The 72,089-nt window shown below is 44.4% G+C and overlaps 1 protein-coding gene across 1 annotated transcript; it reads left to right on the plus strand.

The window, feature by feature from the left end:
* Positions 1-20,255: 20,255 nt before the first annotated feature.
* On the plus strand, positions 20,256-33,703 carry LOC132207517 (probable G-protein coupled receptor 139). Its single transcript, XM_059643372.1, has 3 exons — positions 20,256-20,453; positions 30,615-30,726; positions 32,814-33,703. Exons 1-3 carry the CDS (start codon positions 20,256-20,258, stop codon positions 33,701-33,703), a joined length of 1,200 nt encoding a protein of 399 aa, XP_059499355.1.
* Positions 33,704-72,089: the final 38,386 nt, after the last annotated feature.

Raw genomic sequence — 72,089 nt, forward strand, 5'->3', positions numbered from 1 at the left:
CACTCATTGCTGAGACTATTACAGAAATGGAAAAAAAAACCAGATTGATTTGCAAAGTATCAACAAGGTTTGTCTGGTTAGTGTGGTTGGGGATTTTTGGCTTGAGTTTGAAGTCATGGTGAGTCAGGCTACTCGACAGGCGGGAACACCACGAAAGGTGACGTGTGAAGGGCGGATGGACAAATCAAAAGGTGAGTCTAATGAGTTTGTAGGTATTTCTTTGCAGGTGATGCACATTGCAGCGCAAAAGGAAATGGTACACATTGCAGCTGGAGGAGCAGATGGTCGACTCCAAGCTTGCACTGCTCCAGCTTCAGACACACAATTCCTCATTGAACTATTGAAGTACTCAGCTGCTTGTGACCAGCAGCCTGCTGCACCCCTCTGACTGATACCTCTTAAAAAAGATCTTTACCCTGATCTGTACACCTTGATGGCCCGTTGAAGTCAGAGACCCATAGAGTCATACAGGACTAAAACAGGCCCTTTCGTCCAAGCAGTCCAGACTGAAAATAATCCCAAACTAAAATAGTCCCACCTGCCTGCTCCTGGCCCTTATTCTTCCAAATATTTCCTATTCAGATATCCATCCAAATGTCTTTTCAACATTGTAACTGTACTCACATCCACCACTTCCTCAGGAAAATCATTCCACACAAGAATGACCCTTTGCGTTGAAACAAAGCCTCTTAATGTCTCTTTTTAAGAAATTTCTCTCCTCTCAACTAAAAAAAAATGAGTTTACTGGGTGCCAGACCAAATGCACGTTTTGTGCACCGTAATCTGAAAATTCCCCATCTTGGAGAAAAGACAACAACCATCAACTCTATCTGGAACTCTCATTATTTTATAAAATTTCAGCAGGTCATCTCTCCGCCTCCCAGCCTCCAATGAAATCAATCCCAGCCTACACAGCCTTTGTTCACAACTCAAACCTTCTATCCCAGGCAACATCCTTGTAAATCACTTCTGGACCCTCTCCAGCTGATTTGTTTGTGTTCACTGGTCTGTCGTGAGAAAATGTGAATGACTTTTTAAATGTAATTTCGCATTTCCTTTCCCTTCACTCTCTCACAGTGAATTCACTGGCACTTGTGATTTTATTCAGAGGAAAATGTGGAATCTCCTCATGCACCGCTTGTTACCTCGTTGCCATGGCAACAGCAGATCTACTGTATGTTCTCCTTGAGGTCATACTCTACCGGATCAATGATTATTATTTCTCTGTCAATTTCTTGCATGTGACCGCTCCCTGTAAAATTACCTCTGTGCTGCGCCGTGCTGCCGCTGATTGTTCTGTCTGGTTCACCGTCACGTTTACCTTTGATCGATTTGTTGCCAGAAGTTGAAAATGAAATATTGCACCAAGAAAATTGCAACAGCAGTTCCAGTAACAACAGGCTTTCTGGCCTGTTTCAAAAACATTCCCACCTACTTCAGGTTTGAATCTTTCAGAATGATGAACAACGTCGATTTGTTCTGCACTAACAGTGAAGCATATTATTACGCTTCCATATGGAAAGAATTCAAATGCTTTGAAAAGATGTCAACTCCAATGCTCCCATTTGCTTTAATTCTTCTGTTCAACGCTCTGACAGTCAAGTCCATTTTACTGGCCAGTCGGGCCCGTAAGAGACTGAGGGATAAGAGCAAAGTGCAAAATTCTTGTGGCCGAGAGATGGAGAGCAGGAGAAAGGTTATTATTTTCCTCTTCACGATATCCTGTAGTTTCATCGTTCTATGACTGTGGTACCTTTAGATGTTTTTTGACACTTTTGATTCATTGTCCCACAAAAATGCTGAACTTATGTTCCAATATGTTGCAGATATGCTCCGCGATATAAGCTGTGCACAAACACACTTATTTATGTCGCAACACTCTCCAAGTTCAGAGAGAAGTTCGCAAAAGCACTCATGTTACCTTTTAAGCAAATAATTTACTGTAAGCATCAATAAACAAATGGTGTGAAGGGTAATGGCTGACAGTGTTTGTTAGATGAATGGAGGAAAAGGAAGGTTCTGGAGAGCAAGTCTGTCCAGTATTACTGATGATGAAGTGAGTATTAAGCCCAATGACAAAAGGATGTTGTAAAACAGCCCATTTTGAGTACCACAAGGGACTTCTGCATCAAGTACAATGTATTCAACTTGATTAATTAGGGAAGGAACAGTGTCATAATGCATCCTGCGGAGCAAGAAACGAGACAGATTTTACAGGAACCAAAACAAAGTTGCTGGAAAAGCTCAGCAGGCCTGGCAGCGTTTGTGAAGGAGAAAACAGAGTTGATGTTTCGTCTCCAATGACCCTTCCTCGGAATTGACAGAAATTGTTGCCTACAAGTTTTTTTTAATTCTGAGCTCCTCACCTGAGGAAGAGTGCATTATTCTTTAAAATGCAAAGGCTGTGCATGTCCACGTGCCAAACTGTGAGAACAATTTACATATGATCATCATGGAATATTTTCCTCTAATTATTACAATTTGCAAATCCTGCCGAATGGGTAAGAGTGACTGACATGACTTCACAGAGACATTTGGCAAATTGCAAAATTGCAGAACCCATCGCAAACCTGGATTCAATGTGAGACAACAAGGTGTAGAGCTCGATGAACACAGCAGGCCAACCAGCATCATAGAAGCAGGATCCCTCCACTCCAATCCCAACCTCACCATAAAATCCGTGGACAAGGGAGGCGCAGTTCTAGTCTGGCACCCCGACCTCGACATTGTTGAGGCCAGGCGCAAACTCTCTGACACATGCTCCTACTGCCCACTGGATCATTACCCCACCCCCAAGCATCAAGCCATCATCTCCCAAACCATCCACAAACTCATCACCTCAGTTGACCTCCCATCCACATCCTCCAACCTCATTGTTCACAACCCCACACCGCCTGCTTCTTTCTCCTTTGCAAAATCCACAAACCTGACCGCCTGGTCGATCCATTCTCTCTGCCTGCTCCTGCCCCATCGGACTTATCGCCACCTATCTCGACTCCATTTTCTCCCCCTTGCTCCAGGAACACCCTGCCTACATCTCTGATAACACCCATGCTCTCCGCCTCCACCCAAATGTTCAATACTCCTGTCTGCAGCATTTTTCTGTGGGCGTATTGTCCCTACACACATGCATTCCCATTGCAGATGGCCTAAAGGCCCTCCACTTCTTCCTGCCCCTCAGGCCTGACGAGGCCCACTCCACTGACATACTCATCCGCTTAGGCAAACTCGCCCTCACCCTCAACAACTTCTCTTTCAATTCCTCCCATTTCCTACAGACGAAGAGGGCGGTCATGTGTAGCTGTATGGGCCCAAGCTATGTCTGCCTCATTGCAGGTTGTGTGAAACAATCCCTCTTCCGTAGCTATACTGGCCCTGAACCCCACCTCTTCCTCCATTACATTAATGACTGCATTGACACCACCTCATGCTCCCACGAGGAGCTCGAACAGTTCATCCACTTCACCAACACCTCCCACCCCAAACTTAAGTTGACCTGGACCATCTCTAACACCTCCCTCACCTTTCTAGACCTCTGTGTCTCCATCTCAGGCAACCACCTCGAAACTAATATCCATTTCAAATCCACCGACACACGCAGCTATTCAAAATACAACTCTTCCCACCCACCTTCCTACAAAAATGTCATCCCGTATTCCCAATTCCTTCACCTCTGTCGCATCTGCTCCCTGGATGAGACATTCCACTCCGGTATGTCTCAGCTATCCTCGTTTATCAAGGACCGCAACATTTGCTCCGCCGCAGAGGCCAAGAATGCCCTTGACCACATTTCCTGCAATTCATCCTTCACACCCCGTCCCCACAACAACAACCAAAAAAGAATCCCCCTCATCCTCACATACCAGCCCACCAGCGTCAACAGCCAAAGCGTCATCCTCCAACAGTTCTGGCATCTGCAATCCGGCCCCACCACCAAAGACATTTTTCACTCCCCACCCTTGTCTGCTTTCTGGAGGGACCATTCGCTCCATGACTCCCTGTCTGCTCCACACTCTCCTCCAGACCCAACACACCTGTCACTTTTCCCTGCAAACACAGGAAGTGCTACACGCGCCCCCATACCTCCTCCCTCACCCCCAACCCAGGCCCCAAGAAGACTTTCCACATCAAGCAGATAGTCAAAGGAACAATGTGGTGCACTGCATCCGCTGTACCCGTTGTGGCCTCCCCTCCATCAGGGAAACCAAGCGGAGGCTTGGGGACCACTTTGCAGAACACCTCCGCTCAGTTTGCACTAAACAACTGCACCGCTCAGTTGCAAAACCATTTCAACTCCCACTCCTATTCCTCAGACTACACGTCCATCCTGGGCCTCCTGCAGTGCCACAACGATGCCAACTGAAGGTTGCAGGAACAGCAACTCATATTCCGCTTGGGAACCCTGCAGCCCACTGGTATCAATGTAGATTTCACAAACTTCAAAATCTCCCATCCCCCTACTGCATCCCAAAACCAGCATCCTGTCCCCACCTCCCAAACTTGTTCTTCTTTTCACCTCGCCCCTCCTCCCACCTCAAGCCACACCCGAATATCCTACCGACTGACCTCATCCCGCCCCATTGACCTGTCCGTCCACGCTGGACTGACCTGTCTCCTCCCTACCTGCCCACCTACACTTATCCTGACTGGCTCCATCCCCACCTCTTTGACTTGTCTGTTTTATCTCCACCTGTCTACTCTATTCACCTTCCATCCAACACCTTGGTATCTTGGACTCCCCAGCATCTGCAGTTCCTCTTCTCTCTGGATTCAATGCGAATGGGGCCCAATCTCTCCACTGTTGTGAGACTTATGGAAGCAAATGTAAGATGCTTGAATTTGTCTGAGGGGATGGGTAACTCTGGTTCAGGATATCACTGCAGGATTTCCTCACTGTCGTGTCCCAGGCCCAACCATTTTACGTTGCATCCAGTATAATGTCAGAGGGAAGGATTTTCATTGATGATTGCAGAAGTTTCAGCGGAACACATGAAGAAAGACAAATATGGGTCAATTTCGTGACGATGCAGAGACATTCAGAAGAAGTAAGATGGAATTGGTAGAGAAGAGGAACAAGGTCTTTGTGTCTCTCTGAACAGTAAAAGACGCATTCTTCCCCAAAATAATCAAGATTCAATGATCCAGTGAAAGTGTGGAAATGAAACAAATTCGGTATTGCAGAAAGGTTGCATTGGACAAATTAATGAAGCTGATTTGAGAGGACAAGATTTCCTTTTTCTGACAATGTTGAATGAGACGTGGACAGAGATAATGGATGCATTGAGTATCACATTTCAAAATGACATTGACAGCTTAATGTGGACTGATGCTTGGTATTTTGACAAAACTACACCATTATTTAAACAAGGAAGGAGTACAACAGTGTGAAAAACAGATTTTCAAACCTGACCTCAGATGCTGAGAAGGTGATGTGTTTTGTAGAAAGCGCACAATTCTTTGACAAGTAGAAAACGTCTCTCTGATTCAGCAGTTTCAACACAAAATTCGAAAAGTGAGAACTGAATGGATTTCCTGAAGATCTTCCAAGTAGAGTTCATGTGGCAAAGCAGTGGATGTGGTGTATTTTGGATTATCAGAAGGCTTTTGAGAAAGTGCCTCATGGGAATCAATATAAATGTGCATGGGCTTGCTCCCCAAGAAGTTGCAGAGAGGAATCGTGAATCGGAATGCAGAAGGCAGAACTTGTTTCCAAAAATATGATAAGGGAGAAGAGTGTGTTGTTCCTTTAAGAAGTAATGTGTTTTTTTTCACTTAGAGATTTATACAGGAAAAATAATATCTGTGGAGAGCCAAATAATTTGAATCAAGCACTTTACGACTGCAAGTCAATTGAATTTAAATCTCACCATTTTGACAACCTGAGGCCAAAACTATTATTTGGAAACTGATGTGCATTCCGAGGTATATAAGGAGAGGGCTTTTGAAAATCAGTGTGAGAGCGAACCAGCATCTGAGTAATAAGCATTGTGCTCTCACAAGAAATTGCTCAGCTATCTGATGAAGCATGATTCATCGACAAAGGTTCGATGTCACTTCTCGCCAAGAGTCTTCACAGAAGACTTCGCAAAGAAAACATCCTTGATGGCCAGATCAGTGGAAAAGTTGAGAACAACAGAAGAAAGACGAGTCGACTCTGAGAGAGTAAATTTAAATTTATTTTCATATTACTTGGAACTTTTTTAGAAGTGGGGCTTGTGTTTGATACATTAGGGAATAGTTTTGAGTTCGGAGCGAACTCATCACTTTGTGACGACTTCTCTCAACTTGCGCACTGTGAGGGTTAAATAAATAAATTGTTACTTGTTTCTAAAGTGAGTATCAGTGATATTCGTTCAGTTAACGTTTGTTTCTGAGCTACAATGCCACCTCAAATTAGGCATAATGTCACAAATATGAGAGGGACGTAGAACTCGGAATCAAGATACACTCGGCCACATGTCTTCTCAAATATGAAATACTTACGGATGGACAAAATCTGACTATGATCTGCATCGAAGATAAAGAAACAATTTCCAAGAATAGCAGTTTGCATAAAACAGCAAGACAACAGAAATTACATTTTCTGCAATATAATACAGTATTTTGATGCCCCCCCTTTCTCAGCAACATCATTCAGTCATTGCCGCCCTCCCTATCTCTGTGCACTTAATTACCTTCCATGCCCTCTTGATTTTGGTAACATCCTGCACCCATTGCAAACCCTCTTATCCTGGAGACACCTCTAACCTACTGATTGTTTTTTTTTCCGCTTGACCCTGATAATTGTTTGCCAGATTTTGGTTGCTTTAAGGTTTTCGTTGCATTCTTCTGCGATTGTGACACTCCCTCCCTTGCTCTTGAAAGCCTTTGCCACAACTCTCCCAAACTCGGAAAACTTCTTCAACACCTTCCAGCCTGAGAGAAATTGGCCATTACAATGCACAGGAATTCCAACATTGTCTTCCTTTGTCAAAACTGGAAGTGTTCAAAACCGGATACTTGGAACTAACGAGTGATGACTTTAAACAGATCATCCAAGTGGCTTGCTCGATCAATTTCATGTAAAAATAACTGAAATGGATATGGTCTCAAAGTACCAGCTCAAGATATGGGAGTCGGGCATTAGAGAGACAATGGGTGAACAAAGATATTGATATCACTTTCCTCACATTCCTTGGTGTTGTACATAATTGTGACACCAGCAGAAATCTCTGCGCTACTCCATCAGCTACAGATGTCCATCCTGAAAATGCCCCACTAAGTTCATCTTCCTGTCCTCGCTGACTTCTCAATTTTACCGACTCTAATGTATAGTGTCCCAAACCATGGGCTTGTGTTTTTTTTTAAGGAGTCAAAGGTTATCAAACTACTTGTGAAAATCCAGATACATCACATTCAACTTTCCCCTGTTTGTTAACTCTTCAAAGAGTCATACAGTCATAGATTGGTATCGTATGGCCACAGACCCTGCGATCCAACTCATCCAGGATGGTCACATTCCCGAAATGAAACTATTCCCATTTACCGGTCTTTGCTTACATTGCTATACAAATCTTTTCTAAAACACGGAAACAGTGTTTTTAACCTTCTAACTGCACTTGCATCTTCCACTTCTTCTGACAACTTGTTCTACACACCTATCACCTTGTGTTTGAAAAAGTTCCTGCTCAGGTCCCTTTCAAATCTTTCTCCTGTCAGTTTAAGCCTAAGCCGTCCAGTTCTGGGTTTCCCCAACTTGAGGAGAAGACCTCAGTTATTTAAAGAACGTAGAATATTGAACAGTGCAGCACAGGAATGTTCACTTCAGACCATGAAGTTGTGCTAAACGTGACACCAAATTGAACGTTTCCCCTCTGCCTGGTCCATATCCCTCCATTTCTTGCATATTCATAATCTTACCTAAAAATCCCTGAAACACCGCTGCTGCACTTGTGTCCACCAGCATCCCTGGCACCACTTTCCACATTCCTGTCACTCTTTATGTGAAAAAAATCTGGTCCGACAAGCCTCCATTGATATTTCCCGCTCTCACCTTAAATGCATGCCCCCGAGAATTCGACATTTCACCATTGGGAAGAAAGATTCTGACAGTCAATTTTATCTGTACATCTCATCATTTTACAGACTTTTGTGAAGTCTCACTTCAGGCTCTGCTGCGTCACAGAAAAGAACCCGACTTTTTCGCGATTCTATTCAAAGCTCATACCTTCCAATCCAGACGGCAGTCTAGGAAATATCTTCTGCTATCTCTGGAAAGCTTCCATATATTTTATGGAGTGTAGCGACAGAATTGAATGCAATATTCAAAGTGTGGCCGAACTAAAGTCTCAGAAAGCTGCAACATGGCAACATAACACTTGCACTTAATTCCCCAACCAACAAAGGCAGCAGGCCATACACCTTCTTTATCACCCTGTCTACTTGAGGGACCACTTTCAGGGAGCTACGGACTTCAACCCCAAAATCTTTCTGTCCATCAATGCTGTTCAGGGACCCGTCATTCGCTGTATGCGTTTCCTTAAAATTTGATCTCCCAAAGTGCAGTACCTCACACTTACCTGTATTAAACTCCATCTGCCATTTGTCCTCCCACATTGGCAATTGATCTATACCCGGCTGTACCCGTTGGCAACTTGCTACACTCAGCAAAACTCCACGGATCTTGACACCGTCTGCATACTGACCAACACACCCCATCTGCATTTTCAAAACCAGCAGCAGAGGTTCCAGTCTGGATCACAGCAGAACACAGCCAGTCATGGCCCTCCAGCCTGAAAAAAAGCCCCCTTCCACCACTACCCTCTGCCTTCTATTGGCAAGCTCATTCTGAAACCGTGCAGCCCACTCACCATGGGCCCATGCATGTTAACGTTCTGGATGACCCTACAGTAAGTGACCTTGTCAAAGGCCTTACTAAAATCCATGTGTATAACGTCCACTGCTCTAATGTCATTGATCACCTTTATGACCTCGTCAAAAAATTAAATCAACTTAGTTCGACATGACCTGCCCCGCGAACAGCCATGCTGACGATCACTAATTGCATCATTCTTTTCCAAATGTACATAAATCCTCTCCCTAAGACTTACCTCCCATTGCTTTCCAACTTCTCAAATAGCTTCCCTTATCAACACCCCGAATGATTGGATCAATTTCTACATATTCGCATGAACTTGCAAAAATCCATTGCCCATTGTGTTTCTAAAACAGTGCTTCTGCAATCAAGTTTTCTATCATAAAAGGAGATGACACATACCTGATGGGCCAAAAGGGCTCTTTTGTACTGTATGAGTCTATGGTTCTCTGAGACAAAACTTGATCCTCAACAAAAGCTGGATGAATGAATGATTCATTGACTGGACCAGCATTTATTGTCTCTCCATTATTGCTCTTGAGGAGGTGATGGTGAGCTGCCTTCCTGAACTGCTGCATCCAGGAGTTGAATGTTGACACACTGCTTTTTTTTAATGAGTGAGTTCCAGGCTTTTGATTCAAAGACATATAAGAACGGCGATATATTGACAAGTCAGGATGGCGAGTGACATGGAGGGGAACTTGTGGGTGCTAGTGCTCCCTAGTATCTGCTGCCCTGGTCCTTGCAGATAGAAGGGTCATGGGTTTGGACTGACTGAGGAGCCTTGGTGAACCTCTCCAGTACAGCTCATAGATAGTACACGCTGAGGTCCATTGCTGGATGAAGTGGATACCTGCTGAATTGGTGTCAAACAATGTGCGGGTTCGGAAATTTGGCATTTCTAAAATGCTCATCATGTTCAGGGATGTGTAGATTAGGTGGGATACAAGGGGATAGGTCTGGGTGTGATGCTCTGGTGTTCAGTGTGGACTTACTGGGCCAAAGGTCCTGTTTCCACAATGCGGGGCTTCTATGATTCGATGTGCTGTCAGTCAAACAGGCATAATTGGCTCAGAATGTGTCAGCCATCCAGGTGAGTAAACTTCGGAACTTCAGTCTCACTTAGCTGTTGTGAAGATTCAGTGACAGAATGCTGGCGATAAGACGTCTATTAGGATTTTTTTGGTTTTTTTGAGCAGCATTTGATACAGACGTGCCTCGATACAAATGAAATAAACAGCCGATGAGGCTCTGGTGATTTTTTTTCAAGCTGGAACAGCAGAAGCAATGTGACGGGATGGGTTCAAGCTCGTGAAGAACCAGGATTTTAATTTAATGTTCAGTTGCCGATGCAGTTTCGAGACTGCCACACATCTCTCCCCGCTGCAGCAATTGTAGCCGCTGATGTGCAGGGCATCCTGTTGTCCTCACTGAGGATAAACAACAAAATGCAGCTGAAGAGTATATACTGGATTTAGATTTGAATATATATCTGGATTAAAATGTTGAATTATCGCGAGAAAACAAGGGTCCATCTTTGGTACCAATCGCCATCCGGCTCACTAAAGTCCTTCAGGGAATGAAACTGCTCACCTTACCTCGTCTGGCCTACATTTGACTCCAGATCCACAGCAATGTGGTTGGCTCTCAGGTGCAAGCAATGACGCCCATCTCCTGTGAAAGAATAAAGAATTCAAAGCTTGAGTTCTCGCTTTTTTCGAGTTTTCTCTTAATGTTCTTCCCTCCTGGACTGCAGAAAGGCACATGAGGCAATCTATTTAATTGAATGTGATTCTGCAAATTGTGTGTTTATGGGATGTTACAATATTGGAACATATGTTGCTCAGGACTTAAATACTGCATTATTGTGTGAGGTTTTCTGATAGATTTAAGTTATCCCAATTCTTCTTTCTTTTGTTTGTGTTTTAGCTACATTGGATGAATAAAGGGTGCTTTGCTTCAAACGCTGGCAGTCTGACCAATTGAAGTGCACCGGTTGACAACGTCTTACACTTGCTTTTAAAAATAAGAGAAAAGTCAGATAAAGAGAGTGATGTTTATTTCCGTGTCATTTTCAGAGAATGATATGGTGCTGACTGCAATGATTTCAGGTCTCCAAGTTGTATTTGTCACGGAACGGCTTAATAGAGTCAGCAGGAGGCACTGATGGCTCAGAGAAAAGGACAACCCACGAGGAAAGCAGATGGCAGTGAGTGCGGGTCATTGCTCAGCGTGTCCGGCAGCTTGGGGCCTCCAAGGAGCCTCAGTCATGAACATTAAACTCTAGTTTGCATCGTTGGAAACAACAGAGATACGGGTGAAAAAATGTCTGAAGAGATAATTTAGTGCACAGTATCACTGTCTTCCGCCTGCAAAAGGTTTTCCCATGGGCTGCCGAGCATCAAGAAGTGCTTTTGGGCACAACATCTGATGGTCTGTTCATGAAATATCACAGTCAAAAGACACAGTCACTGTCAGCCGAGAGGAGTGCTTCACTTGAGGGGATCCCGTGCCTCAGGCAAGGGGTGAGAGTAAAACTGTCGAGCCTCCACTTTAAGCCGAAAGAAACAAATGGGGCACACGCACACAGAATTTACCCTCGGCTGGAATCGAAACAGAGTTCATGGTGATTTGCAACAGCAGTGCCAGCCACTGAGTCACCAGTTAGCATTCAGAACAGCGCGAGATATTGAATTGCCTCCCATTGCTGATTTAATGCCCATCAGGTCAGCTTCATGTGAGGAGAACCATGCCTCAGTCGAGAAGTGATGGTGGAAATGTGGGAGCTTCGTTTTAAAAATAAAGAAAGAATGAAAACGCAACGTCTCCCAGAACGGGAACAGAACTCATATTGTTAGCATCACTTTAGCTTGACAAACCAGTCACTCAGCCAACTGAGCAAACAAAGGCCCTGCAGCAGCCGCACCTCAGTCCCTTCTCAGCCTGGAAAAAAGCGAGTGAACCGTCTCTGGGCTGCTCTCAATGCCACTTTCTCTTCCCTGAGGAAAGAAACAGGATGGCTGGCATCTATTCTATTGAGCTGAGGAAGGCACAGTGCAAGGCCATCTCCTTCCGGTCTGCAGACAACAGTTTTTGCACTACAACAGGTAACATTCCCTAAAGGAAAGTATGAGGGTGTCGCTGGCCAGGCAGCGTATATTGACCATCCCTAATTTCCCAGAAAGCAGTGAAGAGTCAACCACATTGCTGTGGGTCTGGAGTCATACGTTCGTCAGACCAGGTAAGGGTGGCAGCTTCCTTCCCTGAATGCCATCAGTGAACCAGATGGTTTTATTTTCCCTCAACTATCGGCAAAGGATTCATGGTCATCATGAGATTATTACTTCCAGCTGTTTTACAAGTTAACTTCAAATCCCACCACCTGCCACTTTGGGATTTGAACCGAAGTCCCCAGCACTTTATCTGGGTTTCAGGATTAAAAGAGTAGCGGCAAGAACAGTAAGATTTCGGCACCCCTGAAGTTATCAAGTAGTCACTGACATTTCGATCACAATGGAACACTGTTCCAACTTTCAAATTTACTTCTTTACGAACTGCAATGTTCTTTGTCTTGGAAAGGCACGAAGTCTCGGGTCGCCGGCCACTTCAACGCACCACTGTGTTCGCTGGTCAACATCGGTATCCTGGGCATGCTGCAGTGCTCCAGTCAGGCTCAGCACAAGCTGGAGGAACAGAATCACATTTTCTGCTTGGGAACCCCAAAGCCTTCAATATTGAGATGAATAATATAAGAACCTGACTGCATTCTCCCATGTCATTTGCCCATGGCCACATACTAGTCCCTGTCATGGCATGAGCTGCTTTCAGCACAGCCTACTCATTATCTCCAAGATCAGCTTTCCTCCTGGCTGGCCTTATTACCACATAGGGCCTGGCAATCACTGAGTGGTCCGGTATTTATCACCCATCCGTAGTTCTCCTTCAGAAGGTGTCGGGGAGCTGCCTTCTTGAGCCACTGCAGTCCATGTGCTGAATGTAGATGCACCATGCCCTCAGAAAGGGCATTCTGGGATTTTGATCCAATGGCATTGAAGGAACAGCAATATGTTTCCACATCTGGATGGTGAGTGGTTTGGAGGGGAGTTTGTAGGGAGTCTTTTACCATGAATCTGATTCCCTTGTCATTCGGAACGGGAGCAATTAATGTGGCTTCCCCTCATTCAGTCTTTGCGAGTCTAACTTTCTCTCTCTCTGTCTCTCTCTCGCTCTCTCTCTCTCTGCGGACTCTGCCTGTCCGTATCTGTTGATTCCTTTGACCCCCACGTCCCCTTTCTTCAACACTTCACCGTTTCCAACAGCCGTCCTTTCTGAATAAGGGTCACCAGGATCTGTTTCTCACTTCACTGATGCTACCAGACCTGTTGAAATACTCCAGCAATTTCTGTTTCTGTTTCAGATCATCGATATCTGACATTCTTGATTTTGTCCTCTCTAAGAGGACGTCTTGTTACTCGCTGTACAATGACTTTAAAGGCACTCTATTTTCTGGATTGCTGACGAACACATATCAGAACACAAACATGAGATACCGAGGTTCATGACGACTGAATATTTTTGCGATTTGCCAGGTTTAATTTTGAGTTAAGCTGCTCGATCGGATTTATCAATGTTTCAGCTTGTTTCAATTTTAATATGATGAAGGTAATCAAAACTGAAACTCGGGGGCTTGCAAAACAAAATTTCTCAGATGATCATTAAATGCTCTTTGCCATTGAATAAACGACATTTGACTCTTGAAATGAGATCCAAAGCTTTGCTTGGATGTGATACCTGACTCAAACAATGAAAGCTGGTGAAATGATCTGTGAAACTGCTCAAGGAACCTGCAACAAATGTGCACACTCAATCAGATATTCTTTTTGTGTGAGTATTTTGCAAGCATTCTGGTCTGTCAAAAATGCGTGTTAGATCTTTTGTGATTCCTGCTATTAATATGTGCATTGTACAAGTTTGTACGAACTGACAGATGAACTTTCCGACAAGATTCAAGAGAAGGCATGGTCCCTTCAAATCTGTCCTTCTATTGGCCACCATTATGCCTGATCTGATTGTAACCTTAAATGCGCCAACCCCTGAAAATCCTTCATTCATGTCCCGACCATGAATTCATCCCCCTCTACTTTAACAATTACTCAACGACTCTGCCTCCACAGGTCTTTCAGGACCAGGGTACCAAAGCCTGACAGCCATCTTTAATTTTTTTTTAAACAAGTTGGCATCATCCCTCCTTAAACTGAGCCACACATTATTGTGAAGCATTTACCTCGAGTTCGAGATTGTCCTCCCAATGCGATAGCCAAAATGTCTCGACTCGACAAGTTCATGTCTCGTTGAATCAAGTCAACTCATAGATTTCTGAACTTCAGCAGATGGTAACCTCACCTTCTCAAAAATGTTCATCACGAAACAACGCGTCCATTCTAACTTTTACGGTGAATTCTGTCATGTCCGTCCGTAGATGGGGTGACCAACACCATATATCGTATTCTCACCATATTTACTGACGAAAAATGTTCTCATATTTATGAAAATGAAAACTCGTCGCAATTAAAACAAAATTGTATCGACCTTCCTCTTTACTTTTTGCACCTGCATGCAAGTTTTGTGTTTAAACTTATTTTGAACTCATACTCTGGGAGAACTACAGGCCTCTCTCCAACTAGCTCATACTCTCTAATCCAGATAGCATCCTCGTCAAACTCTTTGGCATTCCCTCCCGATCGGTCGTGTCATGTGGTGACCAGAATTGAAGGCCAGCACTCGAAGTGCGTCATGAACAAAGTCTTAAAATTTTGCAACATAACATCCTGACTCTTGTACGCATGCCCCAAACAATAAGCAAGCATACCAGGCAGATGCTTGACCACCCGATGTATTTGTGTGCGCAAATTCAGTGTTACCCACTTTAAACACAAGAGCTCAAAGTGTGGTTAGAAATAATGGGAACTGCAGATGCTGGAGAATCCAAGATAACAAAGTCTGAAGCTGGATGAATACAGCAGGCCACGCAGTATCTGAGGAGCACAAAAGCTGACGTTTCAGACCTAGACACTTCATCAGAAAAGGGGGATGGGGACAGGATTCTCTAATAAATAGGGAGAGATGGGGAGGCGGACAGGAGATGGATATAGGGGAAGATAGGTCAAGAGGAGAGTATGGGTGGGGAGGTAAGGAAGGGATAGGTCAGTCCAGGGAGAACAGACAGGTCAAGGGGGCAGACGAGGTTACTAGGTAGGAAATGGAGGTGCAGCTTGAGGTGAAAGGAGGGGATAGGTGAGAGCATTAACAGGTTAGGAGGCGGGGACGAGCTGGGTTGGTTTTGGGATGCAGTCGGGGGAAGGGAGATTTTGAAGCTGGTGAAATCCACATTGATAACATTTGGCTGCAGGGTTCCCAAGTGGAATACGATTTGTTTTTCCTGCGACCTACGGGTGGCATCATTGTTTCACTGCAGGAGGCCCAGGATGGACGTTTCGTCTAAGGAGTGGGAGGGGCTGTTGAAATGGATCGTGGCTGGGAGGTGCAAGTGTTTACTGTGAATCGAGCTTTGGTGCTCTGCAAAGCGGTCCCCAAGCCTCTGTTTGGTTTCCAGAATGTAGAGGGAGCCACGTGTACAGCGGATGCAGTATTCCACATTGGCAGATGTGCAGGTGAACATCTGCTTGATGTGGAAAGTCAACTTGGGGCTTGGGATGAGGGTGAGGGAGGTGGTGTGGGGACAGGTGCAGCACATCCTGCGGTTGCAGGGAAAGAACCGGTTGTGGTGGGGTTGGAGGGGAGTGTGGAGCAGACGAGGGAGTCACAGAGAGAGTGGTCTCTCTGGAAGGCAGACAAGGGTGGGAATAGGGGATGGAATTTTTGCAGGAAGTGGGTTGGGAGGAGGTGTATTCTATGTAGCTGTGGGAGTCGGCGGGCTTGAAATGGACATCGGTTTGTAGGTGGTTGCCTCAGATGGAGACAGAAAGGTCGAGGAAGGTCAGGGATATGTTGGAGATGGTCCAGGTGAACTTGAGGTTGGGTGGAAGGCGTTGGTGAAATGGATGAACTGTTCGAGCTCCTCTTGGGAGCATGAGGCAGTGCCGATGCAGTCAACATTGTAATGGAGGAAGAGGTGGGGTTTTGGGCCAGTGTAGGGGCGAAAGCGGGACTGTTCCACATAACCTACAAAGCGGCAGGCACAGCATGGGCCCATGTGGGGACCCATGGCCACCCCTTTAGCCTGTAGAAAGTAGGAGGAAACAAAAGAGAAGTTGTTGAGGGTGAGGACGAGTTCGGCAAGGTAGATGAGGGTGTAGGTGAAGGGGGACAGGTTGGGCCTGTGGGACAGGAAGAATCGGAGGGCCTTAAGGCCATCTGCATGGGGAATAAAGGTGTATAGGGACTGGACGTCCATGGCGAAAATGAGGTGTTGGGGATCGGAGAATTGGAAGTTCTGGAGGAGGCGGAGGGCGTGGGTGGTGTCACAGACGTACGTAGGGAGTTCCTGGACCAAGGGGGAGAAAATGGAGTCCAGATAGGTGGAGATGTGTTCGCTGGGGCTCAAGATCTTCTGTATATCAGTGTTGCTCAAACTCCTGCCATTTAAGATGTCGTTATATTTGAGAGAGTGCAGAAAATATTTGTCAGGATGTTGCTGGGACTGGCGTGTTTGAGTTTTAGGTAGAGGCTGATTAGGCTGGGAATTCTTTTTTGTGGACTGTTGAAGGCTGACGGGTGAACGCACAGTGGTTTATCTAATCATAATGGGCATGGTTAGGGGGAATAGCCAAAGTATTTTTCCTCAGTTCAGAGAGCCCTAAACTCTGGGATATGTGCTTAAAGTGAGAGGGCAAAGATTTAGAGAAGAGCTGAGGTCTGATTCTTTACGCAGACGGTGGTGCTTGTTTCGATGAGCTGCAGAGGAGGTTGTGGATGTGGGTACAATTTCAGCATTCAAATAACATTTCGATGGATATATGAACAGCAACGGTTTAAGGGGATAGGGGCCAAATGCTGTTAAATAGGACGAGGTCAGATTGAGATGTCTGGTGGGCACAGCTGAGTTGGACTGAAGGGCCTCTTTCCATGTTGTATACTCTATGACCGTAAACGGTGAAAATCAATTCTGTCCCATCAACGATTTCGGAATAATTTGTTCAGACTTCGATAATATTGATACACTTTTACTTTCCTTCTTGAAGTTCATGCTGGTCGTTTGTTTTTCAATTCTGCTATCCTTGATTCCATTTTTTTCATGTCAATTGCGATTCCGTCGAACCAGAGTTATCGGACAATGCAGTCAGTGGCCACTCAACTGACATCCCACGTTACTACCTCATTTTAGCGGCTGCCTCCCAAAGCTTTCAGGTCACCACTCTTCAGGTGAAGTACCAAGACCCTCATAAACCGTTTGAGTTTCCCCACCTCAATAAGCAAACAGCGGCATCCAGATAGCCATTTCCTTCTAGGCTCATGGAACAAACAGCTGAGCATGCTGTAAAACTGAAATGAAAGCAGATGACGCTGGTGAAACTCAGCAGTTCTGGCAGGATCTGTGCAGACAGCGACAAAGTTCATGTTTTGAGTCCAGTGAACCTTCCTCACAATTGACAGTGTTAGAAGGGCGTGGTATATATGATAACGAAAGGGAACTGGTGGGAAATTCATAGATATTATTGGAAGAGTGGACAGTGAAGAAGGTCGTCCAAAAGAGCAAAAGGACCTTGGTCAATTTGGCAAGTGGGTGGAGGAATTGCAGACGTGGTTTCATTTTGGTAGATGTCGGGTATTGTATTTGGACAAGGCAAAATGCTGCAGGAATTATGCAATGGTAGGGCAGTGGACAGTATCGTTGAACAGAGAGATAAAAGGGTTCAGGTAAATAGTTCCCTGAAAATGGCATCACAGGTAGACAGGGTGTTGAAGAGAAGGTGATTGCCATGTTTCCCTGAATCAGTCAGTGTACATGGGCTTGTGAATGCAATTTGTGGCTGAACAAATATTGTACCAGCCTCCACCACTTTTGTTTTAAATCACTTTTGGTTTAATGTTACTACACTGAAAAGGATGCAAACAAGATTTCCATGGATGTGACTGAGAATTGATGGTTTGAGTCACAAGGAGAGGCTGGATAGGCTGGGGTATTTTTCCCCTGCAACGTTTAAGTCAGAGGGGTGTGTTTGTCGAGGTGTATGAAACAATGAAGGGCACAGAAAAGATGAACAGGCAAAGTCTATTTTTTTCTGGGTTATGCAGTTCAACACTAGAGGGCGTAGGTTCAACATGAGAGGGGAAAGATTCAAAGGGGACCTGACGGGCAACTTGTTCACCAGAGGGAGGTGCATGTATGGGACGAGCTGCCAGAGGAAGTGGTGCAGACTGGAACAATAGGAACACTTCAGCAGCATCAGGATGTGTACATGAATGGGAAGGTTTAGAGGGAAACAGGCCACAGGCAGGAAAATGGGATGAGCTCACTTTCGGAAAGCTGGCCAAAATGGACAAGTTGGGTCTGTTTCTGGCTGTATGACTCTGTGACTGTATCTGGGTAAAACTGCTTCTGCTCATCAGTCCTACATTGCAGCCCTCTGATTACAAATTTGCATTCTCCTCATTCTTCTGGGGTTTTCCCTGCCACTGACTGATCATTGTATGGGGAGTTGATCCTGGGTGGCTCATATTATACAAGATAATGAGAGGCAGAGATAGAGTTGATAGCCAGAGACTATTTCCCGGGGCAGAAATGGCTAACACGAGGGGTCATAGTTTAAGCTGGTTGGAGGAAAGTATAGAGGGGATGTCAGAGGCGGGTTCTTTACACAGAGTGCTGTGAGAGCATGGAATGCGTTGAGCAGTTGTGGAAGCAATGTCATTTTGGGTCATTTAAGAGACTGCTGGACATGCATATGGTCACAGAAATTTGAGGGTGCAAACATGAGGATCAATGGTCGGCACAACAACGTGGGCTGAAGGGCCTGTTCTGTGCTGTACTGTTCTATGTTCTATGTTCTATGTTCTATGCTACTTTATCATTGAACTTCTAAACGTAGGGCACAGGGTTGAATGGCTTGCCCACTTCTGGCAGTGAATCTCAATCTCTGTGCTTAACACTATCAACCCAGGAGTGGGTGATTTCATTGGAAATGGTTTGGGTCAATATTACAAATTGTTTTAATTTATTATCCTCTCATAACAAGTCAACAGACAAGTTTAACCTTGGAACTTTTTCTCCATCCAGTTTGAACCAAGCACTCAAAATGACTGACCAAGAATGCTCAACCTCTGAACCCGTTTCTATTTGTTACAGTTAACTGACTAGGAATAAAAATCTTGTGTCGCGGAAAGTATGGTCTCTCTGAATGCATTCCTCAATACCTGGTGGCCATGGCAATTGCAGATCTGCTGCTCACTATCATTCTGTCATCTTGTGGCGATTCAGTTATTGTTAATTCCCAGGATCATTCCTGAACATCACGCCTTTGTGTAGTATTAACTCTGTCCTGGTGATGCAGCAACAGATTGTTCTGTTTGCATCACTGTCACGTTTTCCTCTGATCCATTTGTTGTCATTTGTTGCCAGAAGTTGAAAACCAAATATTGCACCAAGAAAACTGCAACAGCAGTTCCAGCAACAACAAGCACTCTGCTCTTTTTTGCAAAAAACACATGACCACTTTCTTCAGGTATGAAGTTTTCAGAATCTATAACAATGTTGATTGGTCCTCCACGAATACTGAAGCATACTATGAAAATCCCAACGAATAGGATAAATGATGTTTGAAAATGTCTTAACTCCAATGCACTCATTTGCTTAAATTTGGTTGGTTAATATTCTGACAGTCAGGCGCATTTTAGTGGAAAGTCTGGCCCGGAAGCGACCGAAGGATCAAAGCAAGAGGCAGGATCATTGTTCCACAGAAATGGAGAGCAGGAGAAAGTCTATCATTTTTCTCTTCGTGATATCCGGTAGATTCATCCTTCTTTGGTTTTGTTCCCGTTTGAAGTATTTTAATACTGTTGGCCTGTTATTGAGTTGCGCTTCTGCAGATATATTCCTGTGTGTTGCAAGTATGCTCCGGGATGTAAATTGCTGCACAAACACATTTATTTACCTAGCAACATTCTCCAAGTTCAGAGAAAAATTCGCAAACTCCTTGATGATTCCTTGTAAGCAAATTATTCATTGTAAGCATCAATAAAACAAATGGTAATTCCACATCATGGCAACGGTAATAGATAATAGTGATTGCTGGATGAATACCCGAAAGGAAAGGTTCTGCAGGAGCAATTATGTCTAACATTAGTTGAGACGAAATGGATGCAACAACAATAAAAGGTTCCTACAGACAACAGATGGAATAAACAGCACGTTTTTAGTTACACAAAAGACCATTGGGTGACTATGAAGAAACGAGGTATGAAAAGCGTCACAGAGTGTCCTCCGGAGCAGGATGGGAGGCACAATTCACGGGAAATGTCCTCCTACGTTGGTCTGATTCTTTCCTCACATCAGGAAGAGGATATTATTCTTAGAAGAGCAATGTCTGCGCCTGGTGGAAAAGTGCGAATTTGTGAGAATACTTCAAGTAAGATTGTCATGGTATGTTTTCCTCTAATTATCACTGAATTACAAACACTGTGGAAAAGGTAAGGTTGAGTGGCCTTGACACCACCGAGACATTTGGTAATTTGCAGAAAAATGGCTCAACGCAGAACCGGAGGCAATGCAATTTGGGGACAGTGTTTCCTCGATTTGGAGCGTTATGGAAGACAATGAAAGTTGGTTGTATTTGACCAAGAGGGTGGTTAACCCAGCTCCACGATATCTCTGCAGGAATTCCACAGTGTCGTGAACCAGGCCGAACCATTTACACTGTATCCACCATGATATCAGAGGAAAGGATGTTCGCTGATGCTCCCACAATGGTCAGCAAAATAGATCAAGAAACACTCGTGTGAGTCAATTCCATGAAGAGAAAGAGATGGAAATCGCAGGAACGAAAGAAACGGCAGGGAAGAAATTACGCCCTTAGTATTGTTTTAACTAGGAGGGAGTACAACAGTGTAAAATGCATGACCTGTAAACCCAACCTCGGAAGTCGGGAAGGTGATCGATTTAGTCCAAACCCAATGATTATTTGGCAAGTAGAAAAACCTTTGATTCAGCACAGGCAGCGCGGAATTGTGAAGGGGAGGTCTGAGTAGATCTCCAGAATGTATTCCAGGCAGAGTTCGTGCGGCGAAGCAGAGGATATGGTCTATTTGGATTATCAGATGGATTTTGACACAATGCCTCAAAGTGCCTCATATTAATGTGCACCACATCGCCTGCAAAATACCGCAATGGATGAAGGAATGAGTCCCACACATGTTGGGAATCAAGATACACTCATCCGCAAGTCATCTTAAATATGAAATACTTACAGATGGCCAATATCTGACTGTGATCTGATAAAGAAACCATTTCCAAGAATAACTCATAAAAGAAAATGGCAAGACAAGGGAAATGATATTTTCTGCAACACGATAAAATTTAATTGACTCCCCCTCCCTCTCCCTTGTAAATCGATCATTCTCTGCAGCCCTCCATGTCGTTGCAACACAATTCGGGAACTGATGGCCTCCATATCTCTTTAAAATCATTCACTCAATGTAGTCCTCCCTAAGTCTGCAAAATGATCCAGCCACTGGGCACTCACTATATCTAGAATATCAATTAATCCCTGCAGCGCTCACTATCTCGAAATATCATCCACTCACCACAGACCTCCTGATCTCTGTAACATCATTCACTCAATGCAGCCCTACCTAACTCTGCATCATCATTCGGTCACTGCAGACCTCCCAATCTGTGTAACATCATTCACACAATGTAGCCCGACCTAACCCTGCATCACCATTCACTCACTGCAGCCCTCCCTATGTCTGTAACATCACTCACTCACTGGATGTCTCTCTTCTCTGTCACATCATGCAGTCATTGCAGCATTGCATGTCTCTATAATATCATTCAGTCACTGCAGCTCTCCCGAACTCCGTTTCATCATTCAAACATTGCAGACGTTCCCATTTCTGTCGCATATTTAACTCATGGCAGCCCTGCCTATCTCTGTAACATAATTCAAACACTCCAGCCCTTGCTTTCTCTCTGATATCATTCACTTCCTGCAATCCTCACTATACATGTACCATCATTCGTCACTGAACCCCTCCCTCACTCTGCAAAATCTTTCAGCCACTGGGCCCTCACCATCTCTGAAATGTCATTTAATGCTGGCAGCACTCTCTACCTGTCTAGGATCATTCAGTCACTGCAGTCAAACCTATCCCTATAACATTGTACAGTCACTGCGGCCTCCCTGTCTCTGAAGTATAATGCACCCAATACAGCGGTCCCTATCACTGCAATATTATTCACAAACTGCAGCTCTCCAAATCTCCTTCACAACACTGATCCAATGTAGCCCTCTCTATCTCTGTCATATCATTCAGTCACTGCAGCTCTCCCTTTCTCCATAAAATTGTTCACTTCTGGCAACTGTTCGTATCATTAAAACACTATTCATTAACTGAAGCCATTTCTATCTCTGTAACATCATTCATTTCCCACAACTGTCCGAGTCTCAGCAACATCATTCACTGACTGCAGCTCTCGCTCTTTCTGCAACGTCGTTCATTTACTGCTGTCCTCCCTGTATCTGCAAAGTCCTTCACCTCTGGAAGCTGTCACGCTCATTATAACACAGATCAGTCAGTGCTGCTCTTCCTGTCTCTGTCATATCAGTCACTTTCTGCAACTCTTATCTCTGTGACATCATTTAGCACCTGCAGGTGCTCTCTGTCTCTGAAACATCATTCACTCACTGTAGGCATCCCAATCTCTGGAACATCATTCAGTCATTGCTGACCTCATTATCTCTGTAACAGTGTTCACTCACTGCAGTTCACCCGCCCTCCACCCCCGTCATTTGATTCCGTCGTTGAAAGCCTTCTGTCTCTGCAAAATATCTGTCAGATCATTCAGCCACATGAGCCCTTACTATGTCGGTAATGTCGCTCGTTCACTGCAGCTCTCCCTACCTATGGAATGTCAGTCACTTCCTGCAATTCTTATCTCTGTAACAGCAGTTACTTCCTGCAGTCCTCGCTATCTATGCATCATATTTTATAAACCACAGGCCTCTCTATCACCTAATATCAGTCACTCACTGCAGCCCTCCAGAAATCTGCAAAATCATTCAGTCCCTGGGCCGTCATGAACTCTGGAACATCATTTAATACATGCAGGACTCCGTATCTCGACAGTATCTTCCAGTCACTGCAGAACTCCCTACCTCTGTCATATCGTCCAGTCACTGCAGACCTCCCTACCTCTGTCATATCGTCCAGTCACTGCCGACCTCCCTACCTCTGTCATATCGTCCAGTCACTGCAGACCTCCCTACCTCTGTCATATCGTCCCATCACTGCAGACGTCCGAACAAGTGTAACATCATTCACTCCTTGCTGCTCTCGCTCTTTCTGTAATATCGCTCACTCTCTGCAGACCTTTCTATTTCTGAAAAGTCATTGACTGACTGCAGACCAGCCGATCTCTGGAACATCATTCACTCACTGCAGTCAGCGTTAGGTCTGTAACTCCGCAAAACCATTCAATGCGTCGTCACTATCTCTGTCATATCATTGAATCTCTGTAACACTCACTATCTCGATAACATCATTAAGTCACTGCAGCCAAACTAATTTCCAAAACGTCATACAGTCACTGCAGCATCCCAGTCTCTAAAATCGTCCACAGACTGCGTCCCTCCAAATCCCCTTAACACTGTGTGTTAATATAGCCCCCTCGACTTCAGTCACATCGTTCAGTCAATGTAGACTCCCTCCATCGATCAGATCATTCACTCCCCTGTCCCTGCAACGTCTAAAAGAGTCAATTCCGCCTTTTCGATCTCTGTAACATCATTCACTCACTGAGACATCACTATCTCTGTGCCATCATTCACTTCCGGCCCTCTCCCTGTAACATCGGTCTGTCATTGAAGCCCATCCTCTCACTGTAACATTATTCAGTCAAAGGCCACACCCCTATCTTTGTAACATCATTCAGTCTCTGCGACCGAACCCGCCTCTGTAACTGCAGCTGCCCCGATGGCTGAAACATCGGTCATTCACTGCAGCCCTTCCTAGCTCTGTGTCATCATTCACTCACTACAGGCCACCCGATCTCTGTAACATGATTCAGTCACTGAAGACCTCACTGTCTCATTCAGTCGATGCAGTCCTCCCTCTACAAGTATCATCTTTCATTTTCGGCAGCTCTCCCAGTCTCTGCAATATCATTCGGTCACTGCAGCTGTCCCTATTTCTGTAATGACACTCCGTGACCCAGTCCTCCCTCTCTCTGGAACATCACTGCGTCACTGCAGGACTACCATATCTGGAAGATCATTCACTCAATTCAGACATCCCTATATCTGTAACATTGTTCAGTCACTGCAGCCCTCCGTATCTCTGTAACATCATATACCCACTGCAGGCTTTCCTGTCACTGTAACATCATTTACCCACTGCAGACCTTCCTACTTCTGTAACTTCATTTACCCACTGCAGACCTTCCAACCTCTGTAACCTCACATACCCACTGCAGACCTTCCTGTCTCTGTAACATCATTTGCCCACTGCATACCTTCCTATCGCTGTAGCATCATTTACCCACTGCAGACCTTTCTGTCTCTGTAACGTCATTTACCCACTGCAGACCTTTCTGTCTCTGTAACATCATTTACCCACTGCAGACCTTCTTATCTATGGAAAATCACTTGCCCACTGCACACTTTCCTTTCGCCGTAACATCATTTTCCCACTACAGACCATCCTCTCCGTTCTTTATTGTTTGGGAAGTTGTGTCTGAATCTTTGTGCTGGCTTCATAAGACAGAATTAGAATGTTATCTGTCGACCCGTACATTGACAGTTTACTTGTGATTTGCATTTACTAATCAGCAATAAATTTTAATTCTTGGAAAGCACAGGCAAATTGTCAGAGATTTCTGTGAATTTGCTGCCAACCAACAGGTGATGTGTGGAATTTGTATGTTTTGATTCAACTATTAATATTTGTGAAGATCCCCACCCCACCCTCAGTGTAATTGGGTACAAAGAGGCAGAGCACTTTCCCAATTGAGTGAAGACGATGTGAATCAATCTACTTCCACCATATGGGGAGTAGACCACACATGCTGTTTCCTATCTAGTCTTTCAGCGGGTGCTCCAACTCAAATGTCTCTCTCCCAACACCCCGCCCCACCATTCTCAGGCCGTGTATCTTCGCTCAGTGTCAGTGATGTGGATGGCACTTATGGATTGGAAATAATACCACCCGCCTCTTGGCTGATTCTCTTTTTTTTGTATTTCTGCACTAGTCAAGCAAGTGGTGCAGCCAGAGATTGATCAGATGCCTAAGCTTGGATTGTGTTGCCAAACAAATAAAAGCATTTGTATAAGAACTAACATTCCACAGAATAAATGCAATATATCACCATATTCTGAAGGCTTCACTTATATAACCTCTTCTAACACTGTAATGTATGAAAATTATGATTTAGCCATTCCATAGAAGTACAAAAGTTGCCGGAAATAGTGAAGAGTAAAATAATTGACTTCATTCTATTCTCTATCTCTGGATGGCTGTGCTTCCCTCCTTTATTCTGGCACCTCAGTCTCTTGTGGGCTTGACTAACTATTACAATGTGCTTGACTGTCAGTGTGTTGATCAGCAGATTTAACAAAAATGGGAGCAAAGGGGCTATAAACTTGTTCAATAAGTCAAACTCACTCTGCAGTGGCTCAGCCCATTTGCTTTCCTGAAGCTGGCATTTAAGGACACATTGTTGACTATATATTGAGGTTCATATATAGAGTAGAAGCAGGGAGTTTGAGATCCAGGAAAGAGTCTTGTGAAGCATATGAAGAAATAATTTGTTTCTGGATGATATTTGTGATCGTAGACAGCAGATACATTGTGGTCATGGTCACCAAGTCGTGCACGGTGCAGTTGGAGAGACTGCACTTTTCACAGGGAAGAATCACAACTACAAGTAAATTAACTACAGTGGAAAGAGAATTCAAAAGTAAATGTTGAAACAAAATGCCACGTGTCAAATTCAAAAAAGGATGGAATGAGTTTGGCTTCACCAGAATTGCTTGTGGGATGTGGCTGGTTGGCTGGTGATTCACAGATTTTCCTGCTCCGCAATTGTATCTTAAATACCAGTTGAACTGAACTTTCTCCATTAAGATTTGTTTCATGGGTTTTGCTGTTTCCACACAATCAGACAGAAAAATGCACACAAAGTGAGCGATTGCAGCCAAATCCCCGCTCCATCATCACTGGCAGAATTCAGTCCCTCCCCAGAATCAGGCACACCTTTCGTATCAAGCATCCAATCAGTTGTCAATTCTTATCTCAGCTTGCTTTTTGACAATCTCCAAGCTCGTACCTGAGAGGGAAATCTGTGATGCGAGGATAATGCAATGAAAGAAACTTCTGAGGGATTTGGAAAGGTTGAGTGACAGCTCTAATGGCGTGAATACATGTGAGATTTTGGACTTTCTTCTGTGTTTTTTTGTTAAAGTGGACAAATCAGTTTGTGTTGTATTTTCGTGAAATGTGTGCACTTTTTTACATTCTGAAATTATTGACTTCAGCGTTTGACTCTCGGATTAGTGCATTTGGGTGTTCATTTAATTTTTGTGGTAGGTTTGAAAATTAAGTACTTTGCTCCCTGTGGGTTGGCACTGCTGCCCCTGAGGCCAGGGACCCATGTTAGATTCCAGGCTGTCTGTGTGGAGTTTGTACATTCTCTCTGTTTCTGCGTGGATTTCCTTCAGGTGATCCCTCCCACAGTTGAAAAATGCGCTGTTTTTCATAGTCTGGCCATGCTAAATTGCCCATCATGTCTGTGGATGTGCAGGCGAATTGGATTATCCAGAGGAAATGCAGGGTTGCAGGGATAGGGGTGGGTCTGGGTGGTTGTGTTGTTTGGAGGGTTGGTGTGGACTCAATGTGTTGAATCGCCTGCTTCCACACTGTGGGGACTCTATGACGCGATGTAGTTGACAAGACTGCGTTTCAAATGAAAAAAATATTCGCCATTGAGGCAGGTAACTGTCCTGTTAATAGAAGCTTTTTCATACTATGGTGGTTAAAGCAGCAGATGAAACGTTACATTGTAAGCTTAAACAAGAATGATGAACAATGAAAACCATTTTGATTCAATTCAAGGGAGAGCTTGCTGAACACAGAAGCCTGTCCCTTTGGGCTCCACAATCGGCACGACCAGGGCTGCCCACTCTGCAAACTGCACTCGTTTGATAATTTATTCACATTCCCGCCTCCAGATTTCTTCCTCTACTTGTCCCTGCAAGATAAAAGGCACTGAGCAGGCCTTTCAAACCCGTGGGATTGATATAGGGTGACATTGGCTCCTTTGATAGTCCTTTGACTTTCCTGAAACACATCCAGAGAATTAATTAGGACTTCACTGACGCAGCCATTTGCTCATCAAAGAACATGGGGCCAACCAACGAGAATCTTTCTCAATCAATTTTGCCTCATCAGTGCTGGGTCCGTGTCTTTTACTGCAATCAATGTAACTTCAACAAACCGCTTTTCATAAGTGACTGGAACCGAAGTTGTACCCTGAACCTGTAAAGTTTCTCCAGTACAGATTCTCTGTCTAGGTGTCAGTTTATGTCATCTTAAGGGTTTCAGTACTCAGCAAATTTTGTGAAGGACTGGTTCTGCAATCACTGACATGGCCACACCAGCGACAACCTCCATTAGAACTGGATGATCATTTCATCAGATTTTTATTTCAATTTGTTCTGACTTGGATGTTGCAGAGCAATTTAATTGTTCCATGACAAATAGGAATGGGTTTTCCAGGGTGTGGACTGTCCTGTTTACTGGCCAACATTGTCTTACTCAATTCAGGCCTTGGGCGACTCTCTTTTTTCTCAAGACCGCATACCTGAACCACCGACGATGGCTTGCCAGCCCAGATCCTGAAGAAAATGTCAACCATTTCGCTGAGGCTTGGTTTTGTTTTCGGGTTTTGATGTGGGTTGACCTAGATTCCCTCTGTTCAGGATATGTCCTCAGTGAGGCTATGCAATTGCCTTCACTCCAGTGGTGCCCGCCGACCTCACTTGGCTTAGTGAGGGTGATAGATTTGTTGGTAGGTAGGTAGATAGAAAGACAGAAAGAAAGGAAGAAGGCGAGTACATGGGAAAGAGTCTGAGGTGTCGGAGGAGATAGAGAGAGACAGAGTGAAAGACAGATTGGGTGTAAGAGATGGTGACACAGTCTGTGAGAGACTGATGTATGAGAGAGAAATGGAGAGCAGAAGGGAGAGTTTGGGTTGGAGAGGGACAGAGATGGGGTGAGAAAGACTGGGCAAGATGGATTGACAAAATGAGAGACAGGTTGGATGAAGGAGACTGAAGGATGGGTCAGGACAGAATGACAAGGCATGAGAGAGATGAGCAGACTGGGTTAATTCTGGCTAAGAAAGAGAGAGAGATTGGATGAGAAAGGTGGAGACATGGACATTTGAGAGGAATTAAGTTCAAGAAAGAGTTTGATTCCATTTAGACATTGAAGTCATCAACAGGTATGCAGAGAAATTGGGAGTATGCTTTAATGGATCACCCATGATCATATCAAATGGCAATTTTCCAATGGTTGAAGGGCTGACTACTGCTCCCAGTTTCCATCTTTCTATCTTGAACCCAAGGTGTCGGGTGCTAAAATAAAATCCATATGTACACCACATTAATGGGAGAAATTTAACTCACAATCAAACAGACACAAAAGAACAAAGCCTCGTGTCCGAATGGTAATCCAGCTCCATCCTATAAATCTCAAAGACTTGGTCTCCACAGCCTTCTATGGTAATGACTTCCACAGATTCACCACTCTCTGGCTGAAGAAATCCCTCCTCTTGTCAGTTCTAAAGGGTTGCATCTTAGCTCTGAGGCTGTACAGGCAGGTCCTAATTTCTCCTACTGGTGGAAACATCTTCTCCACGTCCACTCTGTCCAGGCCTCTCAGTATTCTGTACATTTCAAGCAGATTCTGTCTGATCTTTCTAAACTCCATCAGGTACACACCAAGAGTCATCAATCGTTCCTTTAAGTTTAACTCTGTTATTTCTCACCCAAGTTCCTCCCTCTCCAAATGAGTGCTGAATTCTACCTTGTTATGCTCCTTGTTTCCCAGACGTGGAATACATTGCAGCATTTTGTTCAAAATGGGAAGCACTGGCCCATTGGGCACACCACATTTGAGTGTAAATACCACCAAATGGGCCACACCAGCACCAGTGTGAGGACAAAAAGGGAAAGGGAATCCTTTGCCTTCTTTCAAATATATCTCTGATGTCATGTCACATGTGCCCAAAGACCTGAGGCTTGTGAACCAGTCAATTCAACCACTATAAATACCGAGGGAAGCTCCTGAACAATTACTTTTGACGGTACTCAGGGATGATGTCACAGAGGTTTCATTCAGGTCAATTTTTGAATGAGTGGGCCTGCGTTTTGTGAAATGGAGAGCTGGTTTGTACTGTTATCAAGTATGGGAGATTGATGTGGTGATATTTCTAAAACATGAAATTTTCCAACTGGGCTTTTCATGCAGACATTGAACCACAATTGTATGAATGAAAGCGTCTTCTGATACAAAACATTCCTTTGACTGGGCAGCGGTTAGAATCTGAAATGAATGGTCTCGGATTGTAAGTAAGCAAGATTTAATCTGTAGGCATCGAGTAAACATCTAAATCATTGGTTCATAGAGTCATACAGTATGGAAACAGACCTTTCAGTCCAACCAGTCTATGCTGGCCATAATCCCAAACTGAGCTAATCCAATCTGTCTGCCCTTGGCTCCAGCCTCTCCAAACATTTCTGATTCATGTACTTGTCTAAATGTCTTTTAAAGTTGGCAACTGAACCCACAATCATCATTTTCTTTCCAACTTCATTCTGCACACAAGCACTCCCTCTGCAAACATATTGACCTTGTGTCTTTTTTAAATCATTCTCATGTGACCTTAAAGATATGTTCCCCAGTCTTGAAATCCCCCAGTCAAGGGAAAAGGGCCCTGCCGTTCACATCATTTATACTCACTATGATTTTATAATTCTTTCTCAGGTCACCTCTTAACTGCTTATGCTCCATTGAAAACAGTTCGAGCCAATCCAGACTCTCCATCTGACTGAAACCTTACACTCCTGGCAACATCCTGGTAATTCTCTTATGAATCCTCTGCAGCTTAATAATATCATTTCTATACCAGGGTGTCTGGAACTGTACACATTACTCCTGAACTGGCTGAGGGAAATAGTGGAGTGATAGTTGAACTGGGGCTGCTGACTGAGACAAGTTGAGCTGCTCTTCCAGAGATCTGAACCAGTCAGTACAGACCCTGTGGCAAAATGCTGGGTGGGAATATTTTGTGATATTTTTGAGCCTAAGAGTCACTCAACTGAAATTCTTCATCTCAGGAGAGCTGCAGAACTCTCCAAAACAAATTGTGAAATATTTTCCATCACTGGAGAGTTAACTTGACTGTCGTAATCTCTGTTTGTGAGCCTTTTGGAAAACAAACAACTGGAAAATTTTGCAAACACAGTATCCCGTGGCAGCTCCTGTAGGCTATAAAGTAAGGGCCTTTATCTTTTTTCTGAATCAGAGACATTACGAGCAACACAAAGTGATTGATCTTTCCAGTCAGAAAATGTATCGACCAATTCAGTTGGTGAGGAATATATTCTATGTTGCAATTGCTGTAATCGGTTTGCCTGGTAAGTGTCTGTGATTGCTCGGGGTAAGGTTCTTGTGGTGCGATGGTACTGTACTGACCCTGAGCAAAATCATGCCCGGGTTCAAATTCCCGACCTGTATCTCACATCTCTGTGCAGGTTGATTAAAGTGTCTGGAACGATTGAGGTTGCATGAACCAGTATGTTTTGAACAGTGACTCACTTAATTCAATAACCAAAAAAAAAAGCACAACATCATTTCAGACTGAAACCTATTCCTTGTTTTGAAAGAGACTGGAAGAGCATCAAGGTATTGTATTTTCAGAAAATCTGTGCGCACAAGGCTTCATTGGGAAAGGTGCATGTTTGGTGACAGGACTACACATGTTCCAACGCACGTCCAGTGACTCTGAAATATCCAAAACTTTTGCATTCGATCTTCTCAAATAACCCATTGGTCAAAGAACACCTGTTGTTTTGGAATTTTTCCATCTCTGCAGGAAGCCTGTTTTGTTCTCTGCTATTTTAGGGAACGGGAGAGAGAGAGACAGAAGGAGTCTTTTGGCAATTTTAATTGGGATAAACGTTTACTCCTCTACCTCCCGGAATTCCATGTTTGTCAGTGACGTTATACTTGATATACAATTTTATTCCTGTTCATAAACAAACAACTGTGTTTGCTGATGAACCTGATTCACATATCATTTTGTGTGAAGTAAGGTGTATTCTTGTGTGGTTCGTTTTCACCTGGTGATATATGGAGCAGTGGGAACAGAGCTATAGAGCTCTCCTCTCGCATCCACCCTCACGTACACTGGGCTCTCGTCACAGAGACACAGGTCCATTGGAATTTGGGTGTCAAACATTATGAAGGAATACAGGGAAATCTACCCGATTTTCTGTTCATTAATCGATCACAAACACTTGGCTCATTGCTGAGGCTAATTCAGAAGTGGGAAAATAAAAAAAAAGATTGATTTGCAAAGTATCAACAAGCTTTGGCTGGTTTGCATGGCTGGGGATTTATGGCTCGAGTTTGAAGTCAGGGTGAGTCAGGCTAATCCACAGGAGGGAACACCACGAAAGGTGACGTGTGAAGGACAGATGGACAAATCAGAAGGTGAGTCTGATGAGTTTGTAGGTATTTCTTTGCAGGTGATGCACATTGCAGCGCAAAACGAAATGGTACAAATTGCAGCTGGAGGAGCAGATGGTCTACTCCAAGCTTGCACTGCTCCAGCTTCAGACACACAATTCCTCATTGGGCTATTAAAGCACTCACCTGCTTCTGGACAGGAGTCTGCTGCACCCTTCTGACTGATGTCCGTTAAAATAGATCTTTATCCTGATCTGTATGTGATTCGATTAGATTAGATTCTCTGCAGTGTGGCAAAAGGCCCTTCATCACAGCAAGTCCACACTGCCCCTTGAAGCATCCCACCCAGATCCACCCCCCCCCCCCCCCCGCATAACCCATACAACTCTGAACACGATACCTCAGTGGCCAGTTGAAGTCATAGAGACATAGATTCATACAGCACTAAAACAGGTCCCTTTGTTCCACGAAGTCCATCCCAAACAAAATCCCAAACTGAAATATTCCCACCTGTTTGCTCCTGGCCCATGTCCTTCCCATTCATATATCCAACCAGATATCTTTTTCACATTGTAACTGTACATCCGCCACTTCCTCTGGAAAATCATTCCACACTTGAACAACCATCTGTGTCGAAAAAAACCTCAATGTCCTTTTTTTAAAAAAAATCTCTCCTCTCACCTAAAAAAATGTGAGTTTACTGAGTGCCAGAGCCAATGCACGTTTTGTGCTCCCTCATCTGAAAATTCCCCATCTTGGAGAAAAGACAATAACCATCAACTCTATCTGGAACTCTCATTATTTTACAAAATTTCAGCAGTTCATCTCTCCACCTCCCAGCCTCCAATGAAATCAATCCCAGCCTACACAGCCTTTGTTCACAACTCAAACCTTCTATCCCAGGCAACATCCTTGTAAATCTCTTCTGGACCCTCTCCAGCTGATTTGTTTGTGTTCACTGGTCTGTCTTGAGAAAATGTGAATGACTTTTTAAATGTAATTTCGCATCTCCTTTCCCTTCATTCTCTCACAGTGAATTCACTGGCACTTGTGATTTTATTCAGAGGAAAATGTGGAATTTCCTCATGCACCGCTTGTTACCTCGTTGCCATGGCAACAGCGGATCTACTGTATGTTATCCTTGAGGTCACACTCTACCGGATCAATGAATATTATTTCCCTGTCAATTTCTTGGATATGACCGCTGTCTGTAAAATTACCTCTGTGCTGCGCCGCGCTACCGCTGATTGTTCTGTCTGGTTCACCGTCACTTTTACTTTTGATCGATTTGTTGCCATTTGTTGCCAGAAGTTGAAAATGAAATATTGCACCAAGAAAATTGCAACAGCAGTTCTATCAACAACAGGCATTCTGACCTGTTTCAAAAACATTCCCACCTACTTCCGGTTTGAATCTTACCAAATCTTTAACAATGTCGAGTGGCTCTGCGTGAACAATGGAGCATATTATGACGATCCCATATGGATAGGATTCAAACGCTTTGAAAAGATCTTAACTCCAATGCTCCCATTTGCTTTAATTCTTTTGATAAACGCTTTGACAGTCAGGCAAATTTTAGTGGCCAGTCAGGCTCGTAAGAGACTGCAGGATCAGAGCAAAGGACAGAATTCTTCTGACCCAGAGATGGAGAGCAGAAGAAAGTCTATTATTTTACTCTTCACAATATCCAGTGGTTTCATCCTGCTGTGGCTGTGCTACCTTTTTGTATATTTTAATACATTCGATCCATTGTTCGATAAAAATTCTAAGTCTATATTCCAATGTGTTGCATATATGCTCCGTGATATAAACTGCTGCACAAACACATTTATTTATGTAGCAACTCTCTCCAAGTTCAGAGAGAAGTTCACAAGCACGCTCATGTTACCTTTTAAGCAAACAATTCACTGTAAGCATCAATAAAACAAATGGTGATGCCAAATCATGTGAAGAGTAATGGATGACAGTGAGCAAGTCTGTCCAGTATTACTGATGATGAAGCGAGTACTCAGCCCAATGACAAAAGGACGTCATTAAACTGCACATTTTTAGTACGACTGGAGGCTACTGCGTTAAGTCACATGGTTTCAACATGATTAATTAGGGAAGCAACAGTGTCAAAATGCGTCCTGCGGAGCAAAGAAAGGAGTCATAATTTAAAGGAACAAAAACAAAGTTGCTGGAAAAGCTCAACAGTTCCGGCAGCATCTTGAAGGGGAAAACAAAGTTAATGTGTCAGGTCGGGTGACCCTTCCACTGAATTTACAGAAATGGTTGCCTCCGTGTTGTTCTAATTCTAAGCTCCTCACCTGAGGAAGAGTACATTATTCTTTAAAATGCAAAGGCTGTGCATGGTGGAAATGTTGCTGCATTCCCCATGTAGATTTCCTAAAGGGCCTTCTCTTCTGCCTGTCCCACAGGCCTGACGATTCCTCCTGCACTGACACCCTCATCCGCTTAGCCAAACTTGTCCTCCCCCTCAACAACTTCTCTGTCAATTCCTCCCACTTCCTACAGACAAACAGCGTGGCCACGTGTACCTGCATGGGCCCAACCTGTGCCTGTGTCTTTGTAGGTTATGTGCAACAATCTGTACTCCATTACATTGATGGCTGCATCGGCGCTGCCTCGTGGTCCCACGAGGAGCTTGAACAGTTCATCCACTTCAACCAAACCGTCCACCCCAACCTTAAGTTCACCTGGACCATCTCTAACAACTCCCTCACCTTCCTGGAACTCTCAGTCTACATCTCAGGCAACCACCTCGAATCCAATATCCATTTCAAGCCCACCGATTCCCACAGCTACCAAGAATACACCTCCTCCCATCCATCTTCCTGCAAAAATGCTATCCCCTATTCCCAATTCCTTCACATCCACCACATCTGCTCCCAGGATGTGTCATTCTGCTCCGTACATCTCAGATGTCCTCATTTGAAGGGAATGCAACTTGCCCGCCCTCGCCGCAGTGGTCATGAATGCCCTCAACCACGTCTCCCACATTTGCTGCAACTTTTCCCCCACATCCCATCACCGCAATAATGACCAAAAAAGAATTCCCCTTCTCCTCAAGTACCATCCCACCAACCTCCAGATGCAACGTATCATCCACCGACACTTCCGCCATATGCAATCCGACACTACCACCAAAGACATTTTTCACTCCCCACCCTTGTCTATTTTCCAGAGTGTCGACTCTCTCCGTGACTCCCTTATCTGATCCATGCTCCCCTCCAGTCCCAACACACCCGGCATGCTTCACTGCAACCGCAGGAATTGCTACACCTGCCATCACACCTCCGCCCTCACCCTCACCCCAGGTTGCAAGAAGACTTTCCACATCAAGCAGATGTTCACCTGTACAATGTAGTATACTGCATCCGCTGTACCCATTGTGGTCGCCTCTACATCGGGAAAATCAAGTAGAGGCTTGGGGGTTGCTTTGCAGAACATCTCCGTTCGGTTAACACTGAACAACTGCACCTCCCAGCCGTGAACAATTACAAATCCCACCCCCCCAATTCCTCAGATAACATGTGCATCCTGGGCATACTGCAGTGCCATAACGATGCCACCCGAAGGTTGCAGGAACAGCAACTCCTATTCCACTTGGAAACCCTGCAGCCCCATGGTATGAATGTGGATTTCACAAACGTCAAAATCTCCCCTCAACCTCCCGCAAACCAAAACAAGCAGCTCGACCCCGCCTCCCTAACCTGTGCTTCCTCTCACCTATCCCCTTCTCCCACCTCAAGCTTCAACCCCATATCCTGCCAACTAACCTTTCCCCATTCCCTTGACCTGTCTGTCCTCTCTGGACTGACCTATCTCCTCCCTACCTTCCCGCATACACCTCAATTTATTGCCCCCATCCCACCTCTTTGACTTGCCCTACACCGCTCCACCTATCTTCTCCTCTATCCACCTTCTATCTGCTTCCGACTCTCTCCCTATTTCTTTCAGAACCATCTTTTCCGCCCCCCCCATTTCTGAAGAAAGGTCGAGGCACGAAACATCAGCCTCCGTTCTCATATGATGCTATTTGGCCTGTTGTGTTCATCCAGCTCTACACCTTGTTATCTCAGATTCTCCAGCATTTGCAGTTCCTATTTTCTCTGGATTCAATGTGAATCGGGGCAATGTCTCAACTGTTGTGAAACTGATGGAAGAAAATGTAAGATGCTTGAATTTTTCTGAGGGGCTTGCTAACTCAGGTTCACGGTCTTCTGCAGGATTTCCTCTGTGTCGTGTCCCAGGGCCAACCATTTTACATTGCATCCAGTATAATGATTTTCCTTGGTGATTCAGGAAGACAATCGTGGGACAATTTCGCGAAGATACAGAGACATTCAGATCAGGAAAGATCACTCACTGCAGCCCTCCAGAAATCTGCAAAATCATTCAGTCACTGGGCCATCATGAACTCTGGAACATCATTTAATACCTGCAGGACTCCCTATCTCGACAGCATCTTCCAGTCACTGCAGAACTCCCTACCTCTGTCATATCGTCCAGTCACTGCAGACCTCACTACATCTGTCATATCGTCCAGTCACTGCAGACCCACAACCTCTGTCATATCGTCCAGTCACTGCAGACCTCCCTCCCTCTGTCATATCGTCCAATCACTGCAGACCTCCCTATCTCTGTCATATCGTCCAGTCACTGCAGACCTCCCTCTCTCTGTCATTTCTTCCAGTCACCGCAGACGTCCGAACAAGTGTAACATCATTCACTCCTTGCTGCTCTCGCTCTTTCTGTAATATCACTCCCTCACTGCAGACCTTTCTATTTCTGAAATGCCATTGACTGACTGCAGACCAGCCGATCTCTGGAACATCATTCACTCACTGCAGTCAGCGTTAGGTCTGTAACTCCGCAAAACCATTCAACGTGTCGTCACTATCTCTGTCATATCATTGAATCTCTGTAACACTCACTATCTCGATAACATCATTAAATCACTGCAGCCAACCTAATTTCCATAACGTCATGCAGTCACTGCAGCCTCCCAGTCTCTAAAATCATTCACACACTGCGTCCCTCCAAATCCCCTGAACACTGTACGTTAATATAGCCTCCTCGACTTCAGTCACATCGTTCAGTCAATTCAGCCTTCTCTATCTCTGTAACATCATTCACACAATGTAGCCCGACCTAACCCTGCATCACCATTCACTCACTGCAGCCCTCCCTATGTCTGTAACATCACTCACTCACTGGACGTCTCTCTTCTCTGTCACATCATGCAGTCATTGCAGCATTGCATGTCTCTGTAATATCATTCAGTCACTGCAGCTCTCCCGAACTCCGTTTCATCATTCAAACATTGCAGACGTTCCCATTTCTGTCGCATATTTAACTCATGGCAGCCCTGCTTATCTCTGGAACATAATTCAAACACTCCAGCCCTTGCTTTCTCTCTGATATCATTCACTTCCTGCAATCCTCACTATACATGTAACATCATTCGTCACTGAACCCCTCCCTCACTCTGCAAAATCTTTCAGCCACTGGGCCCTCACCATCTCTGAAATGTCATTTAATGCTGGCAGCACTCTCTACCTGTCTAGGATCATTCAGTCACTGCAGTCAAACCTATCCCTATAACATTGTACAGTCACTGCGGCCTCCCTGTCTCTGAAGTATAATGCACCCGATACAGCGGTCCCTATCACTGCAATATTATTCACAAACTGCAGCTCTCGAAATCTCCTTCACAACACTGATCCAATGTAGCCCTCTCTATCTCTGTCATATCAGTCAGTCACTGCAGCCCTCCCTTTGTCCATAAAATTGTTCACTTCTGGCAACTTTTCGTATCATTAAAAAACTATTCATTAACTGAAGCCATTTCTATCTCTGTTACGTCATTCATTTCCCACAACTGTCCGAGTCTCAGCAACATCATTCACTGACTGCAGCTCTCGCTCTTTCTGCAACGTCGTTCATTTACTGCTGTCCTCCCTGTATCTGCAACGTCCTTCACCTCTGGAAGCTGTCACGCTCATTATAACACACATCAGTCAGTGCTGCTCTTCCTGTCTCTGTAATATCAGTCACTTAATGCAACTCTTATCTCTGTGACATCATTTAGTTCCTGCAGGTGCTCTCGATCTCTGAAACATCCTTCACTCACTGCAGGCATCCCAATCTCTGTAACATCATTCAGTCATTGCTGACCTCATTATCTCTGTAACAGTGTTCACTCACTGCAGTTCACCCGCCCTCCACCCCCGTCATTTGATTCCGTCGTTGAAAGCCTTCTGTCTCTGCAAAATATCTGTCAGATCATTCAGTCACATGAGCCCTTACAATGTCGGTAATGTCGCTCGTTCACTGCAGCTCTCCCTACCGATGTAATGTCAGTCACTTCCTGCAATTCTTATCTCTGTAACAGCAGTTACTTCCTGCAGTCCTCGCTATCTCTGCATCATCTTTTATCAACCACAGGCCTCTCTATCACCTAATATCAGTCACTCACTGCAGCTCTCCAGAAATCTGCAAAATCATTCAGTCCCTGGGCCGTCATGAACTCTGGAACATCATTTAATACATGCAGGACTCCGTATCTCGACAGTATCTTCCAGTCACTGCAGAACTCCCTACCTCTGTCATATCGTCCAGTCACTGCAGACCTCCCTACCTCTGTCATATCGTCCAGTCACTGCCGACCTCCCTACCTCTGTCATATCGTCCAGTCACTGCAGACCTCCCTAAATCTGTCATATCGTCCAGTCACTGCAGACGTCCGAACAAGTGTATCATCATTCACTCCTTGCTGCTCTCGCTCTTTCTGTAATATCGCTCACTCACTGCAGACCTTTCTATTTCTGAAATGCCATTGACTGACTGAAGAACAGCCGATCTCTGGAACATCATTCACTTACTGCAGTCAGCGTTAGGTCTGTAACTCCGCAAAACCATTCAATGTGTCGTCACTATCTCTGTCATATCATTGAATCTCTGTAACACTCACTATCTCGATAACATCATTAATTCACTGCAGCCAAACTAATTTCCATAACGTCATACAGTCACTGCAGCCTCCCAGTCTCTAAAATCGTTCACACACTGCGTCCCTCCAAATCCCCTTAACACTGTGTGTTTCCAGAGCCTCCTCGACTTCAGTCACATCGTTCAGTCAATGCAGACTCCCTCTATCGATCAGATCATTCACTCCCCTGTCCCTGCAACGTCTAAAAGAGTCAATTCCGCCTTTTCTATCTCTGTAACGTCATTCACTCACTGAGACATCACTATGTCTGTGCCATCAGTCACTTCCGGCCCTCTCCCTGTAACATCGGTCCGTCATTGAAGCCCACCCTCTCTCTGTAACATTATTCAGTCAAAGCCCACACCCCTATCTTTGTAACATCATTCAGTCTCTGCGACCGAACCCGTCTCTGTAACTGCAGCTGCCCCGATGGCTGAAACATCGGCCATTCACTGCAGCCCTTCCTAGCTCTGTGTCATCATTCACTCACTACAGGCCACCCGATCTCTGTAACATGATTCAGTCACTGAAGACCTCACTGTCTCATTCAGTCGATGCAGTCCTCCCTCTACAAGTATCATCTTTCATTTTCGGCAGCTCTCCCAGTCTCTGCAATATCATTCGGTCACTGCAGCTGTCCCTATTTCTGTAATGACACTCCGTGACCCAGTCCTCCCTCTCTCTGGAACATCACTGCGTCACTGCAGGACTACCATATCTGGAAGATCATTCACTCAATTCAGACATCCCTATATCTGTAACATTGTTCAGTCACTGCAGCCCTCCGTATCTCTGTAACATCATTTACCCACTGCAGACCTTCCTACCGCTGTAACATCATATACCCACTGCAGGCTTTCCTGTCACTGTAACATCATTTACCCACTGCAGACCTTCCTACTTCTGTAACTTCATTTACCCACTGCAGAGCTTCCTACCTCTGTAACATCATATACCCACTGCATACCTTCCTACCTCTGTAACATCATATACCCACTGCAGACCTTCCTGTCTCTGTAACATCATTTACCCACTGCATACCTTCCTATCTCTGTAACATCATTTACCCACTGCAGACCTTTCTGTTTCGGTAACATCATTTACCCACTGCAGACCTTCCTATCTATGGAACATCACTTGCCCACTGCACACTTTCCTTTCACCGTAACATCATTTTCCCACTACAGACCATCCTCTCCGTTCTTTATTGTTTGGGAAGTTGTGTCTGAATCTTTGTGCTGGCTTTATAAGACAGAATTAGAATGTTCCCTGTCGACCCATACATTGACAGTTTACTTGTGATTAGCATTTACTTATCTGTAATAAATTTTAATTCTTGGAAAGCACAGGGAAATTGTCAGAGATTTCTGTGAATTTGCTGCCAACCAACAGGTGATGTGTGGAATTTGTATGTTTTGATTAAACTATTAATATTTGTGATGATCCCCACCCCACCCTCAGTGTAATTGGGTAGAAAGGGGCAGAGCACTTTCCCAATTGAGTGAAGACGATGTGAATCAATCTACTGCCACCATGTGGGGAGTAGACCACACATGCTGTTTCCTATCTAGTCTTTCAGCGGGTGCTCCAACTCACATGCCTCCCTCCCAACCCCCCAGCCCCACCATTCTCAGGCCGTGTATTTTCGCTCAGTGTCAGTGATGTGGATGGCACTTATGGATTGGAAATAATACCACCCGCCTCTTGGCTGATTCTCTTTTTTTTGTATTTCTGCACTAGTCAAGCAAGTGGTGCAGCCAGAGATTGATCAGATGCATCAGCTTGGATTGTGTTGCCAAACAAATAAAAGCATTTGTACAAGAACGAACATTCCACAGAATAAATGCAATATATCACCATATTTTGAAGGCTTCAGTTATATAACCTCTTCTAACACTGTAATGTATGAAAATTATGATTTAGCCCATCCATAGAAGTACAAAGCTGCTGGAAATAGTGAAGAGTAAAATAATTGACTTCATTCTATTCTCTATCTCTGGATGGCTGTGCTTCCCTCCTTTATTCTGGCACCTCAGTCCCTTGTGGGCTTGACTAACTATTACAATGTGCTTGACTGTCAGTGTGTTGATCAGCAGATTTAACAAAAATGGGAGCAAAGGGGCTATAAACTTGTTCAATAAGTCAAACTCACTCTACAGTGGCTCAGCCCAATTGCTTTCCTTAAGCAGGCATTTAAGGACACATTGTTGACTATATATTGAGGTTCATATATAGAGTAGAAGCAGGGAGTTTGAGATCCAGGAAAGAGTTTTGTGAAGCATATGAAGAAATAATTTGTTTCTGGATGATATTTGTGATCGTAGACAGCAGATACATTGTGGTTATGGTCACCAAGTAGTGCACGGTGCAGTTGGAGAGACTGCACTTTTCACAGGGAAGAATCACAACTACAAGTAAATTAACTACAGTGGAAAGAGAATTCAAAAGTAAATGTTGAAACAAAATGCCACGTGTCAAATTCAAAAAAGGATGGAATGAGTTTGGCTTCACCAGAATTGCTTGTGGGATGTGGCTGGTTGGCTGATGATTCACAGATTTTACGGCTCCGCAATTGTATCTTGAATACCAGTTGAACTGAACTTTCTCCATTTAGATTTGTTTCATGGGTTTTGCTGTTTCCACACAATCAGACAGAAAAATGCACACAAAGTGAGCGATTGCAGCAGAACCCCCGCTCCATCATCACTGGCAGAATTCAGTCCCTCCCCAGAATCAGGCACACCTTTCGTATCAAGCATCCAATCAGTTGTCAATTCTTATCTCAGCTTGCTTTTTGACAATCTCCAAGCTCGTACCTGAGAGGGAAATCTGTGATGCGAGGATAATGCAATGAAAGAAACTTCTGAGGGATTTGGAAAGGTTGAGTGACAGCTCTAATGGCGTGAATACATGTGAGATTTTATACTTTCTTCTGTGTTTTTTGTTAAAGTGGACAAAACAGTTTGTGTTGTATTTTCGTGAAATGTGTGCACTTTTTAACATTCTGAAATTATTTACTTCAGCGTTTGACTCTCAGATTAGTGCATTTGGGTGTTCATTTAATTTTTGTGATAGGTTTGAAAATTAAGTACTTTGCTCCCTGTGGGTTGGCACTGCTGCCCCTGAGGCCAGGGACCCATGTTTGATTCCAGGCTGTCTGTGTGGAGTTTGTACATTCTCTCTGTTTCTGCGTGGATTTCCTTCAGGTGATCCCTCCCACAGTTGAAAAATGCGCTGTTTTTCATAGTCTGGCCATGCTAAATTGCCCATCATGTCTGTGGATGTGCAGGCGAATTGGATTATCCAGAGGAAATGCAGGGTTGCAGGGATAGGGGTGGGTCTGGGTGGTTGTGTTGTTTGGAGGGTTGGTGCGGACTCAATGTGTTGAATCGCCTGCTTCCACACTGTGGGGACTCTATGACGCGATGTAGTTGACAAGACTGCGTTTCAAAAGAAAAAAAAAATCGCCATTGAGGCAGGTAACTGTCCTGTAAATAGAAGCTGTTTTTCATACTATGGTGGTTAAAGCAGCAGATGAAATGTTACATTGTAAGCTTAAACAAGAATGATGAACAATGAAAACCATTTTGATTCAATTCAAGGGAGAGCTTGCAGAACACAGAAGCCTGTCCCTTTGGGCTCCACAATCGGTACGACCAGGGCTGCCCACTCAGCAAACTACACTCGTTTGATAATTTATTCACATTCCCGCCTCCAGATTTCTTCCTCTACTTGTCCCTGCAAGATAAAAGGCACTGAGCAGGCCTTTCAAACCCGTGGGATTGATATAGGGTGACGTTGGCTCCTTTGATAGTCCTTTGACTTTCCTGAAACACATCCAGATAATTAATTAGGACTTCACTGACACAGCCATTTGCTCATCAAAGAACGTTGGGCCAACCAACGTGAATCTTTCTCAATCAATTTTGCCTCATCAGTGCTGGGTCCGTGTCTTTTACTGCAATCAGTGTAACTTCAACAAACCGCTTTTCATAAGTGACTGGAACCGAAGTTGTACCCTGAACCTGTAAAGTTTCTCCAGTACAGATTCTCTGTCTCAGTGTCAGTTTATGTCATCTTAAGGGTTAGAGTACGCAGCAAATTTTGCGAAGGACTAGTTCTGCAATCACTGACATGGCCACACCAGCAACAACCTCCATTAGAACTGGATGATCATTTAACCAGAAGTTTATTTCAATTTGTTCTGACTTGAATGTTGCGAAGCATTTTAATTGTACCAAGCCAAATAGCAATGGGCTTTCCAGGGTGTGCACTCTCCTGTTTACGAGCCAACATTCTCTCACTCAATACAGGCCTAGAGGGCCTCATTTGCTCTCTCGAGACCGCATACCTGAAGCACCAATCATGGTTTGCCAGCCCAAATCCTGAAGAAAATGTGAACTATTTGGCTGAGGCTTGGTTTTGTTTTGGGATTTTGCTGATCCAACAGTGTCCCACAAGCTCAGTAGCCCTAGTGAGGGTGATAGATTGGTTGGTAGGGAGCTAGATAGAAAGCAATAAAGGAAGGAAGGAAGAAAGTGAGTACATGGGAGAGAGTCTGAGCTGTAGGAAGAGAGAGAGAGACAGAGTGAAATACAGATTGGGTGTAAGAGATCGGTGACACAGTCTGTGAGAGACTGATGATGTGTGAGAGAGAAATGGAGAGAGGGAGAGAGAGTTTGGGTGGGAGAGTGTCAGAGGTGGGGTGAGAGAGACTGGGCAAGGTGGAGTGACAAAATGAGAGAGAGGTGGGATGAAGGAGACATAGGGATGGGACAGATCCGAGTGACAAGTTCTGAGAGAGAGGAGCAAAATCGGTTATGTCAGGGTAAGAGAGAGAGGGAGAGATTGGATGAAAAAAATGGAGGCGTGGGAATTTGAGAGAAATTATGTTCAAGAAAGAGCTTGATTCCATTTGGACATTAAAGTCATCAACAGGTATTCCCAGAAAATGGGAATATGCTTTCATGGATCACCCATCATCATATCAAATGGCAATTTTCCAAGGGTTGAAGGGCTGACTACTGCTCCAGGTTTCCATCCTTCTGTCTTGAATCCAAAGTGTCAGGTGCTAAAATAAAGTCCACACGTGCACCACATTAATGATAGAAATATAACAAACAATCAAACAGACACAAAAGAACGAAGCCTCATGTCCGAATGGTAATCCAGCTTCATCCAATAAATCTCAATGACTTGGTCTCCACAGCCTTCTATGGCAATGAGTTCCACAGATTCACCACTCTCTGGCTGAAGAAATCCCTCCTCATCTCAGTTATAAAGGGTTGTGTCTTAAATCTGAGGCTGTACAGGCAGGTCTTAATTTATCCTACTTTTGGAAACATCTTCTCCACATCCACTCTATCCAGGCCTCTCAGTATTCTTTGCATTTCAATCAGATTCTGTCTGATATTGCTAAACTCCATCAGGTACACACCAAGAGTGCTCAATCTTTCCTTTCAGTTTAACACTGTTGTTTCTCACCCAAGTTCCTCCCTCTCCAAATGTGTGCTGAATTCTACCTTGTTATGCTCCCTGTTTCCGAGACGTGGAATACATTGTGGCAAATTGTTCAAAATGGGAAACACTGGCCAAATGGGCACACCGCATTTCAGTGCATATGCCACCAAATGGGCCAGACCAGCACCAGTGTGAGGACAAAAAGGGAAAGGGAATCCTTTGCCTTCTTTCAAATATATCTCTGATGTCCTGTCACATGTGCCCAAAGACCTGAGGCTGGTGAACCAGTCAATTCAACGACTATAAATACCGAGGGAAGCTTCTGAACAATTACTTTTGAGGGTACTCAGGGATGATGTCACAGAGGTTTCACACAGTTAAATTTTTGAATGAGTGGGCCTGTGATTTGAGTAATGGAGAACAGCTTTGTGCTCGTATTGAGTCCAGGAGATTGATGTGGTGATATTTCTAAAGCATGAAACTTTCCAACTGGGCTTTTCATGCAGACACTGAACTACCTTTGTAGGTCAGCTATGACCATAACATTTGGCAAAGCAGGCTCGACGGGCTGAATGGCCTATTCCTGTCCCTATATCTTCTGTGTTTATGGACTTCCACTTGCATTGAGAAGAACCAAGAATGAGGAAGACAGAGACTGAGTGTGAGAGTAGAGTAGGCATGGGTGCTGCAAGGTGCACAGGTAGAAACGATGAGAACAGTGTGGTCTTCGTGGCACTGGCAGATCTAGAAAAATGTGAAATGTTAAAAGCTGCAAAAGTTACATTGGACGGTGGAATTAGGTGGTTATGCACGGCTGGGCCAGAAGCCCATAAGTTATTGTAGTAGTATTCGGCCACTCTGCCCGTTGAGTCTGCTCTGCCATTCAATCTTGGCCGATATGTTCTGAACCTCATTCTCCTGCTTCCCCCCAATATCCCTTCATCCCTTTACTGATCAAAAGCCGATTTATCTCTGTCTTAAATAAACTCAATGCCTTGACCTTCTGAGGCAATGCTTTCTACACATTCACCACGCTCTGGTGTAAGAAATTCCTTATCGTCTCAGTTCTAAAGGTTTATCCTTGAACTCAGAGGCTGTTCCCTCGGGTCCTAGTCTCTCCTACCAATGGAAACATCGTCTCCATGTCCACTCTACCTAGGTCTCAGTATTCTGTACATCTCAATCAGTTCCCCGCAATCTTCTGAACTCCAGGGAGCAGAGATCCAGAGCTCTAAACATCCCCTAACATGGCAAGTCATTTATCCCCAGGAATATTCCTGTAAACCTCTTCTGGGCCCCATCCAAATCCTGCACATGGTACCTTGGATGTAGTGTCCAAAACTGCTCACAATATTCCAAATGTGGTCTGATCAGGATCTTACACAGCTTCTAGTCTTGAATTCTAGCCCTCTTGCAATGATTGCTACCCTTCCATTTGCCTTCCTAACTGCCAGGTGAACTTGCGAGCTCACCTCAAGAGATTCCTGATCTAGAAATCCAAGTCTCTTTGTGCTTCAAATTTCCAAAACGTTTGTCCAGTTAGTAAACAGTCGACACCTCTATTCTTCCTGCCAAAGTGCATAATCTCAAGACTTTCCACACAGTATTTGATCAACCAAATCTTTGCCCACTGTCCTAACCTGTTCAAGTCCTTCTGTTGCCTCCCCACTTCCTCAACACTTTTTCACCCTCCATCTATCCTTGTGTTATCTGCAAACTTTGCAACAGTGCGCTCAGTTCCTTTACCCAGATCATTAATGTATAATGTGAATAATTGCTGTTTCCACACTGAACTGACCCCAGCAGAACTCCACAAGTCACCCCTGCCATCTTAAAAAAAACCCTTTCATCCACACTCTCTGCCATCTGCCTGTCTGCCAGTTCTCTATATGTGCCAATGACTTACCCTGACACCATGGGCTCTTATCGTATTCCTCAGCCTCGCATACAGCATCTTGTCAAAGGCCTTCTGGAAATCCAAATAGATCATGTCCATTAGCGCTCCTTTGTCTAAATTGCTCATTACCTCCTGAAAGAATTCAAACAGATTTGTCAGGCATGACATGCCCTTGATGAAGCTGCACTGACTTAACCCGGTTTCAACATGCATTTCCAATTATTCCACAATCTCATCCTTAATGTCCTCACATACAAATTTTGAAGAGAAGAGATGTAGTGGCCAACCTAGCAGAGAGTTTGAAAACCAGGGCTCGTAGATTCAGCAAAGTGGCAGCAGAATTACAGTGGATGTGAAGAAAATTCCTTTTACACAGAAGACGGAGGATGCCGGAAGTTCACAGCCTGAGTTGGTGGTGGAGGCAGAAACCCTAAGCTCTGTGAAAATGTATCTGAATCTGCACAGTAGATCTGCAGGGCAATGGGCTGTGTGCAGGAAGATGTGATTAAAAAGGGTACATGGATGTCGTTGGGTAACTTTAAAGAAGAATGTGCCCAGTCGACCTCTTCTATGCTGTATCATTTCTGTGGATCTGCAGTTCATAATGGATTCTAAAATCTGACCAATCACTGAGGTTACTCGAACCAGTCTATAGTTTCCTGTCTTCTGCCTCCCTCCCTTCTTAAACAGCAGTGATACATTAGCCATTTCCCAATGCTCTGTGGCCCACCATGACACCAGTGATTCCTGAAAGATCACCACCAATGGCTCCACAATCTTGTCTGCTACCACCTTTGGAACTCTGGGGTGTGGTCCACCAGGGAGGGTGAGAGCGTGAAATGTGGTTACAAATTACAGTGACTGGATATGGTCCATATCGGCACCAATGCTGTAACTTGGACAAGGATAGAAAATTCCTGGAAGGGAAGGAAATTTCCCCACTGGACAGGAGACAATAAAATTTGGGAAGAGGATCGTGGTCCCATTCGTTTAATTTTCAAGTTCAGTCTGAAGGAAGAAAGTGCAATCTTCAATGTATGAGATGAAGAACGTGCTGTGCAACATATTTCATCAAACGGTTTTAGAGAGTGTGTCGGGGTGATCAATGCGGCAGAGATTCCGCTTTCCAGAGACAGCGTGTGTCAGAGACTCAAAAAGGTGAGAGAGAAAGAGAGATCTCCACTGTGACTCAAAGATGTCGGGGAATGTTCATCAAAGACACAGATAAACACTGAACGGCAATGAAAGAAAGAGTGTCCTGATACAAAACATTCCTTTGACAGGACAGTTTTTTTTAGAATCTCAAATGAATGGTCTCCAAGTGTAGGTTACAAAGATTGAATCTGAAGGACATTGACTAATCAGCTGACACATTGGGTCATTGTGTCGTACAGCATGGAAACAGACTTTTCAGTCCAACCAGTCTATGCTGACCAGAATCCCAAACTGAGCTAATCCCATCTGTCTGCCCTTGGCCCATATCCCTCCAAACATTTCTTATTCATGTACTTGTCTAAATGTCTTTTAAATGTTCCAAGTGAACCTGCATTCGTTTTCTTTGCAAGCCCATTCTGCACACAAAGCGCTCGCTACGCAAAAATAATGACCTGGTGTATTTTTAAAATCATTCCCCGAGACATGAAATCCCACCCCTCGGGAAAAGGGCCCTGCCATTCAGCTCATTGATACCCACTATGATTTTATAAATCTTTAGAAGATCACCCATTAACCTCTTACGCTCCAATGAAAACAGATCGAGCTGATCCAGACCCTCCCTGTGACTGATATCTTCCACTCCTGGCAACATGCTGGTGATTCTCTTATGAACCCTCTCCAGCTTAATAATATCATTTCTATAGCAGGGTGTCTGGAACTGGACACATTACTCCTGAACTGGCTGAGGGAAATAGTGGAGTGATGGTTGAAATGTGGCTGCTGACTGAGACAAGTTGAGCTGCTCTTCCAGAGATCTAAGCAAGTCAGCACAGACCCTATGGCTGAATGCTGTGTTGGACGACTTTGTTATATTTTTGAGCCTTAGAGTGGCTCAACTGAAATTCTTCATCTCAGGAGAGCTGCAGATCTCTCCAAAACACATTGCAAAATATTTTCCATCACGGGAAAGTTAACTTGACTTTCAAAATCTCTGCTTCTGAGCCTTTTGGAAAACAAACAACTGGAAAATTTTGTAAACACAGTATCCCATGGCAGCTCCTGTAGGGTAAAAGTAAGGGCCTTTATCTTTTTCTCAACAAGAGAGATTATTAGCAACACAAAGTGATTGATCTCGTCGGTCACAAAATGTATCAAGCAATTCAATTGGTCAGCAATATATTCTTTGTTGCAGTTGCAGTACTCGGTTTGCCTGGTAAGTGTCTGTTTGGTCAAGGTAAGGTTCTTGTGGTGCAATGGTACTGTACTGACCCTGAACAAAATCATGCCCGGGTTCAAATTCCCGACGTGTATCTCACATCTCTGTGCAGGTTGATTACAAGTGTCTAGAATGATTAAGGTTGCATGAATCAATATATTTTGAACAGTGACTTTCTTGGAGAGGTTATTGTTGCATTGTTTCATTTGGAGGAAATCTGCTGAGAACAAGCTGAGTTGCACAGAATAACAAAGTGTGAAGCTGGATGAACACAGCAGGCCAAGCAGCATCTCAGGAGCACAAAAGCTGACATTTTGGGCCTAGACTCTTTGTCAGAGAGCTCTCTGATGAAGGGTCTAGGCCCGAAACGTCAGTTTTTGTTCACCTGAGATGCTGCTTAGCCTGCTGTGTTCATCTAGCTCCACACTTTGTTATCTTGAATCCTCCAGCTGCAGTTCACATTATCTCTGAGTTGCACAGAAGTTGGCTTTAAAGAATGTTGTGTTGGCGGAATGCCTGGAAAGCATATGCTGGATTAGAAGGAAGGCTCCGAGGATAAGGTGGAGTTGGAGGGAAGTCTGCTAAAAATAAAGCTGAATTCGAGAAAAAGTTGCTGTGAACAAGCTGCTCCAGATAATCTCACCTAATTCAAAAACAAAACAAAACCACAACATCATTTCAGACTGTAACCTATTCATTATTTTGAAAGACACTGGAAGAGCATCAGGATATTGTATTTTCTGAAGAATCTGTGTATACAAGGCTTCATTGGGAAAGGTGCATGTTTGGTGACAGGACTGCACAAGTTCCAACGCACGTCCAGTGACTCTGAAATATCCCACACTTTTGCATTTGGTCTTCACAAATTACCCATTGGCCAAATTACGCCTGTTCTTTTGGAATGTTTCTATCTCTGCAGGAAGCCTGTTTTGTTCTCTGCACTTTCCGGGAACAGGGGGAGAGAGAGAGAGAGAGAGAGAGAGAGAGAGAGAGAGAGAGAGAGAGAGAGAGAGAGAGAGTGAGAGGGAGAGAGAGTTTTGGCAATTTTAATTGGTATAAATGTTTACTCCTCTATCATTCCATGTGGGTCAATGATGTTATACTTGTTATATATGTTTATTCCTGATCGTAAACAACAATTGTGTTTGGTGATGAACCTGATTCGCATATCATTTTATGTGAAGTATAAATTCATAAGGTGTATTCTTGTGGAGTTTTATTTCACCTGGTGATATATCGAGCAATGGGAACAGAGCTCTCAAGCTCTCCTCTTGCATCCACTCTGACATACACTGGGCTCTCGTCACAGAGACACAGTTCAATTAGAAATTGGGTGTCAAACATTATACAGGAATACAGGGAAATCTACCCGATTTTTTTGTTCATTAATCTATCAAAAACACTCATTGCTGAGACTATTACAGAAATGGTAAAAAAAAACCAGTTTGATTTGCAAAGTATCAACAAGGTTTGGCTGGTTAGTGTGGTTGGGGATTTTTGGCTTGAGTTTGAAGTCATGGTGAGTCAGGCTTCTCGACAGGAGGTAACACCACGAAAGGTGACGTGTGAAGGGCAGATGGACAAATCAGAAGGTGAGTCTAATGCGTTTGTAGGTAGTTCTTTGCAGGTGATGCACATTGCAGCGCAAAAGGAAATGGTACACATTGCAGCTGGAGGAGCAGATGGTCTACTCCAAGCTTGCGCTGCTCCAGCTTCAGACACACAATTCCTCATTGAACTATTAAAGTACTCAGCTGCTTCTCACCAGCAGCCTGCTGCACCCCTCTGACTGATACCTCTTAAAAAAGATCTTTACCCTGATCTGTACACCTTGATGGCCCGTTGAAGTCAGAGACCCACAGAGTCATACAGCACTAAAACAGGCCCTTTCGTCCAAGCAGTCCAGACTGAAAATAATCCCAAACTAAAATAGTCCCACCTGCCTGCTCCTGGCCGTTATTGTTCCAAATATTTCCTGTTCATATATCCATCCAAATGTCTTTTCAACATTGTAACTGTACTCACATCCACCACTTCCTCAGGAAAATCATTCCACACAAGAATGACCCTTTGCGTTGAAACAATTCCTCTTAATGTCTCTTTTTAAGAAATCTCTCTTCTCTCAACTAAACAAAAATGAGTTTACTGGGTGCCAGACCAAATGCACGTTTTGTGCTCCCTCATCTGAAAATTCCCCATCTTGGAGAAAAGACAACAACCATCAACTCTATCTGGAACTCTCATTATTTTATAAAATTTCAGCAGGTCATCTCTCCGCCTCCCAGCCTCCAATGAAATCAATCCCAGCCTACACAGCCTTTGTTCACAACTCAAACCTTCTATCCCAGGCAACATCCTTGTAAATCACTTCTGGACCCTCTCCAGCTGATTTGTTTGTGTTCACTGGTCTGTCGTGAGAAAATGTGAATGACTTTTTAAATGTAATTTCGCATTTCCTTTCCCTTCACTCTCTCACAGTGAATTCACTGGCACTTGTGATTTTATTCAGAGGAAAATGTGGAATCTCCTCATGCACCACTTGTTACCTCGTTGCCATGGCAACAGCGGATCTACTGTATGTTATCCTTGAGGTCATACTCTACCGGATCAATGATTATTATTTCTCTGTCAATTTCTTGCATGTGACCGCTCCCTGTAAAATTACCTCTGTGCTGCGCCGTGCTGCCGCTGATTGTTCTGTCTGGTTCACCGTCACGTTTACCTTCGATCGATTTGTTGCCATTTGTTGCCAGAAGGTGAAAATGAAATATTGCACCAAGAAAATTGCAACAGCAGTTCCAGTAACAACAGGCATTCTGGCCTGTTTCAAAAACATTCCCACTTACTTCAGGTTTGAATCTTTCAGAATGATGAACAACGTCGATTGGTTCTGCACTAACAGTGAAGCATATTATTACGCTTCCATATGGAAAGAATTCAAATGCTTTGAAAAGATCTTAACTCCAATGCTCCCATTTGCTTTAATTCTTCTGTTCAACGCTCTGACAGTCAAGTCCATTTTACTGGCCAGTCGGGCCCGTAAGAGACTGAGGGATAAGAGAAACGTTCAAAATTCTTGTGACCCAGACATGGACAGCAGGAAAAAGGTTATTATTTTCCTCTTCACGATATCCTGTAGTTTCATCGTTCTATGACTGTGGTACCTTTAGATGTTTTTTGACACTTTTGATTCATTGTCCCACAAAAATGCTGAATTTATGTTCCAATATGTTGCAGATATGCTCCGCGATATAAGCTGTGCACAAACACACTTATTTATGTAGCAACACTCTCCAAGTTCAGAGAGAAGTTCGTAAAAGCACTCATGTTACCTTTTAAGCAAATAATTTACTGTAAGCATCAATAAACAAATGGTGTGTAGGGTAATGGCTGACAGTGTTTGTTAGATGAATGGAGGAAAAGGAAGGTTCTGGAGAGCAAGTCTGTCCAGTATTACTGATGATGAAGTGAGTATTCAGCCCAATGACAAAAGGATGTTGTAAAACAGCCCATTTTGAGTACCACAAGGGACTTCTGCATCAAGTACAATGTATTCAACTTGATTAATTAGGGAAGGAACAGTGTCATAATGCACCCTGCGGAGCAAGAAACGAGACAGTTTTTCCAGGAACCAAAACAAAGTTGCTGGAAAAGCTCAGCAGGCCTGGCAGCGTTTGTGAAGGAGAAAACAGAGTTGATGTTTCGTCTCCAATGACCCTTCCTCGGAATTTACAGAAATTGTTGACTACATGTTTTTTTAAATTCTGAGCTCCTCACCTGAGGAAGAGTACATTATTCTTTAAAATGCAAAGGCTGTGAATGCTGAAAAAGTCCACGTGCCAAACTGTGAGAACAATTTACATATGAGCATCATGGAATATTTTCCCCTAATTATTACAATTTGCAAATCCTGCCGAATGGGTAAGAGTGACTGACATGACTTCACAGAGACATTTGGCAAATTGCAAAATTGCAGAACCCATCGCAAACCTGGATTCAATGTGAGACAACAAGGTGTAGAGCTCGATGAACACAGCAGGCCAACCAGCATCATAGAAGCAGGATCCCTCCACTCCAATCCCAACCTCACCATAAAATCCGTGGACAAGGGAGGCGCAGTTCTAGTCTGGCACCCCGACCTCGACATTGTTGAGGCCAGGCGCAAACTCTCTGACACATGCTCCTACTGCCCACTGGATCATTACCCCACCCCCAAGCATCAAGCCATCATCTCCCAAACCATCTACAAACTCATCACCTCAGGTGGCCTCCCATCCACATCCTCCAACCTCATTGCTCACAACCCCACACCGCCTGCTTCTATCTCCTTTGCAAAATCCACAAACCTGACCGCCTGGTCGACCCATTCTCTCTGCCTGCTCCTGCCACATCGGACTTATCGCCACCTATCTCGACTCCATTTTCTCCCCCTTGCTCCAGGAACACCCTGCCTACATCTCTGATAACACCCATGCTCTCCACCTCCACCCAAATGTTCAATACTCCTGTCTGCAGCATTTTTCTGTGGGCGTATTGTCCCTACACATGCATTCCCATTGCAGATGGCCTAAAGGCCCTCCACTTCTTCCTGCCCCTCAGGCCTGACCAGGCCCACTCCACTGACATACTCATCCGCTTAGGCAAACTCGCCCTCACCCTCAACAACTTCTCTTTCAATTCCTCCCATTTCCTACAGACGAAGAGGGCGGTCATGTGTAGCTGTATGGGCCCAAGCTATGTCTGCCTCATTGCAGGTTGTGTGAAACAATCCCTCTTCCGTAGCTATACTGGCCCTGAACCCCACCTCTTCCTCCATTACATTAATGACTGCATTGACACCACCTCATGCTCCCACGAGGAGCTCGAACAGTTCATCCACTTCACCAACACCTCCCACCCCAAACTTAAGTTGACCTGGACCATCTCTAACACCTCCCTCACCTTTCTGGACCTCTGTGTCTCCATCTCAGGCAACCACCTCGAAACGAATATCCATTTCAAATCCACCGACACACGCAGCTATTCAAAATACAACTCTTCCCACCCACCTTCCTACAAAAATGTCATCCCGTATTCCCAATTCCTTCACCTCTGTCGCATCTGCTCCCAGGATGAGACATTCCACTCCGGTATGTCTCAGCGATCCTCGTTTATCAAGGACCGCAACATTTGCTCCGCCGCAGAGGCCAAGAATGCCCTTGACCACATTTCCTGCAATTCATCCTTCACACCCCGTCCCCACAAAAACAACCAAAAAAGAATCCCCCTCATCCTCACATACCAGCCCACCAGCGTCAACATCCAAAGCGTCATCCTCCAACAGTTCTGGCATCTGCAATCCGGACCCACCACCAAAGACATTTTTCACTCCCCACCCTTGTCTGCTTTCTGGAGGGACCATTCGCTCCATGACTCCCTGTCTGCTCCACACTCTCCTCCAGACCCAACGCACCTGTCACTTTTCCCTGCAAACACAGGAAGTGCTACACGCGCCCCCATACCTCCTCACTCACCCCCAACCCAGGCCCCAAGAAGACTTTCCACATCAAGCAGATAGTCACAGGAACAATGTGGTACACTGCATCCGCTGTACCCGTTGTGGCCTCCCGTCCATTAGGGAAACCAACCGGAGGCTTGGGGACCACTTTGCAGAACACCTCCACTCAGTTTGCACTAAACACTGCACCACTCTGTTGCAAAACCATTTCAACTCCCACTCCTATTCCTCAGCCGACACGTCCATCCTGGGCCTCCTGCAGTGCCACAACGATGCCAACTGAAGGTTGCAGGAACAGCAACTCATATTCCGCTTGGGAACCCTGCAGCCCACTGGTATCAATGTAGATTTCACAAACTTCAAAATCTCCCATCCCTCCACTGCATCCCAAAACCAGCATCCTGTCCCCACCTCCCAGACTTGTTCTTCTTATCACCTCGCCCCTCCTCCCACCTCAAGCCACACCCGAATATCCTACCGACTGACCTCATCCCGCCCCATTGACCTGTCCGTCCACGCTGGACTGACCTGTCTCCTCCCTACCTGCCCACCTACACTTATCCTGACTGGCTCCATCCCCACCTCTTTGACTTGTCTGTTTTATCTCCACCTGTCTACTCTATTCACCTTCCATCCAACACCTTGGTATCTTGGACTCCCCAGCATCTGCAGTTCCTGTTCGCTCTGGATTCAATGCGAATGGGGTACAATCTCTCCACTGTTGTGAGACTTATGGAAGAAAATGTAAGATGCTTGAATTTGCCTGAGGGGATGGGTAACTCAGGTTCAGGGTTTCACTGCAGGATTTCCTCACTGTCGTGTCCCAGGCCCAACCATTTTACGTTGCATCCAGTATAATGTCAGAGGGAAGGATTTTCATTGATGATTGCAGAAGTTTCAGCGGAACACATGAAGAAAGACAAATATGGGTCAATTTCGTGACGATGCAGAGACATTCAGAAGAAGTAAGATGGAATTGGTAGAGAAGAGGAACAAGGTCTTTGTGTCTCTCTGAACAGTAAAAGACACATTCTTCCCCAAAATAATCAAGATTCAATGATCCAGTGAAAGTGTGGAAATGAAACAAATTCGGTATTGCAGAAAGGTTGCATTGGGCAAATTAATGAAGCTGATTTGAGAGGACAAGATGTCCTTTTTCTGACAATGTTGAATGAGACGTGGACAGAGATAATGGATGCATTGAGTATCACATTTCAAAATGACATTGACAGCTTAATGTGGACTGATGCTTGGTATTTTGACAAAACTACACCATTATTTAAACAAGGAAGGAGTACAACAGTGTGAAAAACAGATTTTCAAACCTGACCTCAGATGCTGAGAAGGTGATTTGTTTTGTAGAAAGCGCACAATTCTTTGACAAGTAGAAAACGTCTCTCTGATTCAGCAGTTTCAACACAGAATTCGAAAAGTGAGAACTGAATGGATTTCCTGAAGATCTTCCAAGTAGAGTTCATGTGGCAAAGCAGTGGATGTGGTGTATTTTGGATTATCAGAAGGCTTTTGAGAAAGTGCCTCATGGGAATCAATATAATTGTGCATGGGCTTGCTCCCCAAGAAGTTGCAGAGAGGAATCGTGAATCGGAATGCAGAAGGCAGAACTTGTTTCCAAAAATATGATAAGGGAGAAGAGTGTGTTGTTCCTTTAAGAAGTAATGTGTTTTTATTTCACTTAGAGATTTAAACAGGAAAAATAACATCTGTGGAGAGCCAAATAATTTGAATCAAGCACTTTACGACTGCAAGTCAATTGAATTTAAATCTCACCATTTTGACAACCTTAGGCCAAAACTGTTATTTGGAAACTGATGTGCATTCCGAGGTATATAAGGAGAGGGCTTTTGAAAATCAGTGTGAGAGCGAACCAGCATCTGAGTAATAAGCATTGTGCTCTCACAAGAAATTGCTCAGCTATCTGATGAAGCATGATTCATCGACAAAGGTTCGATGTCACTTCTCGCCAAGAGTCTTCACAGAAGACTTCGCAAAGAAAACATCCTTGATGGCCAGATCAGTGGAAAAGTTGAGAACAACAGAAGAAAGACGAGTCGACTCTGAGAGAGTAAATTTAAATTTATTTTCATATTACTTGGAATTTTTTTAGAAGTGGGGCTTGTGTTTGATACATTAGGGAATAGTTTTGAGTTCGGAGGGAACTACTCACTTTGTGACGACTTCTCTTAACTTGCGCACTGTGAGGGTTAAATAAATAAATTGTTACTTGTTTCTAAAGTGAGTATCAGTGATATTCGTTCAGTTAACGTTTGTTTCTGAGTTACAATGCCACCTCAAATTAGGCATAATGTCACAAATATGAGAGGAACGTAGAACTCGGAATCAAGATACACTCAGCCACATGTCTTCTCAAATATGAAATACTTACGGATGGACAAAATCTGACTATGATCTTCATCGAAGATAAAGAAACAATTTCCAAGAATAGCAGTTTGCATAAAACAGCAAGACAACAGAAATTACATTTTCTGCAATATAATACAGTATTTTGATGCCCCCCCTTTCTCAGCAACATCATTCAGTCATTGCCGCCCTCCCTATCTCTGTGCACTTAATTACCTTCCATGCCCTCTTGATTTTGGTAACATCCTGCACCCATTGCAAACCCTCTTATCCTGGAGACACCTCTAACCTACTGATTGTTTTTTTTTTCGCTTGACCCTGATAATTGTTTGCCAGATTTTGGTTGCTTTAAGGTTTTCGTTGCATTCTTCTGCGATTGTGACACTCCCTCCCTTGCTCTTGAAAGCCTTTGCCACAACTCTCCCAAACTCGGAAAACTTCTTCAACACCTTCCAGCCTGAGAGAAATTGGCCATTACAATGCACAGGAATTCCAACATTGTCTTCCTTTGTCAAAACTGGAAGTGTTCAAAACCGGATACTTGGAACTAACGAGTGATGACTTTAAACAGATCATCCAAGTGGCTTGCTCGATCAACTTCATGTAAAAATAACTGAAATGGATATGGTCTCAAAGTACCAGCTCAAGATATGGGAGTCGGGCATTAGAGAGACAATGGGTGAACAAAGATATTGATATCACTTTCCTCACATTCCTTGGTGTTGTACATAATTGTGACACCAGCAGAAATCTCTGCGCTACTCCATCAGCTACAGATGTCCATCCTGAAAATGCCCCACTAAGTTCATCTTCCTGTCCTCGCTGACTTCTCAATTTTACCGACTCTAATGTATAGTGTCCCAAACCATGGGCTTGTGTTTTTTTTTTAAGGAGTCAAAGGTTATCAAACTACTTGTGAAAATCCAGATACATCACATTCAACTTTCCCCTGTTTGTTAACTCTTCAAAGAGTCATACAGTCATAGATTGGTATCGTATGGCCACAGACCCTGCGATCCAACTCATCCAGGATGGTCACATTCCCGAAATGAAACTATTCCCATTTACCGGTCTTTGCTTACATTGCTATACAAATCTTTTCTAAAACACAGAAACAGTGTTTTTAACCTTCTAACTGCACTTGCATCTTCCACTTCTTCTGACAACTTGTTCTACACACCTATCACCTTTTGTTTGAAAAAGTTCCTGCTCAGGTCCCTTTCAAATCTTTCTCCTGTCAGTTTAAGCCTAAGCCGTCCAGTTCTGGGTTCCCCCAACTTGAGGAGAAGACCTCAGTTATTTAAAGAACGTAGAATATTGAACAGTGCAGCACAGGAATGTTCACTTCAGACCATGAAGTTGTGCTAAACGTGACACCAAATTGAACGTTTCCCCTCTGCCTGGTCCATATCCCTCCATTTCTTGCATATTCATAATCTTACCTAAAAATCCCTGAAACACCGCTGCTGCACTTGTGTCCACCAGCATCCCTGGCACCACTTTCCACATTCCTGTCACTCTTTATGTAAAAAAAATCTGGTCTGACAAGCCTCCATTGATATTTCCCGCTCTCACCTTAAATGCATGCCCCCGAGAATTCGACATTTCACCATTGGGAAGAAAGATTCTGACAGTCAATTTTATCTGTACATCTCATCATTTTACAGACTTTTGTGAAGTCTCACTTCAGGCTCTGCTGCGTCACAGAAAAGAACCCGACTTTTTCGCGATTCTATTCATAGCTCATACCTTCCAATCCAGACGGCAGCCTAGGAAATATCTTCTGCTCTCTCTGGAAAGCTTCCACATATTTTATGGAGTGTAGCGACAGAATTGAATGCAATATTCAAAGTATGGCCGAACTAAAGTCTCAGAAAGCTGCAACATGGCAACATAACACTTGCACTTAATTCCCCAACCAACAAAGGCAGCAGGCCATGCACCTTCTTTATCACCCTGTCGACTTGAGGGACCACTTTCAGGGAGCGACGGACTTCAACCCCAAAATCTTTCTGTCCATCAATGCTGTTCAGGGACCCGTCATTCGCTGTATGCGTTTCCTTAAAATTTGATCTCCCAAAGTGCAGTACCTCACACTTACCTGTATTAAACTCCATCTGCCATTTGTCCTCCCACATTGGCAATTGATCTATACCCGGCTGTCCCCGTTGGCAACTTGCTACACTCAGCAAAACTCCACGGATCTTTACACCGTCTGCATACTTACCAACACACCCCATCTGCATTTTCATAACCAGCAGCAGAGGTTCCAGTCTGGATCACAGCAGAACACAGCCAGTCATGGCCCTCCACCCTGAAAAAAAGCACCCTTCCACCACTACCCTCTGCCTTCTATTGGCAAGCTCATTCTGAAACCATGCAGCCCACTCACCATGGGCCCATGCATGTTAACGTTCTGGATGACCCTACAGTGAGTGACCTTGTCAAAGGCCTTACTAAAATCCATGTGTATAACATCCACTGCTCTAATGTCATTGATCACCTTTATGACCTCCTCAAAAAATTAAATCAACTTAGTTAGACATGACCTGCCCCGCAAACAGCCATGCTGACGATCACTAATTGCATCATTCTTTTCCAAATGTACATAAATCCTCTCCCTAAGACTTACCTCCCATTGCTTTCCAACTTCTCAAATAGCTTCCCTTATCAACACCCCGAATGATTGGATCAATTTCTACATATTCTCATGAACTTGCAAAAATCCATTGCCCATTGTGTTTCTAAAACAGTGCTTCTGCAATCAAGTTTTCTATCATAAAAGGAGATGACACATACCTGATGGGCCAAAAGGGCTCTTTTGTACTGTATGAGTCTATGGTTCTCTGAGACAAAACTTGATCCTCAACAAAAGCTGGATGAATGAATGATTCATTGACTGGACCAGCATTTATTGTCTCTCCAATATTGCTCTTGAGGAGGTAATGGTGAGCTGCCTTCCTGAACTGCTGCATCCAGGAGTTGAATGTTGACACACACTGCTTTTTTTTTTAATGAGTGAGTTCCAGGCTTTTGATTCAAAGACATATAAGAACGGCGATATATTGACAAGTCAGGATGGCGAGTGACATGGAGGGGAACTTGTGGGTGCTAGTGCTCCCTAGTATCTGCTGCCCTGGTCCTTGCAGATAGAAGGGTCATGGGTTTGGACTGACTGAGGAGCCTTGGTGAACCTCTCCAGTACAGCTCATAGATAGTACACGCTGAGGTCCATTGCTGGAGGGAGTGGATACCTGCTGATTTGGTGTCAAACAATGTGCGCGTTAGGAAAGTTGGCATTACTAAAATGCTCATCATGTTCAGGGATGTGTAGATTAGGTGGGATACAAGGGGATAGGTCTGGGTGTGATGCTCTGGTGTTCAGTGTGGACTTATGGGCCAAAGGTCCTGTTTCCACAATGCGGGGCTTCTATGATTCGATGTGCTGTCAGTCAAACAGGCATAATTGGCTCAGAATGTGTCACCAATCCAGGTGAGTAAACTTCGGAATTTCAGTCTCACTCAGCTGTTGTGAAGATTCAGCGACAGAATGCTGGCTATAAGACGTCTATTAGGATTTTTTTGGGTTTTTTTTAGCAGCATTTGATACAGACGTGCCTCGATACAAATGAAATAAACAGCCGATGAGGCTCTGGTGATATTTTTTTCAAGCTGGAACAGCAGAAGCAATGTGACGGGATGGGTTCAAGCTCGTGAAGAACCAGGATTGTAATTTAATGTTCAGTTGCCGATGCAGTTTCGAGACTGCCACACATCTCTCCCCGCTGCAGCAATTGTAGCCGCTGATGTGCAGGGCATCCTGTTGTCCTCACTGAGGATAAACAACAAAATGCAGCTGAAGAGTATATACTGGATTTAGATTTGAACATATATCTGGATTAAAATGTTGAATTATCGCGAGAAAACAAGGGTCCATCTTTGGTACCAATCGCCATCCGGCTCACTAAAGTCCCTCAGGGAATGAAACTGCTCACCGTACCTCGTCTGGCCTACATTTGACTCCAGATCCACAGCACTGTGGTTGGCTCCCAGGTGCAAGCAATGACGCCCATCTCCTGTGAAAGAATAAAGAATTCAAAGCTTGAGTTCTTGCTTTTTCCGAGTTTTCTCTTAATGTTCTTCCCTCCTGGACTGCAGAAAGGCACATGAGGCAATCTATTTAATTGAATATGTTTCTGCAAATTGTGTGTTTATGGGATGTTACAATATTGGAACATATGTTGCTCAGGACTTAAATACTGCATTATTGTGTGAGGTTTTCTGATAGATTTAAGTTATCCCAATTCTTCTTTCTTTTGTTTGTGTTTTAGCTACATTGGATGAGTAAAGGGTGTTTTGCTTCAAACGCTGGTAGTCTGACCAATTGAAGTGCACCGGTTGACAACGTCTTACACTTGCTTTTAAAAATAAGAGAAAAGTCAGATAAAGAGAGTGATGTTTATTTCCGTGTCATTTTCAGAGAATGATATGGTGCTGACTGCAATGATTTCAGGTCTCCAAGTTGTATTTGTCACGGAACGGCTTAATAGAGTCAGCAGGAGGCACTGATGGCTCAGAGAAAAGGACAACCCACGAGGAAAGCGGATGGCAGTGAGTGCGGGTCATTGCTCAGCGTGTCCGGCAGCTGGGGCCTCCAAGGAGCCTCACTCATGAACATTAAACTCTAGTTTGCATCGTTGGAAACAACAGAGATACGGGTGAAAAAATGTCTGAAGAGATAATTTAGTGCACAGTATCACTGTCTTCCGCCTGCAAAAGGTTTTCCCATGGGCTGCCGAGCATCAAGAAGTGCTTTTGGGCACAACATCTGATGGTCTGTTTATGAAATATCACAGTCAAAAGGCACAGTCACTGTCGGCCGAGAGGAGTGCTTCACTTGAGGGGATCCCGTGCCTCAGGCAAGGGGTGAGAGTAAAACTGTCGAGCCTCCACTTTAAGCCGAAAGAAACAAATGGGGCACACGCACACAGAATTTACCCTCGGCTGGAATCGAAACAGAGTTCATGGTGATGTGCAACAGCAGTGCCAGCCACTGAGTCACCAGTTAGCATTCAGAACAGCGCGAGATATTGAATTGCCTCCCATTGCTGATTTAATGCCCATCAGGTCAGCTTCAAATGAGGAGAACCATGCCTCAGTCGAGAAGTGATGGCGGAAATGTGGGAGCTTCGTTTTAAAAATAAATAAAGAATGAAAACGCAACGTCTCCCAGAACGGGAACAGAACCCATATTGTTAGCATCACTTTAGCTTGACAAACCAGTCACTCAGCCAACTGAGCAAACAAAGGCCCTGTAGCAGCCGCACCTCAGTCCCTTCTCAGCCTGGAAAAAAGCGAGTGAACCGTCTCTGGGCTGCTCTCAATGCCACTTTCTCTTCCCTGAGGAAAGAAACAGGATGGCTGGCATCTATTCTATGAGCTGAGGAAGGCACAGTGCAAGGCCATCTCCTTCCGGTCTGCAGACAACAGTTTTTGCATTACAACAGGTAACATTCCGTAAAGGAACGTATGAGGGTGTCGCTGGCCAGGCAACATTTATTGACCATCCCTAATTTCCCAGAAAGCAGTGAAGAGTCAACCACACTGCTGTGGGTCTGGAGTCATACGTTCGTCAGACCAGGTAAGGGTGGCAGCTTCCTTCCCTGAATGCCATCAGTGAACCAGATCGTTTTATTTTCCCTCAACTCTCGGCAAAGGATTCATGGTCATCATGAGATTATTACTTCCAGCTGTTTTAAAAGTTAACTTCAAATCCCACCACGTGCCGCTTTGGGATTTGAACCCAAGTCCCCAGCACTTTATCTGGGTTTCGGGATTAAAAGAGTAGCGGCAAGAACAGTAAGATTTCGGCACCCCTGAAGTAATCAAGTAGTCACTGACATTTCGATCACAATGGAGCACTGTTCCACCATTCAAATTTACTTCTTTACGAACTGCAATGTTCTTTGCCTTGGAAAGGCACGAAGTCTCAGGTCGCCTGCCACTTCAACGCACCACTGTGTTCGCTGGTCAACATCGGTGTCTGGGGCTTGCTGCAGTGCTCCAGTCAGGCTCAGCACAAGCTGGAGGAACAGAATAACATTTTCTGCTTGGGAACCCCAAAGCCTTCAATATTGAGATGAATAATATTAGACCCTGAGTGCATTCTCCCATCTCCTTTGTCCATGGCCACATACTAGTCCCTGTCATGGCATGGGCTGCTTTCAGCACAGCCTACTCATTATCTCCAAGACCATCTTTCCTCCTTGCTGGCCTTATTACCACAGAGGACCTGGCAATCACAGAGTGGTCCGGTATTTATCACCCATCCGTAGTTCTCCTTCAGAAGGTGTCGGGGAGCTGTCTTCTTGATCCACTGCAGTCCATGTGCTGAATGTAGACTCACCATGCCCTCAGAAAGGGCATTCTAGGATTTTGATCCAATGGCATTGAAGGAACAGCAATATGTTTCCACATCTGGATGGTGAGTGGTTTGGAGGGGAGTTTGCAGGGAGTCGTTTTCCATGAATCTGATTCCCTTGTCATTCGGAACGGGAGCAATTAATGTGGCTTCCCCTCATTCAGTCTTTGCGAGTCTAACTTTCTCTCTCTCTCTCTCTCTCTCTCTCTCTCTCTCTCTCTCTCTCTCTGCGGGCTCTGCCTGTCCGTATCTGTTGATTCCTTTGACCTCCACATCCCCTTTCTTCAACACTTCACCGTTTCCAACAGCCGTCCTTTCTGAATAAGGGTCACCAGGGTCTGTTTCTCACTTCACTGATGCTACCAGACCTGTTCAGCTCCTCCAGCAATTTCTGTTTCTGTTTCAGATCATCAAAATCTGACATTCATTATTTTATCCTCTCTATGAGTACATCTTCTTACTCGCTGAACAATGACTTTAAAGGCACTCTATTTTCTGGATTGCTGACGAACACATATCAGAACACAAACATGAGATACCGAGGTTCATGACGACTGAATATTATTGCGATTTGCCAGGTTTAATTTTGAGTTAAGCTGCTAGATCGGATTTATCAATGTTTCAGATTGTTTCAATTTTAAAATGATGAAGGTAATCAAAACTGAAACTCGGGGGCTTGCAAAACAAAATTTCTCAGATGATCATTAAATGTTCTTTGCCATTGAATAAAAGACATTTGACTCTTGAAATGAGATCCAAAGCTTTGCTTGGATCTGATACATGACTCAAATTATGAAAGCTGGTGAAATGATCTGTGAAACTGCTCAATGAACCTGCAACAAATGTGCACACTCAATCAGATATTCTTTTTGTGTGAGTATTTTGCAAGCATTCTGTTCTGTCAAAATGCGTGTTAGATCTTTTGTGATTCTTGCTATTAATATGTGCATTGTACAAGATTGTACGAACTGACAGATGAACTTGCCGACAAGATTCAAGAGAAGGCATGGTCCCTTCAAATCTGATCTTCTATTGGCCGCCATTATGCCTGATCTGATTGTAACCTTGCATGCGCCAACCCCTGAAAATCCTTCATTCATGTGCCGACCATGAATTCATCCCCCTCTACTTTAACCATTACTCAACGACTCTGCCTCCACAGGTCTTTCAGGACCAGGGTACCAAAGCCTGACAGCCATCTTTATTTTTTTTTAAACAAGTTGGCATCATCCCTCCTTAAACTGAGCCACACATTATTGTGAAGCATTTACCTCGAGTTCGAGATTGTCCTCCCAATGCGACAGCCAAAATGTCACGACTCGACAAGATCATGTCTCGTTGAATCAAGTCAACTCATAGATTTCTGAACTTCAGCAGATGGTAACCTCACCTTCTCAAAAATGTTCATCACGAAACAACCCGTCCATTCTAACTTTTACTGTGCATTCTGTCATGTCCGTCCGTAGATGGGGTGACCAACACCATATATCGTATTCTCACCATATTTACTGACGAAAAATGTTCTCATATTTATGAAAATGAAAACTCGTCGCAATTAAAACAAAATTGTATTGACCTTCCTCTTTACTTTTTGCACCTGCATGCAAGTTTTGTGTTTAAACTTATTTTGAAATCATACTCTGGGAGAACTACAGGCCTCTCTCCAACTAGCTCATACTCTCTAATCCAGATAGCATCCTCGTCTAACTCTTTGGCATTCCCTCCCGATCGGTCGTGTCATGTGGTGACCAGAATTGAAGGCCAGCACTCGAAGTGCGGCATGAACAAAGTCTTAAAATTTTGCAACATAACATCCTGACTCTTGTACGCATGCCCCAAACAATAAGCAAGCATACCAGACAGATGCTTGACCGCCCGATGTACTTGTGTGCGCAAATTCAGTGTTACCCACTTTAAACCCAAGATCTCAAAGTGTGGTAAGAAATAATGGGAACTGCAGATGCTGGAGAATCCAAGATAACAAAGTCTGAAGCTGGATGAATACAGCAGGCCACGAAGTATCTGAGGAGCACAAAAGCTGACGTTTCAGACCTAGACACTTCATCAGAAAAGCGGGATGGGGAGAGGATTCTGAAATAAATAGGGAGAGAGGGGGAGGCGGACAGGAGATGGATAGAGGAGAAGATAGGTCTAGAGGAGAGTATGGGTGGGGAGGTAAGGAGGGGATAGGACAGTCCAGGGAGAACAGACAGGTCAAGGGGGCAGACGAGGTTACTAGGTTGGAAATGGAGGTGCAGCTTGAGGTGGAAGGAGGGGATAGGTGAGAGCATTAACAGATTAGGAGGCGGGGACGAGCTGGGCTGGTTTTGGGATGCAGTCGGGGGAAGGGAGATTTTGAAGCTGGTGAAATCCACATTGATAACATTGGGCTGCAGGGTTCCCAAGTGGAAGACGACTTGTTGTTCCTGCGACCTACGGGTGGCATCATTGTGGCACTGCAGGAGGCCCAGGATGGACGTTTCATCTAAGGAGTGGGAGGGGGAGTTGAAATGTCTCGTGACTGGGAGGTGCAAGTGTTTACTGTGAATCGAGCTTTGGTGTTCTGCAAAGCGGTCCCCAAGCCTCTGTTTGGTTTCCAGAATGTAGAGGGAGCCACGTGTACAGCGGATGCAGTATTCCACAATGGCAGATATGCAGGTGAACATCTGCTTGATGTGGAAAGTCATCTTGGGGCTTGGGATGAGGGTGAGGGAGGTGGTGTGGGGGCAGGTGTAGCACATCCTGCGGTTGCAGGGAAAGAACCGGTTGTGGTGGGGTTGGAGGGGAGTGTGGAGCAGACGAGGGAGTCACAGAGAGAGAGGTCTCTCCGGAAGGCAGACAAGGGTGGGAATAGGGGATGGAATTTTTGCAGGAAGTGGGTTGGGAGGAGGTGTATTCTATGTAGCTGTGGGAGTCGGCGGGCTTGAAATGGACATCGGTTTGTAGGTGGTTGCCTCAGATGGAGACAGAAATGTCCAGGAAGGTCAGGGATGTGTTGGAGATGGTCCAGGTGAACTTGAGGTTGGGTGGAAGGCATTGGTGAAATGGATGAACTGTTCGAGCTCCTCTTGGGAGCATGAGGCAGTGGCGATGCAGTCAACACTGTAATGGAGGAAGAGGTGGGGTTTTGGGCCAGTGTAGGTGCGAAAGAGGGACTGTTCCACATAACCAACAAAGCGGCAGGCACAGCATGGGCCCATGTGGGGACCCATGGCCACCCCTTTAGCCTGCAGAAAGTAGGAGGAAACAAAGAGAAGTTGTTGAAGGTGAGGACGAGTTCGGCAAGGTGGTTGAGGGTATCGGTGAAGGGGGACAGGTTGGGCCTGTGGGACAGGAAGAATCCGAGGGCCTAATGGCCATCTGCATGGGGAATAAAGGTGGAGAGGGACTGGACGTCCATGGCGAAAATGAGGTGTTGGGGACCGGAGAATTGGAAGTTCTGGAGGAGGCGGAGGGCGTGGGTGGTGTCACAGACGTACGTAGGGAGTTCCTGGACCAAGGGGGAGAAAATGGAGTCCAGATAGGTGGAGATGTGTTCGCTGGGGCTCAAGATCTTCTGTATATCAGTGTTGCTCAAACTCCTACCATTTAAGATGTCGTTATATTTGAGAGAGTGCAGAAAATATTTGTAAGGATGTTGCTGGGACTGGCGTGTTTGAGTTTTAGGTAGAGGCTGATTAGGCTGGGAATTCTTTTTTGTGGACTGTTGAAGGCTGAGGGGTGAACGCACAGTGGTTTATCTAATCATGATGGGCATGGTTAGGGGGAATAGCCAAAGTATTTTTCCTCAGTTCAGAGAGCCCTAAACTCTGGGATATGTGCTTAAAGTGAGTGGGCGAAGATTTATAAAGGACCTGAGGTATGATTCTTAACGCAGACGGTGGTGCTTGTTTCGATGAGCTGCAGAGGAGGTTGTGGATGTGGGTACAATTTCAGCATTTAAATAACATTTCGATGGATATATGAACAGCAACGGTTTAAGGGGATAGGGGCCAAATGCTGTTAAATAGGACGAGGTCAGATTGAGATGTCTGGTGGGCACAGCTGAGTTGGACTGAAGGGCCTCTTTCCATGTTGCATACTCTATGACCGTAAACGGTGAAAATCAATTCTGTCCCATCAACGATTTCGGAATAATTTGTTCAGACTTCGATAATATTGATCCACTTTTACATTCCTTCTTGAAGTTCATGCTGGTCGTTTGTTTTTCAATTCTGCTATCCTCGATTCCATTTTTCTCATGTCAATTGCGATTCCGTCGAACCAGAGTTATCGGACAATGCAGTCAGTGGCCATTCAACTGACATCCCACGTTACTACCTCATTTTAGCGGCTGCCTCCCAAAGCTTTCAGGTCACCACTCTTCAGGTGAAGTACCAAGACCCTCATAAACCGTTTGAGTTTCCCCACCTCAATAAGCAAACAGCGGCATCCAGATAGCCATTTCCTTCTAGGCTCATGGAACAAAGAGCTGTGCATGCTGTAAAACTGAAATGAAAGCAGATGACGCTGGTGAAACTCAGCAGTTCTGGCAGGATCTGTGCAGACAGCGACAAAGTTCATGTTTTGAGTCCAGTGAACCATCCTCACAATTGACAGTGTTAGAAGGGCGTCGTATATATGATAACGAAAGGGAACTGGTGGGAAATTCATAGATATTATTGGAAGAGTGGACAGTGAAGAAGGTCGTCCAAAAGAGCAAAAGGACCTTGGTCAATTTGGCAAGTGGGTGGAGGAATTGCAGACGTGGTTTCATTTTGGTAGATGTGGGGTATTGTATTTGGACAAGACAAAATGCTGCAGGAATTATGCAATGATAGGGCAGTGGACAGTATCGTTGAACAGAGAGATAAAAGGGTTCAGGTAAATAGTTCCCTGAAAATGGCATCACAGGTAGACAGGGTGTTGAAGAGAAGGTGATTGCCATGTTTCCCTGAATCAGTCAGTGTACATGGGCTTGTGAATGCAATTTGTGGCTGAACAAATATTGTACCAGCCTCCACCACTTTTGTTTTAAATCACTTTTGGTTTAATGTTACTACACTGAAAAGGATGCCAACAAGATTTCCATGTATGTTACTGAGAATTGATGGTTTGAGTCACAAGGAGAGGCTGGATAGGCTGGGATATTTTACCGCTGCAACGTTTAAGTCTGAGGGCTGTGTTTGTCGAGGTGTATGAAACAATGAAGGGCACAGAAAAGATGAACAGGCAATGTCTATTTTTTTTCTGGGTAATGCAGTTCAACACTAGAGGGCGTAGGTTCAACATGAGAGGGGAAAGATTCAAAGGGGACCTGACGGGCAACTTGTTCACCAGAGGGAGGTGCATGTATGGGACGAGCTGCCAGAGGAAGTGGTGCAGACTGGAACAATAGGAACACTTCAGCAGCATCAGGATGTGTACATGAATGGGAAGGTTTAGAGGGAAATAGGCCACAGGCAGGAAAATGGGATGAGCTCACTTTAGGAAAGCTGGCCAAAATGGACAAGTTGGGTCTGTTTCTGGCTGTATGACTCTGTGACTGTATCTGGGTAAAACTGCTTCTGCTCATCAGTCCTACATTGCAGTCCTCTGATTACAAATTTGCATTCTCCTCATTCTTCTGGGGTTTTCCCTGCCACTGACTGATAATTGTATGGGGAGTTGATCCTGGGTGGCTCATATTATACAAGATAATGAGAGGCAGAGATAGAGTTGATAGCCAGAGACTATTTCCCAGGGCAGAAATGGTTAACACGAGGGGTCATAGTTTAAGCTGGTTGGAGGAAAGTACAGAGGGGATGTCAGAGGCGGGTTCTTTACACAGAGTGCTGTGAGAGCATGGTATGCGTTGAGCAGTTGTGGAAGCAAGGTCATTTTGGGTCCATCCAGTTTGAACCAAGCACTCAAAATGACTGACCAAGAATGCTCAACCTCTGAACCCGTTTCTATTTGTTACAGTTAACTGCCTAGGAATAAAAATCTTGTGTCGCGGAAAGTATGGTCTCTCTGAATGCATTACTCAAGACCTGGTGGGCATGGCAATTGCAGATCTGCTGCTCACTATCATTCTGTCATCTTGTGGCGATTCAGTTATTGTTAATTCCCAGGATCATTCCTGAACATCACGCCTTTGTGTAGTATTAACTCTGTCCTGGTGATGCAGCAACAGATTGTTCTGTTTGCATCACTGTCACGTTTTCCTCTGATCCATTTGTTGTCATTTGTTGCCAGAAGTTGAAAACCAAATATTGCACCAAGAAAACTGCAACAGCAGTTCCAGCAACAACAAGCACTCTGCTCTTTTTTGCAAAAAACATGCCCACTTTCATCAGGTATGAAGTTTTCAGAATCTATAACAATGTTGAGTGGTCCTGCACGAATACTGAAGCATACTATGAAAATCCCAACGAATAGGATAAATGATGTTTGAAAATGTCTTAACTCCAATGCACTCATTTGCTTCAATCCTGTTGGTTAATATTCTGACAGTCAGGCGCCTTTTAGTGGCCAGTCCGGCCCGGAAGCGACCGAAGGATCAAAGCAAGAGGCAGGATCATTGTTCCACAGAAATGGAGAGCAGGAGAAAGTCTATCATTTTTCTCTTCGTGATATCCGGTAGATTCATCCTTCTTTGGTTTTGTTACCGTTTGAAGTATTTTAATACTGTTGGCCTGTTATTGAGTTGCGCTTCTGCAGATATATTCCTGTGTGTTGCAAGTATGCTCCGGGATGTAAATTGCTGCACAAACACATTTATTTACCTAGCAACATTCTCCAAGTTCAGAGAAAAATTCGCAAACTCCTTGATGATTCCTTGTAAGCAAATTATTCATTGTAAGCATCAATAAAACAAATGGTAATTCCACATCATGGCAACGGTGATAGATAATAGTGATTGCTGGATGAATACCCGAAAGGAAAGGTTCTGCAGGAGCAATTATGTCTAACATTAGTTGAGACGAAATGGATGCAACAACAATAAAAGGTTCCTACAGACAACAGATGGAATAAACAGCACGTTTTTAGTTACACAAAAGACCATTGGGTGACCATGAAGAAACGAGGAATGAAAAGCGTCACAGAGTGTCCTCCGGAGCAGGATGGGAGGCACAATTCACGGGAAATGTCCTCCTACGTTGGTCTGATTCTTTCCTCACATCAGGAAGAGGATATTATTCTTAGAAAAGCAATGTCTGCGCCTGGTGGAAAAGTGCGAATTTGTGAGAATACTTCAAGTAAGATTGCCATGGTATGTTTTCCTCTAATTATCACTGAATTACAAACACTGTGGAAAAGGTAAGGTTGAGTGGCCTTGACACCACCGAGACATTTGGCAATTTGCAGAAAAATGGCACAACGCAGAACTGGAGGCAATGCAATTTGGGGACAGTGTTTCCTCGATTTGGAGCGTTATGGAAGACAATGAAAGTTGGTTGTATTTGACCAAGAGGGTGGTTAACCCAGCTCCACGATATCTCTGCAGGAATTCCACAGTGTCGTGAACCAGGCCGAACCATTTACACTGTATCCACCATGATATCAGAGGAAAGGATGTTCGCTGATGCTCCCACAATGGTCAGCAAAATAGATCAAGAAACACTCGTGTGAGTCAATTCCATGAAGAGAAAGAGATGGAAATCGCAGGAACGAAAGAAACGGCAGGGAAGAAATTACGCCCTTAGTATTGTTTTAACTAGGAGGGAGTACAACAGTGTAAAATGCATGACCTGTAAACCCAACCTCGGAAGTCGGGAAGGTGATCGATTTATTCCAAACCCAATGATTATTTGGCAAGTAGAAAAACCTTTGATTAAACACAGGCAGCGCGGAATTGTGAAGGGGAGGTCTGAGTAGATCTCCAGAATATATTCCAGGCAGAGTTCGTGCGGCGAAGCAGAGGATATGGTCTATTTGGATTATCAGGTGGATTTTGACACAATGCCTCAAAGTGCCTGATATTAATGTGCACCACATCGCCTGCGAAATACCGCAATGGATGAAGGAATGAGTCCCACACATGTTGGGAATCAAGATACACTCATCCGCAAGTCATCTTAAATATGGAATACTTACAGATGGCCAATATCTGACTGCGATCTGATAAAGAAACCATTTCCAAGAATAACTCATAAAAGAAAATGGCAAGACAAGGGAAATGATATTTTCTGCAACACGATAAAATTTAATTGACTCCCCCTCCCTCTCCCTTGGAAATCGATCATTCTCTGCAGCCCTCCATGTCGTTGCAACACAATTCGGGAACAGATGGCCTCCATATCTCTTTCAAATCATTCACTCAATGTAGTCCTCCCTAAGTCTGCAAAATGATCCAGCCACTGGGCACTCACTATATCTAGAATATCAATTAATCCCTGCAGCGCTCACTATCTCGAAATATCATCCACTCACCACAGACCTCCTGATCTCTGTAACATCATTCACTCAATGCAGCCCTACCTAACTCTGCATCATCATTCAGTCACTGCAGACCTCCCAATCTGTGTAACATCATTCACACAATGTAGCTCGACCTAACCCTGCATCACCATTCACTCACTGCAGCCCTCCCTATGTCTGTAACATCACTCACTCACTGGACGTCTCTCTTCTCTGTCACATCATGCAGTCATTGCAGCATTGCATGTCTCTGTAATATCATTCAGTCACTGCAGCTCTCCCGAACTCCGTTTCATCATTCAAACATTGCAGACGTTCCCATTTCTGTCGCATATTTAACTCATGGCAGCACTGCCTATCTCTGTAACATAATTCAAACACTCCAGCCCTTGCTTTCTCTCTGATATCATTCACTTCCTGCAATCCTCACTATACATGTAACATCAATCGTCACTGAACCCCTCCCTCACTCTGCAAAATCTTTCAGCCACTGGGCCCTCACCATCTCTGAAATGTCATTTAATGCTGGCAGCACTCTCTACCTGTCTAGGATCATTCAGTCACTGCAGTCAAACCTATCCCTATAACATTGTACAGTCACTGCGGCCTCCCTGTCTCTAAAGTAGAATGCACCCAATACAGCGGTCCCTATCACTGCAATATTATTCACAAACTGCAGCTCTCCAAATCTCCTTCACAACACTGATCCAATGTAGCCCCCTCTATCTCTGTCTATCTCAGTCACTGCAGCCCTCCCTTTCTCCATAATATTGTTCACTTCTGGCAACTTTTCGTATCATTAAAACACTATTCATTAACTGAAGCCATTTCTATCTCTGTAACATCATTCATTTCCCACAACTGTCCGAGTCTCAGCAACATCATTCACTGACTGCAGCTCTCGC

The sequence above is a fragment of the Stegostoma tigrinum genome, chromosome X (genome assembly GCF_030684315.1).
Source record: "Stegostoma tigrinum isolate sSteTig4 chromosome X, sSteTig4.hap1, whole genome shotgun sequence".
NCBI lineage: Eukaryota > Metazoa > Chordata > Chondrichthyes > Orectolobiformes > Stegostomatidae > Stegostoma > Stegostoma tigrinum.

Excerpts from the sequence above, each read along its gene's own strand:
- LOC132207517 (XM_059643372.1), top strand. The coding sequence starts at position 20,256 with ATGAAGAAACGAGGTATGAAAAGCGTCACAGAGTGTCCTCCGGAGCAG. Across the intron at positions 20,454-30,614 it reads CTTCAAGTAAGATTGTCATG|AGACATTACGAGCAACACAA; the intron begins GTATGTTTTCCT and ends TTTCTGAATCAG. Across the intron at positions 30,727-32,813 it reads TGCTGTAATCGGTTTGCCTG|TGAATTCACTGGCACTTGTG; the intron begins GTAAGTGTCTGT and ends ATTCTCTCACAG.